This window comes from Cupressus sempervirens, chromosome 7 (genome assembly GCF_028749045.1).
Source record: "Cupressus sempervirens isolate cs-2001-9-10 chromosome 7, ASM2874904v1, whole genome shotgun sequence".
In the NCBI taxonomy this organism is placed as follows: Eukaryota; Viridiplantae; Streptophyta; class Pinopsida; order Cupressales; family Cupressaceae; genus Cupressus; species Cupressus sempervirens.
The window spans coordinates 749605700-749677788 of record NC_143124.1 but is presented as its reverse complement, the minus strand read 5'-3'; the positions used below and the strand labels follow the sequence as shown (position 1 = coordinate 749677788).

Genomic DNA, 72089 nt, shown 5'->3' with positions numbered 1-72089 from the left:
GATCTAGAAACTTTAATAATTTAATATCTTTTCCACTTTTAATCTATTTTAGAAACTTAATTGATAAAATATTTAATTAATTTAAATAACAATACTATTTAGCATTTATTTAAAAATGAACTCTAAATATATTATTATTAAATTAAATAAATATTATCACATTCTAAAATTATACTTAAAACTTTATCTCTTAATTTAATTCTTTTATTTAATTAATTTCTCAATTAATTAAATATAATTAAATATGAAAATGTCATAATAATTTTTCCATTAAATAAAATCATTAATTAATCCTTTTAATTGAACTTAATTAATAGAAAAATATGCCAAAGACTCATAAAGACAACATATGAAAACCCATCATAGAAGAACACATACTAAATCAAACAAAAGGGTTATAATCACGAAATAACATCAGTTGATGCATTCGGAGGGTACTTAACTCAGATACTTGTCCTAATTATCAATTAGGACAATTGGCTAAAGGGTTTAGGATTTGGAATTAAGAGTTTATCTCCCCTCTCTTACCATTGAGATAATGCGATAGGGTACGCTCATCCTGGCAATTCAGGGAAGTCGATACCCGATACCTGCAACCTGCATAAAATCCATGCATGTACAGACACAATATTCTTAGGCTAAACAAACAATGGCAGGAAGTGGTGCATCATGTAGATCCTAACTAGCAGGTGACTACGACTCCCTTCCTTAACCACATCAGAAACATCATACATAAAGAAAACCACCACGCACACCATACACGTGCAGTATGGGGTAAGTATCCATAAGAAAGCACATGTGATAATAAACCATCTAACTAATCATCATTGATAACTGAAAACACTAAATAATCATCATACATGCATGAAATATAGAGTACTAAGTAATCTCATCATATAATAAACTGAGTGTAAAACAACATCTGATAATCTCTAAAATAATAATACTAAACATCAAGTATAAAACTGGCCTAAAAGAGTTTGGCAAGATAACTAAAAATACGACTTAGGGGCAGGCACTACAAGGATGTTAGCATGGATTTTGCTCTTGGATTATTGAGGACACGGTGTGCGCATGATTCTATTTTTGTGGTGGTTGATAGATTTTTAAAGATGGCACATTTTATTCCTTGCAAGAAGACTAGTGACGATGTTCATGTAGTAGAGTTGTTTTTCAAAGAAGTGATGAGACTACATGGTTTGCCAAAGAGTATAGTTTTAGTTCATGATACCAAATTTGTTGGGTATTTATGGCGTACATTATGGAAGAAGTTGAAGACAAATTTGAAGTTTAGTTCATCATATCATCCATTGACCGATGAACAAATAGAAGTTATGTATTGCAGTTTGGGAAACTTGCTGAGATGTTTGGTTGGAGATAAACCAAAAGGCTAGGATATCATTTTACCACAGGTGGAATTTGCATATAATAATTCTATCAATGGGAGTACTAGTAAATCACCATTCCAAATTGTATATGGGCGTAGTCCCAAAAATGCTTCTGAATTGAGGCAGTGGGATAAAGGAGAGATAAGTAGTGTTCAAGTAGAAGAATTTGTTGCACATTTGAAGAACATCCATGAGGAGGTGAGGAAGCACATCATAAAGATGAATACATAGTATAAGGCTAAGGAAAATGTGAAAAGGAGGTATAAGGAATTTCAGATTGGAGATGAAGGCATGGTTCATTTGAGAAATGAATGTTTTCTAGTGGGTACATATAATAAGTTGAAGATGAAGAAGTTTGAAATATGCAAGATAGTGAAAAGGCATGATTATGGAAATGGTTATGAATTGGAGTTGCCTACTGAATTGAATGTTTCACTAGTATTTAACATTTCAGATTTGATAGAGTATTATGAAGGAGGTGATGGAGATGAAGTTGTAGAAGCACAGTGGAGTATTCCAATAGTTAGTTCAGTTATAAAGGAGATTGAGGATATACCAAATAGTCATGTTGGAAAAAGGACCAAGAATAAAACTTATGAGGAATATTCAATCAAATGGAAAGGGAGGCCAGTTGAAGATTCATCATGGCTAGCAAAGGAGGAGGTTAACTATCTTGGTTTTCCTCCGAATACTTGAGATGTGACAAGGTCACTTCTCAAATTACCTCGAGTGTCTAATACAAGAGCATCTTGGGTGTAAGAGCAATCTTGCATCTCGCAAAACAGGGTGGTTACTATTTATTTAAGCTTGCTATTTTTAGTAAAATTTTCATACAAGCTTAGAATGTTCTCATTTTCTACAAGAAGGTTCATTTTAGAGTTATAAGCCTACCATAAAAATCTCATTGCTCCATCTTAAGTATCAAAGAAGTTATTGCATATTTTCGATGGAAAAATTTGTAGAAAAATCTTCAGGCTCACCATTGGAGACCTTAAAGTGCCCAGATGAAGGGTGCTCCCCTTAATACCATAAACCATAACAAAAACAAAGAAACAAAAACAAATGTGAGAACCAAAATATGCCCAAATGAGGTCCCAAACTCTATTGTGCCCAAAGAAGCTCCCAAGATATCCATCAGATAGGCTCATACTACCAGAGATTGTGCACCAACTCACTTCTGCATATGATAGAGTGAGAAGACAACACAAGAATATGTGAGTATGACCAATCATAATTGGTGCTTTTGAGTTGAAGCAAAAGAAAGATATTGCCACCTTTGACTCTAAGTGGGATCAATATCCCTTGGAAGAATATAACTCGCCTTGCCCATACTTTGATAACATTGGGATGGTGCAACATCTAGCAAGGAAAGAGTTTGTGCATTAAGAAGCATTAGAAGATCATTGGATGAACACTATAGAGGACTACAATGTCCATATAAGGGACTATTGTAGAATGATTCTATATTTATAAGATAAAGTGCTAAAAATGAAGATTCCTCTCAAGGCTGTGGAAAAGGATACTGAAGATAACATGGATCCTTTATACAACGGGAATAAAATCTATGACAAGCCAATAATGAATGTTGAAATAGGGAGGGATGAGAACAATGATATAAATCATTGGGTTAGGCACATAGTCAAATTGACAAAGGAATGGATCAAGAAACCATTTAGAATGGATCTAGTTCCTCGGGCCATACCCCTACGAGCCATAGCAAGGCCGATCAAAGGCAAAGGTGCAAAGGTCATCATGCCAACCTTTCTTGTTCAATCTCCAATAAGGCTGGAAATGGTATATCAACATAAGCAGGGGGTTGAGTACTTCAGGGCTAATTAGGGAAATAAAAGGAATAGGGTATCTTCTAAGGAAAGGAAGCAAAAAGCTCAAGCTCAATCGCATCCACATGGATAGGCACAACTTGAATAGGCACAAGTTGAACCTCAAGTACAAGAGATAGTTGAAGAGCCACAACAACAGGAACAACTAAAATAGTAGCTAGAAGAATAGGTAAAGAAGCAAAGGGTACCACCAATAGCAATTGAAGAGGAAGAAGCCTCTCCTTCAATTCGAAAGAAGGCAAGGGTTGAATTAACTATGGTGGGAACTCGGGGAAGGACACTAAAGAAGAAAAATAGTCCATCCCCTCAAGTGCCTGAGACCATCCTAGAAGCCAAAGATGAAGAAGGAGGGGAGCAAATAGAATTTGTCCTCTTGAGCCAAAGATCCTAATTGGCTAAAGAAATAGAGGAAGAGAGGAAAAAAAGCTCCACAGTGACACCTCCATCTCCTTTAAGGGAGTCTATCCAGGTGTCAACTTCAAAGGATAAACAACAAAGATAGATAGATGATATGGAGGGTCAAGAAATTGATGTCTTCAACCTCTCTAATTTTGACTTTATGCCAATAGGCACTAAGATGGTGGGAGAGAAAAAAGAGATGCTGCCATGAGTGAACACCTAAGAGAGGAATGTAATCAATTTTTGCCTCTACCTTAAGGACCTCTAGGTATTCCACCACCACCATCTTAGGATTTGCCAATTTTGGATAAAGGATTAGTGACTCCACTTTCCATGACTATAGAAGAAGAACAACCAACCAAGGAAGGGGAATTCTAGTAGCTTTATATTGATGAAGTATCCAAGGAAGGGCAAATACATGAAGAGCCTCAACAAACTCCTCAAAATATAGAGGCTAAGACCTTAGCCCAACCGGAGACAATGACTCTAATTGAAGATCTTTCAAGACAAGAGAAGACTCCAGAGAGAACTGATAAGGGAAAGAATCCTGCAGTAGGGCCTATTAGAGTAATTAGATATTTCTTAATTAAATCTAGTTTGCTTAAGCTGAACTTTAGGCATCTAATAATTAATTCTTTTATTAATTATTATGATGCAACCTAAGTTAGACTTTTTTTATGGTTTTGATATTGTTTATAAGGATGATCTCTCATTGTAAATATTTCATTTTCACTTTTGATTATAACAATCTCTCTTTTGCTCATCAAGAATGTCTCATGTTTGTAACTAGCAATTCCAACCTCCATACTTTTGCTTCTCTTTTTGTGAAAAGTGTTTGCATGCAATTGATTCTTGGGAGCTGTGGGGTTGATTTTTCATCAACTACAACATGGTATTAGAGCACTAAATCTTTATGCCCTTGTTCTATTCTTGAGAGATTTGGCATGAGCTTTCAGATCTGTGGCTTTTAGAGATTTTGTATTGGATTTTGGGGGACCTATTTTTTGTAGCACTTTGAGCCCAAACAGACATCACCATTGAGCTTATAACACTCAAAAACCTTTATTTCTATATAAAATATGTCTAGTTTGGACGTCGTTGAAATCAAAGATTTTTTTTGCACCTAACCCATTTTAAACTCGGGTAGGCATCTCGAAGCGATGATATTGTTTTATCTTTTATTAAAAAAAAAATTGCAAATTTATTTTTTGCAAGAATACATGCCAAGTGTTTGGAAGTGCATCTCTGAAGGTACTTGCATTGAAAGTTTGTTGGAGTTGTTTGGTTTTTGACCATTGACATGCGTCCATCTTTGTCAGCCTTAATATCTATAGGGCTCGCAATCACCTAGTACTATGTGCTTGCTCTCAAGGTTTGAGGATGGTACATGCATCATTTTTGGAGTTTTTTTGGCAAGCGGTCTTCTCTTTTGGTGGTTTAGAAGAAATGAAAGGTGATTTTTGACTCATTGGTTATTTTTGGCTTGCTTGTGGTTTTGACAAGCCACTACACTAGTTTATGGGTTCCACACCATCAAATTGGTCAACGTGAGCATGGATTTTAAGGTTTGTTTTGGCAAAATTTGGGTTTATTTTTAGGGAGGTGCATGTGTTTGACTGTGGAGAGGGGGTCTCAAGTTTTTGGTAACTCCACATGTACCCGGCCCTTTTTTGGTGTTGGTTTTGTAAGCCTTTTGAAAGGCAATTTGTGCTTCTCGCTCACCTCATTGGTAGTTTATGGATTGAGGGTCTCTTGCAATCTGCAATTTTTGGAGGGAGAGCCACATGGTGCCAACACAACCCTGTCCACCCTCCTAGTTGCATTTTTACATGGGATTTATTTATGTGCTCTTTGATTATGACCTTTGCATTGTTTATGGTGTGATTTCTTGGAGTCCCATGCCTCCACACCTGCTCATTAACCCTATTTTTTGTGCTCAATGCTATCCATGACTTGGAGCCTGTGGGTATTTTGTTTTAGTTTTTCCAAGTGATTTACTGGCCCTCTATGCCTTGTAATTGTTGCCTCAACTTTGGCAATGATTTTATTATTTGGCCCTACCAAATTCCAATCCCTTGATATTGATTGGGCTCTGCTCTCTGTTTCCATGCACGCTTTTTTGTGGGTGTAACATCTATTTCTCTGCCACCATGGAATGGTGGTTGCACTAAATTTTTATGACCATTTTGGCATGCCAAATGCCATGTCAACTTCTTGGGCATGAGCACATGCCACAACTCATGGCATTATACAAACCCAAAATTTTGGTAGTCCTTGCACTTGTCTCTTACAAATTTTTCAGAGGGCTCTTTGTGCATCATTTTTTGCACATGTTTTGGGAATTTCTCAGCTTTATGGGGGAGTATATATATATATCTTCCACCCTCACATATGCTTGTGTTTTCTAATGTGGGTCTCTTCATGTGCACTAGGCTCTAGTTTAATGGATGGTCCCACATGGATGAAGTTTCCAAAGTTTTTTTTGGACAAATCTTTATTTTGGTGTTTTATTTTTAAACACATGGTGTACTTTTATTGGCCACCAAATTTGTTTTCTCAGCACTGACCCTTTGCTCGACATATGTTTTCAATGGCTGGAATTTTTTTTCTAGTAGGGGTCATTTTTTGCCTCGATGACTATTTTTCCATCAAATTTATGCTCGTTACTTGCTGACATCAACATTGTATCAACATTCTTGTCACCTGTTTAGGCTCTATTTGGACCTACCTTCACTCTTTTCCTCATATCTCAAGCATATAGACTCTGTTTTCCACAAATGAGATATCATTAGAAAGCTGGTTCTAAGTCCATCATAATGGTAGAGAGATTTTCAATTTTGATGTCTTATTATGACATTTTTTGTTGTCAAAGTCATGGGTAAAATTTTGCACTCTGAGAGACATATCTTGAGCATCCAATCTCTAATTTGGGAATTCTTTATATCATTGGTAAGGTCTTTTTGAGCTCTTTCTAGTGATGTTGGTTGTTTGTCAAGATTCTTCTCCGAGCACATTTTATTCAGTCTTTTGCATTTTTGCATTCTGGTAGATATCTTGTTGTTTCAAGTCCAAGGATTGATTTCATTGCTTTAGATGATTTTTCATGGGTTGTATTATTTATTGTATTAGATCTAATGTCTCTTCTAGTCTATTTAGACATCATTTGTATGCATTCTTTCAAACACATTGAGATAAAGTGTCATCTTCCATCTATATTTTCATTTTTGTAGTTTTCCCTTCTTTTGCCTTTTGATTCAAGAAGTGTCATCTAAGGACACTCATGTAAATTATTGTATTCTTGAGAGTCACAATATCTTGTGCCTTATTGTACATGCACTAATTTAATTGAAGTTCCATGGGGGATTGATGTGTTTCCTTTGTTTGCCATCTTCCTTTGTCTAGTGAGTTTCCCTTATGTGACATTAACCTGATGATGTGTCTGAGATTTATCACCTCAGTACACACATATGTACTCTTTTGTGCATCTTGATCATTTTTCCTTGGCATGTAGTTATTTTGGCCCACTTTTTTAGTTTCCTATCACCTCACCCTTGTTTGCATTAGGGGGGTTCTTCTATTGTTTTTCATGCTTCCTTGGTTCAATGGATTGAGCTATGTATTCATTTTTGTTCCTATGTACTAGGTAGATGCAGTAGCTAGGTACCTATGCATTTTGGCAAGATGGATTATTTACCATATAAACACTCTTCTTTTCATTCCTACTTTGGTTGCAACCTTCCATGTTTGAATGATCAATTCTTTAGGATTTGGTATTTCATGCCATCTATAACTTCGAGTTCAATTGTTTACCTTTGTGTGCATCCTAATTCAATGTAGATTATAGTCTTCTCTACCTAGTCAAGTTATATTTTAGTGGAGGTTCTTCAGATTAACAATTACTCTTGATAGAGCTTTGCAACTTCCACATGCTTTAGTGGCATTCTTCATGATCATCTTTTGTTCCTATCTTCTAGGACATTCCCTAGTTTGGAGGCTTCTTCAGTCCTTCACTAGTTTCTTTCAACATGTTTTCCATCTCTTTTTGTAGTATGGTTTTTCCCATGTGGTTTTCTCTATTTCTCCTTTGTTTAGAGCTTTGGTTGTGCTTGGGTACCTCATTAGGATTTATTGTCAGGACCTAATTCTACTCTCTATAGTACTTTATAGGTTTTTAGCTACTCCCTAAGTTTATCTTAAGGGGGGGTGTTAGAGTAATTAGATATTTCTTAATTAACTCTAGTTTGTGTAAGCTAAACTTTAGGCATCTAATAATTAATTATGTTATTAATTATTATGATGCAACCTAGGTTAGACCTTTTTAGGGTTTCGATCTCCATTATAAGGATGATTTCTCATTGTGAACATTTCATTTTCACTTTTGATTATAGCAATCTCTCTTTTTGCTCATCAAGAATGTCTCATATATGGATCTAGAAATTCCAACCTCTATAGCTTTTGCTTCTCTCTTTTTATGACAAGTGTTTGCATGCAGATGATTCTTAGGAGTGGTGGAGTTTATCTTTCATCAACTACAATAGGACCAACCTCTTCGTCCAATTACATGTATCTCATGGGCACCACACCGACATGGATAAAGAGGAAGGTTGTGTTTCACCATAAGAGGCAGTTGGACCTAATAATTGAAGAGGGAATGCAAGAATTAGTAAAAGTAGTCAAGAGGCCTAAGCCACCTAAGGGTGATGCACACATATTGGCCTTCATAATGAAGAACCAAAATTGAGACCTACTTGCACATATTACCATTCCTCTTTCTAAGGTTGACACTAAAGAACTGACTCCTAAAGATTACCAAATCAAGGAGAGCATGTTTGGAAGGCCCATAGTAGACACAACAAAAGTAATGATCACTATGAGTATGAAAGAGGTGTTCAAGTACATGGACCAAGATGAGTCTAAGTTGATAATGTTGCAGAAGCAAAATGAGATACTAAGAGGCTATTTGCATGAAGTTTTGGGCCCTATCGACCTATAAAATCTAGAGATTACTCTTGTGGCAACATTAGAGAGAAGAGGAGTAGGGACAACACAGTTAGATCCATTTTTGGAAGCATGTCAGCAATTGCGTGACAATTTTGAGGAGAAAGGTGTGTAGATCATACATGGAAATTTGGGCATGTTGCACCACATCTAGTAAAGTGTCAACAAGTTGGTTTCCATTCTAAACCAAGATTTTGGGCTAATGGATGAAGTACATACCTGGGCTAAAGATCTACAGGCTTTGAGAGCAATAAAAGGTCAAAGGTATCATATGTTAATGGAGATATATGTGGTTGAGAATCTTGATAAGCTTGATGATTGAATAGAGAAAATATCAACAAGTAATAAGGTTATGGAAGGATTGCATGATGAGATTCAGCGGATTAAAGATAGGGCTCAAGAGCAATTTTTAGAACTAGAGAGGTACTACAATGCCACTAGCCTTGAGATTTTTTAGGATGAGTCGAAGACCAAGATTTTTGTGGTGCAATCAGTTGTCTAACAATTCAGAGTTATATTTGAAGAAGCTTCATTAAAAGATGACATTAGACCAAGGTACACAGGTGCGTAGGTGCACTTTTCATAGAGGTGCATCGATAATTTTGAAGAAGAAGTAGTATGCCAATAGTTAACTGCCAATTTCTAATTTAGAGAATTCCATGCACTGAAAATGCATTTTGATGGTAGTTCAACTTCCAAAAATTCCTAAAGAAGGTCAAGCTTCCAAAGACTTCCAAATCATCTTGCAACTTCATTCTTCTTATCTTCTCATTCTTTTATTCTTTTGTGTCATGTAAAGGCTCATGCACCCATCAATTGATATAAACAAGGGTGGAGACCTACTTAGCACCAATTAGAGAGTCAATTTGTATATAATTAGATTTGTTTTATTAGTTTTTAGCATGAGTTTCATTTTAAGAACTATCTCTCCTAACACAAAGGGAGGAGATGATTTCTTATAAATACATGGATCTAATGTACTCCAAACTATTATTTTGATGCAATAATATATGCTATTGGTGCTTTCATTCTAAGTGTAGTTATTCTTGTCAGAGTGTGTTATTTTTATGAATTCATGTTCATGAATAATAATGGATCCAATGGTTTTATTATGTTGTTATGATTGTGTGATCTTTTAGTTCCATTGTTTGGCTTGTGTTAACAAATTTTGTTGATGTAACAAATTGGAGAAAGGATCATCTTTGTTCTTGCATAGTGCCTTGTCTCGCATGAGCACACTTTTTATAGCCTTGCGATTTGATAAAATGTGAAACATCTTTCAATTTATATTGAGTTCCCATCGATGATTGCATTAGTGGAATTAAGGAAGCATTGCTCCTATTTTCATTGGTTTGCTACCCAATCTCTTTTAATGATTTAATTTGCAAATGTATTGTTACTGTGGTTTATGTCCATTAGGAATTTTCCTTTCAAGTTATTTTCTTTAATCCCTTGTTACCCTATCTTTTTTATTTGCTTTTCTAACACTTGGTTAATATAGGAATTCATACAGTTGATTCACTAAATTGCATTCATTAGATATCTTTTTTGACAGCAATAGATCAAGCAGATTATTCAAAATTGTTCAGAACTAGCAAAGACCTCCTCATGAACATACACATTTATCTTCAGTTGAGCATATTTTAGTAGGTCATAAGATCACCCAAAACCTTGGAGTTGATCCTCGATTAGCTTTTCAAGAGAGGGGTTTGAAAGGATCCCTGTCATCAGCATCGTGCAAAATGACAGCTAAACACCTATGTTGTCACATACTTGATGAAATAATTTGGCTTCAAACTCTGTTTGTGCTTTCAACGTTGTTGCTTCTTCAAGTGTAGAAAATTGATCATCAGATTTTGTAATGACTCTTTCCAAGTTCTCTGCCATGTATGTTCCTTGTAATTGAATAGGTGTAGGTAAAGTTTTTTGTGATCTATCCAAAGGATTTTGAGGTAATATCTTGTACTTCTCAACCTTTTTTCTTAATTTTTCTTTTTCTTTAACATGAGAAAATAGTGAAAGTTGCATAAAGTTGTCCTCATCCATATCATCTTTAATTAGCTTAGTCATATCTTCTATTATATTGGAAATTGCCAACAACTTTTGTATCATAGGTGTAAGTATAGTGGAAATATCATTCCCTTTATCAACTATCCTTTACTCCATTATAGGGGTCTGTATAATTGTAGGGATCTGAATTGTTTCTTCTGTTTCTATGTTCTCTAATCAGTTAAGATGTCCTTATGTACTCTCATAGTAGAGTCAACTAATATTGGAAATGGATATCCCTCTTCATTTACCATAAATGGTATTATGTGCATAATTGCATCCTTCTCTAACTAAAAGTTATATTCTAACTACTCATTTTGATCTAATCCCATAGTCTGATCATCTTGTTTCTCTACTTGGCACACTGCTTGTTCATTTCTACCTTAATCTTCTTGCTCTAGTTTCTAATTAACTACTTCACATTCCTTGATTTCATCTTGATTATCTTCTTCACCCTCATTACTTTCATCATCATGTATATCCCTTGTCATAATAACTATTTTAGTCATAATATTGGTGATCTCTCCAAGATTTCTAACATTATCCATGTTACCTTGATTAAAAAACTAGTCATCCTTTGTAGCATCTAAAGTGATAAGTACACCATATATATATATATAGACATATATATATATATATATATATATATATGGTGTGTGTATATATATATATATATACACACCATATATATATATATATATATACATATATACATATATATATATATATATAGATATATAGATATATATGTATATATGTATATATATGTATACATATATGTATGTATGTATATATATGTATACATATATGTATATATGTATATATGTATGTATATATACATATATATGTATATATATATACATATGTATGTATACATATATATGTATACATACATATGTATATATATATACATACATATATATATGTATACATATATATGTATGTATATATATATGTATATATGTATACATATATATATACATACATATATATGTACATATATATGTATACATATATGTACATATATATGTATATATATATGTATACATATATACATATATATATACATACATATATATGTATACATATATGTATATATATATATGTACATATATATATATATGTATACATATATATGTACATATATATGTATACATATATACATATATATATACATACATTTATATATATACACATATATATGTATATATATATATACATATATATGTATATATATATATATATATATATATATATATATATATATATATACATATATATATGTGTACATATATATGTACATATATATATGTATACATATATATGTACATATATATGTATACATATGTACATATATATGTATACATATGTACATATATATGTATACATATATATATATATATATATATATATATGTATACATATGTACATATATATGTATACATATATATATATATATATATACATACATACATATATATATACATATATATGTGTATATATATATATATATATATGTATATATGTATATGTACATATGTATACATATTACATATATATATATGTATATATATATATATATGTATATATATATATATATATATGTATATATATATATATATGTATATATATATATATATATGTATGTATATATATATATATATATATATATATATATCTTAATTTCCTTGTCATCACTAGCTAAGATCTTTGGTTCGTTGATAGAAATGCCAACTGATTTACTAGATGTCTTAGACTTCAAAGTATTTATATCTTTCAATACCTCATGCAATGCATTTTTTGTCTCTATTTGACCTTCATCATAATATCCCACCATCAATTTAATTGTCCTCATCTTGATTCTCAATAATGGTCTCGCATTCTCCAAAACATTTTTCATAGCTTCATAACTTATTAAAGTACAATTTTTTACGAACTGTATCCTCTCTCATTTTCTTATCTTCCTCGATTTCTCTTAGTCTTCTTTCTTCCAACTTAGCAAATAATTTATTAGGAATGCTACCTTGTAATTCCAATACATTCCTCTTAAACTTCAACAAATAAGAAATAATAGAAATTATAATTAACTTATGTTGATCTTCATTGTATCTTAAATATAATTTATGTACCTATTCAAGATTTCCATCATGCTCAATCCTCTCTGTGATCTTTTTCAGGCTTGGCATCCATTTCTTCTTCTCTACTACTAGGTCAATACTTGGCTCCTCTACAACCTGTTATTCTATTTCTTGTTCTTTTATTTCTTGTTTTGCTACCTCTTCTTCTTGTTCCTCCTCTTCTTTTCTTCGGTCCTTTGTTCCTTTGCTCTTGATTATAATCTTAGGCCTCTTAAAACTTGGTCCATGGTCCTTAAATTTCTACCTTATTATCCTTTTAGGTACATCTTGTTTGTTTTTGCATGTCTTTACTCATTTCCTTGTGGTCCTCTTAGGTTCTACCTTAGGCGGTTCTTCCTTCTTTATTGTAGGAGAAGATCTATTAAATCTTCTTCGTGTATTGATTTTTGGAATAACTTGCACCTTAGTGATCTCAATATCATCATCTTTGGTCTCTTTTTTTTTTATTGCTTGTGCACTAGTTCCTTCTATGGTAGGTTCATTTGCTTGTTTACTGCTAGAGGCTTCAATTTTTGCCTTTGAATGAATCTCACTAGCTCTTTCCTTTGCCCCTTCCCACTCTTCCTTGCTCATACCTACTCTTTTACTTTCTCTTCTACCATCTTAGCAATGTTCCTCTTCTTGGTTCCACTATATAAATGTTCTCTAACTACACTTGACTTTTCTTCATGTGTTCCTCATCTAGGACAAGTAGTATCTCTCTTTGATTCTAAAATTGTTTTTGCATAGCCTTCAATCATACCTTATGCTACTTCATATCCCATAGGGTGTATAAATATCTTTCTAGGTTCAATTTCCTTTATACAAGTGTAATTAGTTTCTACCACAAAGCAAATTGTTTTCTTATACTTCCCAACAACTTATCTAGGTATTCTAACCCTCTGTTTCATCTCAAGTTGATATTCATTAATCATTCCAAATATGTATGATGTAATCATTGACTTGGTTTTTATCCTATAATAATCAATTATCAGATCCATGGTACATTTTTTAGTAATTCATGTTGAATGTGGCATATTTAGAAATTTGTGAAAATATGGAAGAATAATTACATAACCAATGATCCAAATCGAAAGGGCTCATACTTATCATGCTTGAACCTTTTAATGTTTTGTAGCAATTATTATCTTAATATGTCACAAACGTTATTTTACTTTCTATCAATAACCATCTTATAGGTTGTGTTAATAAAACCTCTTGACATTGAATTAGTCCTTGAGCTGTAATTCATTTTGTATCCAAGAATCTTATAGATTAGTCTTACATCAATTTTTCTAATGCCTAATAAACTCATTCTTCTCCTATCCCATTTAGCTCCTATGTTCTTTTCTACTTCTTTCTTCACAATCTTCCAACTATAATAATAATTTTAGTATTACTTAAAGTCTAGTTACTTTATGAATTAACTCATTAGTGATCATAACTAGCTAGTTCCCATCCAAAACATGTCATCATGTATTCTACTCAACACTATCCTTATCCACTCCTTTTCATCAAATTCTTCATAAAACATGAATTGTAGAATGTTAAACTCTCTCAAGTGTTCAAACCTTGGTTTGAATGATTTTTCTTCATGATGCACTTTGTCTAGGTCTGAATAGATTTCTTTGTCCACCATTGACCCAAATTTACAATATATGTATGCTCTTATATCTTCTACATGCAACACACCTTCAAGAGTTTGCAAGAAAGCACCCGTAGGATCATATATCATTGGAATAAAAGGGTGTTTCTTAAACTAATATCTAGGTCTTTCATTTACATTGCATATTTGTGGGGTTTCCATGATAATTGATCTTCTAATTAAGTCAAATTCAAAGCTTAAAATTATTTCACAAGAATGGTAAATAGCTTAATTATTATATGTTTAGAGCATCAACAAATTGCTTTCAAATTCTTCAATTCTCCTCCAAATCTCTCAACTAGATCCTTTAACACTCTCTTTGCTTGAATGGTGAGTAAAATAACTAATTTCCCTACTTAAATCCTTTCCAAAATGAATCTTAATTAAAAGTGTTTAGTGAAGTAACAAAAAAGTTGATATTACATATAGAGTTCATGAAATATTTAGTGACTTTCCATATCTCCTTCCTAGATTATGGGAACTTTATCTTCCATTGTACTTGATAATGTTGTAGCTAACCTCATAGAACACAATTCAATAATTTAGGGGTCTAGTGATTTACTGGTAAGAATTTCCTTATTTAGGCTAAGTGCGCTAATTCACAATGGTATAGAAGGTTCTGTGTTAGGCACTTCTTACACTTTATTCTCTGTGACTTCCTTTGACTTTTCCTTTTGTCTCTGCATGTTCACTAGAGATCCTTCCTTTACAAATGTCTTGTCAATTATGTCTACCTATGTTTTATTCATGTTATCATTTCTTCTTTTATTATTCATGTTTCTTCTTACATCGAGTTTCCTTGTGTTGTTATTGAATTCATTGAATATGCAAAATCTTGTTGCATGACCTAAGTTGTTGCAAATATGACATGAAATAACTCCATTCCCATACCTTGGTCTAAATTGACTGATGTTTAATATGAAATCCCTTGCAATATCTCCAAAGTTGTTGCATTTATAACACATAACTCCATTGATGATAACATTGTCCATTTCAAAAGGTCTATTAGTTGTCATGTTAGTCCTTTCATTCATCCTCATGTTTGATCTATGATTAGGCTTCTTGCATTCACATGATTTATGTACATAAAGAAAAGAATTGTAATTCTAAAGTTCAACAAACTTTAATTAGTACTCTCAAGCTCAGATATTACCTTGGTAAATTGTGATCTCAAATCTGCATTTTCAGTCTTTAGGTCTATCTCTACTTTTTGTTCATCTGACATCAGACTCATTTTTAATGTTGCAATCTAAAGTTCATGCCTTAGTATCTCAATTTCCTTCTTAATCTTGGTGCAGATTCACAATCCTTGATATGTTCAAGTAGTTCCCTCCTCTTTAATTTAGAATTCTTAATCCAGGATCTTTTAGCTTCAAAATGAAATCTTGTGCATCCCTAAGCTTGACCTTCAACCTATTCCTTCCATCATTGGCCAAATCCAATTTCTCAAGAGCTATATCAGGGTTCCTTTGAAAGTGATCCATAGCCATAATGATCTCCCTCAATATTTTAGACTCCTTTTGAGTAATTGTTCTTTGATACCAATATTTATAAATAAGGAATATTAAGGGCGTGGGAGGGTGGGGGGGTAAGTCAACATTCCACAACCTTTTGCCCAATTAAACTTAAAATTGCATTAATGATTAAAATAAAAATAAATAATAAGTAAACCATAAAAAAACTCATAACACATTTTGTTAACTAGGGAAACCCTAGCCAAGGAAAAATTTTGGTGAGGATGGTACCCACAAAATGATTGACTAATCAAAAGTAGCTTGCGAAAGGTTTTGAACCTATTAGCTAATGTCTATTACATACATATAGTATATTTGTTCATTTAGAGAATTAGACCTTGTTAGGATTTGTACTACAAAAGGTGAGCTTACTGCTCTCACAACAATATACAACTTATAGACATTTGATTTCCACAATCCATCGATACAGTATTCTAGAGTTTTTCTAGAATTTGAGTGTGTAAAATTTTATTGTATTTTATTTTTTATTTTTTAAAAAAAAATTTACACAATCAAATTCCAAAAAAACTCTAGAATACTATAATATACAACTTTACAAGCAGTATAGAGAAATACCAAAACTTGATTATATTGATCTCCCAAATATCTGACCAGTCCTTTATTATTTCTTTCATCCAAACATGCATATAAAACTTTCCTCTACTTAGACCATCAAATTAGCTTCTATCCAACATCAATAAAGTGCACATATAATAATCACAACATTACATTACATGTGGAAACTTCACTAACCAAAATATCTTCCATTGTACTATTTTCATTCTCTAGTTGGCCTTGCATTTCTTAACACATTATCAAAATTAAACATTGCATTCTACTAACTTAGGCTTAACATCTAGGATGTCGTCCCTACCTTGTCAAGTTCTTGATTTGACAAGTCAAATCAATTCCTTGAACAAATTGATCATACTATACCATGTATCTTATTTATGTGATATCAAATTGTCTGTAAAATTTCTTTCCAAAACTTATGCAAATGGTAAAACTAACTGTAGTGACCTTATCCAAATAATCTAAATTGTCCATAATATTATCCCTCCAACTTGTATCCTTGTACCTACTTCTAGTGAATCTTATTGAAACAAACTATCTTCCTATACCATGTTTTCCTTCTTGATATTTAGACAATTTTCTTCATCATTAAATATCAAACTTAACATTTACCTTCAACAATCTTACCATAACTTACCAATAGTGGCATGTTGTGATGGTTAAGTTGTTGAGTTGTTATCCTAACCATCAAGGTTCAAATCTAATGGGAATGAGATCCCCTATTTGTGGCCTCATTGGTTCATAGCTCCAGGTCAAAGTGTTTACCCCTCTTTAAAAAAAGAAAAGGAAAAACTTACCGTAACATAATGTTTCCATTTGTGACAACATCTACCAACTTACCTCAACAAACTTGCCAACAATATTAAGCATTGTAGTGGTTAAATATTAGCCTAACAACCTATATAGAGACCCCTCATGGTTCATTCATTGCTTAGTTTTTTTATGGATCTATAACACAAACATACATGACAAACTATTCATATTTATGGTCATAATTTTTTTATACAATCTCCTTGTTAATAATCATCAAATTATCAATGATTGAGTTAACTATATTCTAGATATGAATAATATTATATGATAATTATCAAAATAACAAATACATATAAAAAATATTTTATTTGTTCACATAAAATTAAATTTAATTAATAATTATTTTACTAATTATTTTGTTTATAAAAAAAATCCACCATAGACCATTTATTCAAAATAAATTGTGCAAGTGTTATTCTATGGATGATGTAAAACTTATGAAAACTATCTTTTATGGTTTATAATCAAAATGATAAAATACAAAAGTAGCTCTAGAAGAATCAATATAGCTTAGACTTTTGAGGAATATTTTCAACTAGATACTAGAAAAAGTACGACCTTAATTATCATAATTGGATTTTTTTTACTCGTTCTTTAATTCTGAAGTGGCATGATAGGATCAAGGGAATAGATTAGAATCTTAGTTGTCAAATATCAAACCTCTATGTAGTGAACAACCATTTAGGGGAGTATGCAAGTCAATACACCTCCTAGTGGTCAAATCATGTATGCAAGGTCTAAAAATACATAATAGATACCTCTTGGTATTATATGTTCCAAATTCATCAATGCTTGGCCTTAAGCAATGCCATTAAGGGTGAGTGTGTATGTCAAGCACACTAACTAGTGATTGAATTTTGGATGTAAGACCTAATATGTATCACATAAAATATATAGGCATGTAGAAATATTTTGATATGGTAAATGCTTCTCTTTGAAAATATTTTACCTATGAAACATTATGTTGTATATGATATATATGCATTATGTAATGAACATGGGGGAGAATAGTTTGAGAATTTTGATCTCTAACAAATTTCTACAAGTCCTCATACAAAGAAATTTTTTAAAATACAACAAGATGACTTTCATGTAGTTTAAAACACATATATTCAATTTGGTACATCCATTCATCCTTTTAATTGTCATTGTCAAAGAAGAAATATAAGGTACCTCATTTTTTCTTTCATAGAATTTGACAAGTGATGCTCAATATAACAAGAGAGTGTTAGAACAATGCTATTAGGGTTCGTACCTTTGTATAATATTTATATACTGTGATAACATAAGGTTATTAAACTTTATGCTTATGATATTCTTTACAAAGAATATGATATTTAATAATTAATAATATGATGTACAAACAATTGTTTTTAATAGTTGTGACTAATATCTCTTTATATATTTTCCTACCAATTCTCCTATATATAAGGACTCTCTCTCTCATTAAGAGGTGTATGGTTTTGAATATTGATAGTAAATTTTATCACTATGTACATGAAGAGTTATTGACCACATTGAAGTAAAGAGAAGTATTTTCTATCTATAGCTTATATTTTGCTAGACCATTTTGTAAGTGTTTTTTAATTAAAATGATGCTTTATAGGTTTTTGTTGTTTATTTTTGCAACCATTCAACCCATACAGATAACTAATTTGAGATAAATTCAATGAGCTAAAATTTGTCAAATTGGGTTAAAATGCCATGTCTATGACTAACCTTCATGTTACCCCCATTTCACTATTTCACAAGGTTTCCTTTTTCCTCCTCATGAAATGGCAAAGCCAGTAAAGGTTGTTAAGTGTTTTCTTTTTGTTTGACTGATAAGTGTTGTAGTGCTAGTGTCACATTTTATGTCGTGCATCTTTTCAATGATGAATGACCTAGGTTTCTTTCATATTTGTGTAACAACTTGTTCAAGACCTTGTGAAATGATGACAATCAATAGGTCAACATTATAGGTGGGTTAACACTTTGTGTTATTATATATTGACAACTTTTTTTAAGTGACATGATTTGAATGTTTGCGGCCATGACATATTTCCAGAGCTGGAATTTTAATGTGAAATAACTTTTTTGGCTCTGATGTCATGACCTTGATGCCTGTTTATTATCTTGCAAGGATAAGATCTGCATATTTATCCTTTTATTTTCCAAATGTACTCGCTTTGGCTCTTTCTTATCACTTATAAGAATTAAGTTGCTTTGAAGAACACAATTTATTCTAATATTTATTTATTATTGTTCTATGTAATCTTTAACTCCACCTTGGTTGGAGCTTCAACTTCAAGTTGTATTTGAGTTATGCCAAAACTCTATAAAGGAAATGTTTGTCAATATTTTATGGGTTATTCTTCTTTGGTTCATGACAATAGCTTATGCTTTACAAATGTAATTTTCCTTTTCCTTTCATGAATAAAATTCATTGATTTTCATTTCTTACCAATATGATATTTCCTTGTATGAATTGTTTCTTCTATATTCCTATTTTATGTGTCATGTTTAACCTACTTGCAATTGCTATGTAGCAAAAATCTTTTTCCTTGCAACATTTGATAAGTTCTAATCTATATAGAAGTTCTTGGAAAGTAGATGAGAGTTAATATTTATGTATGTTGGGTGTTTTATTGATGTTTAGTGCAACTATAGGAAAATGTATTAACCAAGTTTAAATATGGTGCATTACTACTTTTCTTTTCATCATTTAAATTTCATGCAATCCTTCTACCTTTCCCTCTAAGTAGTAGTTTATAAGGTGCATACTAATTATAAGGAATTCGATCTTCTTTGGAGATTCAACCTCCTAACATAAATCCCACACTTGGAGGTTATTTCCATGTTACACAAGGTTGCTCAAGGATAAAAAATTAGGTATGGGTGCAAAGTTTTGTGTCAATAGGTTTTGGCATGTGCGATGGGAAACAAAGTCAATTGCATAATTTTGTCTATTAGCTAGTCTGAGACACATTCACTAATAATTAAAGTGTTATTCTCAATGTTATCAATCTTTGGAGGTATTTCATCAAACACCATAGTGCTTCTAAGTGCAAATCTAGTAGTTTTAAATAGATCAAGCACTGGTATGTACAAAGATCATTTATGATCTTTTATGTTTCTTCAAAAAAATCTATGAATTGACAACTTTTATGAAGTTATAATCATGGATCCATTTCATAGAAATGATTAGTATTCCCCCACATCACAATAACTCTATTCCTCAACCCTTGTACTATTAATCCCAACCACAACCAAATATTCAATATGCTCAAAATTCCTACTGCCATCCTTCCGCTACTCCATCAATCCCAACATCCCCATGAATTTTTTTTCAAGACATGATGTTGAATTTCCAAAAGAAGATTAACTTGAAGTTTCATGAAAAAAATGAGAAGTTTTTGGACTTACAAAAGTAGATGCACTTGATGATGGACAAGAATTTTCAAGAATAGAATGAGTAATTGTTGGCCTGGGATAGATATCTTGATGAGATTATAAGGCAACAAGAGCTTAACCAACTACAAGAGGAGATGTCATAATAGCCTTATCTCTGAGAGGAGGAAGAGAGGGAGATACAACAAAGACATTTTAAGGATGAAATTTCAAAGCAAGTTGTTGCAACAAAAGAAAAGGAAATGAAGCTCAAGTTAGTTCTTCAAACCAGTGAAGCAAATATAGCCCCTTCTCCAAAATTTGTCATTCCTAGCTTCAAGAGGCCCCCTCAACTACAAGAGCTTACTACTATAATTTCCCCACTCCCTCTATAATGTTTTTTACCCTCTCATCCTTTAATACCTATTTCCATTTCAATCTTTAAGGGTGAACTAGTTGTATGGATTGTTGATGGTCCAAATATTTCATTTTAGGAGAGTAAAACACAACCAAATCTTCCATTGGAGGTGTTACATCTTGTTGTTCTTGGGATTTTACCTAGACAAGAAGAAGATAAAGAGGAAGAAGATGAAAAAAAAGTTGTTCCTTCTCTTGAGGAGCAAATATTGGCTTTTGATCCTTTATAATAATTATAGGATTTGTTGCAAGAGCAAGAGAAATAAGATCAATTATTGTAACAAATGATCCTTCATGATATGGATGACAAGAAATGAGATCTTAAGGACAACTCTATCCTTAAGGAAGAAGATGTTGATATGTATGAGGCTTCCCCTCAACTTATGCATGTTATTGTCATTGTGATAGAGGAGATAGTTGATGAAGATGACCTTTTGGATGAGTTTTATGTTATTTCCTCTTCGATTGATATTGAGCCATTATCTCTTGGAATAAAAAATCATGATTTGCAACATTAATGAGTGGAAGAACACACACTATGAACTATACCATCAGAGCCACACCCAAACCAACAAGATACCAAAGTTGTAGAGCATAATAACATCGATAATGTTGATTGATTAGACTTGAAGCCATCAAGAGGATGCCCCATTAGGCATCTATCTTTGCAACAAATCAACATGTTTCCCTCGATCATGTTGATTTCAAAGCATGAGGAAAAGTATCACAAAGAGGAGTAAGTGTATCTTGCTCAAAAAGACAATTTCCTAGTAATGGAGAGTTTCTTTGTTCTCAACATTGTGTTAGATTGTGGTGACTAATTAGGCAAGTACTATACATACTTCATAAATTCTTTGGGGTTTGGGGCTTTTTGGGCCATGGCCGATGTTGTGGCCGACATATGGCCAACATGTTGTAACCCTAAAGCAACATAAAATTACTTGTATAAAAGGGCTTAGGGTTAGGTATTTTCATTAAGTTGTGATGCGAAATTGGTTCTTGCAGCGATATTGAGCTGTAAGGGATTACAGATTGTAATTAGGTCATAATCACTAGATTGAAATAATATCAGACTTGCTATTTGGTGGACATAGCCTAGGGATTGGGTGAATTGCGTTAAATCTTGGTGCCTTGTGTTCTTTTCTGTGTGATCTATTATTTTTTGTTATTGGTTATATTTGCATGTAATTGTTATTTTCTGTCTGTGGTTTAATCCTAACAAGTGGTATCAAAGCTAGGTTGTTTTTCAGTTATCCTCTATAGGAAAGTCTCACGGTTAAGTGGGAGTCTCATGATTGAGTGGGAGCGATGGCCGATGAGGGTAAGTTGAGGGTTGATAGGTTTAACAGACCAAACTTCCAGTTATGGAAGATGCAAATGGAAGTCTATCTTTATCAGAAGGATTTATAGAAGTCGTTGGAAGGTAAAACCAAGAATCAAGGATCTATGTCAAATGATGAATGAGATCTTTTAGACAGAAAGGCACTTGGAAGCATTCGATTATGCTTGGCACCATCAATGGCATTTAATATTACAAAAGCGAAGACGACAGAAGAATTGATGTAAACCCTAGTGAAACTGTATGAAAAGCCCTCTGCTTCAAACAAGGTATTTCTCATGAAGTGTTTATTTAATATGAAAATGGCAGAAGGTGGATCTATTGCAGATCATTTAAATGAGTTTAATACTATTACAAGTTAGTTATCTTCTGTGGGTATCAATTTTGATGAAGAAATTAGGGCTCTTTTGATTTTGTGTTCTTTGCCTGAAAGCTGGAATGGCTTGGTAATGGTTGTGAGTAATTTTGTTCCTGGATCTAGTACCCTAAAATGTGAAGATGTGATCGATGTTGTTTTGAGTGAGGAAACTCATAGGAAAACCTTATGTGGATCTACACCAGGAAGTGCTTTGAATGCACAAAGCAGGGCATAATGACTAAGAGAGGAAGTAATTCCATAAATCATGGGAAATCAAGAGGAAAGTAAAAAGGGAGGAGGTCTCAATCGAGAGGACCGAACAACTGCTTGTACTGTGGGAAACCAAGGCACAAAAAGAAAGATTGTTGGAATCGAAAGAAAAATGAAGGAGATAAACCAGATGGAGAGAAGGAGGCAAATGTGGTAAGTAACAAATCCGAAGAGGATGTTTTGCTTCTATCTTTAGAAAGTGTTGATGATTCATGGGTTTTAGATTCTGGTGCTTCATTTCATGGTACACCTCATAGAAGTTATTTCATTGATTATGTCCAAGGGGATTTTGGACTTGTTCATTTGGGGGATAATGAACCTTGTCAAATTGTTGGAAAGGGAAAAATTAAGATTAAGTTGTAGAATGGGAATCATTGGCTACTAGATGAGGTAAGACATTTTCCAAGGCTGAGTAGGAATTTAATTTCAACAGGGCAACTCGGTGATGAGGGTTGTGTAGTTACTTTTAATGATGAAAATTGGAAGGTTTCAAAAGGTTCCCTTGTAGTAGCAAAAGGCATGAAAATAGGCACCTTATATCTTTGTACAGGTCATATTAGTCCTTCTACTTTAATTGTTTAAGAGAAAAATGAATGTTCAAGAACAATTGTTGTAGTTCAGCAAGGAGAACAAATAGCTACTGTAAATTCTGACATAGCGCTGTGGCACAACAAACTTGGGCACATGAGTGAGAAAGGTATGAAAGTACTTCATTCAAAGAAAGTTTTACCAAGTCTAAAATGTGTTAATATGGATTTTTGTGAAAGTTGTGTGTATGGAAAACAAAAGAGAGTAAGTTTTGTAAAGACTGGGAAGGAAAACAAAAAGGAGAAATTAGAGCTTGTGCATACCAATGTACGGGGACTAGCTCAGGTATCTTCCCTTGGAGGTTCTCATTATTATGTTACATTTATTGATGATGCAACAAGAAAGGTATGAGTTTATTTCCTTAGATAGAAATCTGATGTATTTCAAACTTTTAAGAAATGAAAATGCTTGGTTGAAAATGAGACTGGTAAGAAATTAAAATGTCTAAGATCAGATAATGGTGATGAGTATTGCAATAATGAATTTGAAGATTATTGCTCCACTAATGGTATTCATAGACATAAAACTATTCCAAGGACTCCACAGGAAAATGGAGTGGTTGAACGCATGAACAGGACTATAATAGAACGTGCAAGGAGGACGAGGTTGCATGTTGGGTTTCCCTTACACATGTGGGTGGAGGCTATCGATATTGTTGTATATTTGATTAATAGAGATTCCTCTACTCCTTTGGGCTATGGTATTCCAAAGGAAGCATGGAATGGTAAGAAGGTGAGTTATTCTTTTCTCAAAACCTTCGGTTGTGAAGCATTTGCTCACATAGATTCTGAAAATAGAACCAAGTTAGAAGCTAAGTCAAAGAAATGTGTATTTATTGGATATGGCATTAATGAATTTGGTTATAGGCTTTGAGATTTTGAAAATCAGAAAATTGTAAGAAGCAGGGATGTCATATTCAATGAGAAAGTGTTGTACAAAGATCTGTTGCAGCAACATGAGAAGAAAGAAGATGATTATGTAATGCTAGATGATACTCCAAAAGCTGATGTTCCATCCATTCTTCATGATGTGCAACAACTGCAACGACAAATACCACACACACCAGTGACTGTTAGACGGTCAACAAGGCAAATTAGACCTCCAGAAAGATTCTCTCCCTCTTTGTATTCAATTTTACTTATCGCTGCTGGTGAACCTGAATGTTATGATGAAGCTTTGCAGGTGGATACTAAGATTCAGTGGGAGTCTACCATGAAAGATGAAATGGACTCTTTGTTGAAGAATAAGATATGGGATTTGTGCAAGTTGCTTGCAGGTAAAAGGGCTTTACAAAATAAGTGGGTTTATAGGTTCAAAGAAGAGGAAGGAGGTAAGAAAAGATTTAAAGCTAGGTTAGTTGTAAAAGGATTTTCACATAAAAGGGAATTGATTTTGATGAGATATTTTCTCTTGTTGTTAAGATGACTTCTATCCGTACTGTTTTAAGTCTTATGGCTACTGAAGATTTGCATTTAGAGCAACTTGATGGTAAAAAAACCTTCCTCCATGGTGATTTGGATGAAGAGATATGTATGGCTCAGCCACGGGGATTTGAGGTCAAAGGTAAGGAGAACTTAGTGTGCAAATTGAAAAAAAGTTTATATGGCTTGAAGCAAGCACCTCGACAATGATATCTGAAATTTGACAATTTTATGCATGAGCATGGTTACAGGAGGTGTCATTCAAATCACTATGTTTACTTTAAGAGGTTGGATGATGACAACTACATTATTTTATGTTTGTATGTTGATGATATACTTGTAGTTGGGTCTGACATGGATCATATTAAGGGGCTGAAACGCTAGTTAGCACATGCATTTTCTATGAAGGATTTGGGAGCAGCAAAACAAATCCTTGGTATGAAGATTTGCAGAGATAGGAAGAACAGAACATTGATGCTATCTTAGGCTGATTATGTGGAGAAGGTGTTGCAACATTTCTTTATGGAGAATGCTAAAGCTGTCAACACACCTTTACCTGGTCATTTGAAGTTGACTAAGGAGATGTGTCCCAGGACACAAGAAGAGGAGGATAAGATGTTCAAGGTACCCTATGCTTTTGCTATAGGAAGCTTGATGTATGCCATGGTATGTATTAGGCCAGGTATTGCACATGTAGTGGGAGTCATTAGCAAGTATATGAGTCATCCAAAAATTGAGCATTGGAATGCAGTCAAATGGATTCTCAGATATTTGAGAGGAACATCCAATAAGTGTTTACACTTTGGGGGCTCTACTACTAATTTATAGGGCTATGTTGACTCGGATTTAGTAGGGAATATTGATATCAGGCAAAGTACTACAGGTTATGTCTTTAGTATTGGTGGGGCAGCTGTGAGTTGGGTTTCTAGATTACATAAGATTAATGCTCTATCCACTATAGAGGCAGAGTATGTTGCTATTACAGAGGTAGCCAAGGAGATGATATGGCTTCAGTTCTTCTTGAAAGAATTGGGACATTCTCAGAAGGATAATTATTTTTTCATAGATAGTCAGAGTGCCATTCATCTTGCAAAGAATTCAGCTCTGCATTCAAAAACCAAACACATACAGTTGTGGTACCATTTCATTCGATCAGTTTTGGAGGATGGATAGTTAAAGCTAGAGAAAATACATACAAATGACAATCCAACATATATGTTGACAAAGGTGGTAACAAGGGAGAAGTTGAACTTCTCTTTAGCTTTGGTTGGTCTTTTAGACTGAACATGAATAAAAGAATAGTAGAGTCCAGGATGGTTTGATCTAGTGGGAGCCTCATGGAGTAGTGGCATAGCTACAGGATTACTCTCCAAATGGAAGATTGTTGTTTAGTGTGGAGCTTGATTAGTCCCCAAGTGGGAGATTGTTAGATTGTGGTGACTGATTAGGAAAGTACTGTACATGCTTAATAAATTCTTTGAAATTTTTTTGGGTCGTGGCCGACATATGGTCGATATATGGCAGACATGTTGTAAGCCTAAAGCAGCATAAAATAACTTGTATAAAAGGGCTTAGGGTTAGGTATTTTTATTAAGTTGTGATGCACAATTGGTTGTTGCGACGATATTAAGTTGTAAGGGATTACAGATTGTAATCAGGTTATAATCACCAGATCGAAATAATATCGAACTTGTTGTTTGGTGGACGTAGCCTAGGGATTGGGTGAACCATGTTAAATCTTGGTGCCTTGTGTTCTTTTCTATGTGATCTATTATTTTTTGTTATTGGTTATATTTGCATGTAATTGTTATTTTTTGTCCGTGGTTTAATCCTAACACATTGGGAAGGTATTCCAAAATGCAACAGTATGTCTATTATGCTTGTTGCCCTATCTAGTTGCCCACGTGCAAGAAATGAACATAAAATTGATAAGAAAGGGAAGATGTTTCAACAATCCAATTAATGGCTTTGCTTTATTTATTTTGTTCGTAAATACTTGTAGTGAGTAGAATATTTTTTTTAGCTTTCCAAGAAGTGCACGTGCATAACTATTCTATCTAGGAGATAACAAGTTTTAATTTTTTTTGTTGAGGTTGTAGAGGTTGAATTTTTTTGTGAAGTTGTAGGTGGGCTAACATATTGTTCTCCAATGGATTAATTAAGGCCTAGTCTCATGCTTCATAGCTAAGCATCCCCTCTAAGTCACTAGAAATATTGGTTATTTTTGCCACCATTAGATAATTGATATGAGATACTTCCAATGGGCTAAAATTTGTCACACTGGGTTAACACATGATGTCTATGCCTAGCATTTGGATTACTCCCATTTCAATATTTTATAGGGTTCCCTTTTCCCCTTTGCAAAATGGCAAAAGCACTCAAGGTTTTGCCATGTGTTTTCTTTCTATTTGACTGATATGTGTTCTGGGCCAATGCTAGTACCACATTTTATCAAGTTTTATGTCCTGCATCTTTTCAATGATCAACAACTCAAATTTCTTTCACATTTGCACAATACATTGTTAGAGGTCCTTGTGAAATGACAATGATCAATGGCTCAATGTTACAAGCGGGTTAACTCATTGTGTTATCCCATCTTGACAATTTTTTTGCAGCAATGTGATTTGATTGTTCGTGACCACAACACATTTCTAGAGTTGGATATTTAATTTGAAATAACTTTTTTGGCTTTGATATCATGACACCAGTGTGATCGATGCTTGTTTATTAACTTGTAGGGATAAGACCTAACATATTTATCTTTCCATTTGTTAGGTGTCCTCATTTTGGCTCTTTCCTGTCACTTTTGACAGTCAAGTTGCTTCAAAAATCCAATTTTATTTTGATACTTATTTATTGTTATTCTCTACAATCTTTAACTTCACCATGGTTAGAGTTTGAATTTCAAGACTTTGTATTTGAGTTATGCTTGGACTCTATGAAGACATAGTTTGTAAATATTTGCTAGGTTGTTCTTCTCTAGTTCACAACAACTTTATGCTCTGTAAATATAATTTTCCTTTTGCCTTTCATGATTAAAATTCTTTGTTTTTCCTTTTTTACTAGTTCAATATATTGTGCATTTCATTATGTTGTATGGATTGTTTCTTTTCTATTTTCTTATTTAATGTGTCGTGTTTAACTTGCTTATAATTGTTGTGTAGTGAAAATATTTTTCCTTGCATCATCTGATAAGTTCTAATCTACATACAAATTTATGGAAGGTAGATTAGAGTTAAGATTTGTCTATGTTGGGTGTTTTACTAATATTTAGTGCAACTGTAGGTAGAGATATTAACCAAGTTTCAATCTAGTCCATCACCTGTTTCCCTTTCAATATTTAAGGGCCTGTTTGGTTGTTGGATTATGATTTAGGAATTGGAATTTGGAATTTTGGATTTGGGGTTCTAGAACTTGAAATCCAGATTACGATTTTTAGAATTTGGTTTGGGACCATTTGTTTCAAACCCAAAAATATTTGATATTCCAAATTTGTTATTTTGGACCTGTTTGGTTCAAACTAAAAAATTTGGCATTTGCTAAGGAGTAGGTCAAAGGTTTGAAACACAGGTGGGAGTATGTCAGAGGAGAAAGTGAAAACAAAGGTAGAGCTAGCAAAGAGATCACAAAGACCCTCCAAAAGGAAATCAAATAGAGAATCTCTATGCTCACAAGAATGGTTGATTGCTTGCCTCTAATCTCCATGCAAACTCCACAAGCTCTTCATCTGTTTACATAGTGATGCTTCCAAAGCACACATACATCACTAATTCTTCTTCTTGTTTATCTAGCCACTCTAAACACAATGTTTCTTCATTCCATATGCTACTATTTGTGCCCACAATACCATTGCCATACCCTATAGAGCTCAACAAAAGTGGACTAATGGAGAGCACTTTATTACTAATAGGAAGCCTTTCAAAATAAAAATTCAAATGACAGTACTTGAACAACACCCTCTACATTGCCAACTACTCAATGATATGAAACGTTGGAGCAATAGAAGAATTATTGGCCAACTCTCCAAGCATCCTTGTAGAGGGTTCTGGGGAAAGCTATTTGTAGGATTTTCTATATCACTAGAACTAGATTAAGCATTTGCATCAAACATAAATTTTTAATTTTAAGTATAAAAATTGAGATGAAAGACCTAGCATCTAAAATAGAAGATCGCCATTTAGGAACCTGGTAATGGTTCTCGACCTTTTTGCGCAAGGTTTTTTGTACCTCTTGATTGATCACTTACTTTACTCATAAAATGGTTACATCATATATAGTGACACATTTGAAATGAACTTATGCTATCATCTAAGGGATGGATTGTAGATTTTTGAAACCTAGAAAATACTATGAGCTTGCCTCTATTTCATATTCCTTACTTCTTAATAACTCCTCTCCTAGCCATGGATTGAGCAGTTGCATTCCTTCATTGTTGCCATAATCTTTTGTTTTTGGTTGAAGATTAAATTTCAAAATACCAGACTTTAAAATTTGTTCATTTCAATTAATGTGTAATGCTTATTTTGACAAATTGGAATTAAAATGGGAATTGGAGCAATTCCACCTATTTAGATGGAAGACCAATATTTAGATGGAAGACCAAATCTTGGATTTGAGGATAAATGAGGATACCAGATTCTAATTGTTTTCAATTCTAATTCCAATTTATGCACCCAAACAACATATTAGAAATTTTTTAAAATTACAAATGCCAATTCCTGTTCAAATGCACGAACCAAACAAACCCTAAATGTCATGTAATCCTTCTCCCTTTTCCCTCAAAGTAGTAGTTTAGGTGCATCTTGATTGTATGGAAGTCAACCTTCTCTGGAGATTCAACCTCAAAGCGCAAGTCCCACACTTGGAAGTTGTTTCCATGTTACACAATATTGCCCGAGGATAACACACCAGGCACCAGTGCAAGTTTTTGTGTTAACAAAATTTTTAATCAATTTTTTTTTCTCAATGTATATATATTATGTAACATATTACATCCATATATATAAAATTCTCATTTTACTTGTTTTTCCTTTTACTATAATGATTTATACCTTAATATCCCATTTTCTAATGCACATAAAGCTCTCCACTTATGCTTAGACCAACTATGATTTCTTAACCATAACCAAAAACAAAACAAAACAAATAGGTGCTCTAGACCAAACAAAAATGAACAAGGAAAAGTCTTCAAATAAAAACATGAAACTTTTGTTATGCAGTGTCAAACAACATAGACCCAAATGAAAGTTAAACACAAAACTTATGATAGTCTCACAAAGCTTGAGAATACATCATTTACTTGTAATTCTACTCCTCTCCACGCCCTTACATTTTGCACTTGTGTTCAACAAGATAGAGTAAAATATAATACATCTATTATGAAGTAAAACTTGAATACAAACTATGTAGATTTATTTACATCAACATTTTAGATCACACTCCATCATCGGGATAAGTGAATTGTAGAAATAAAATACATGGATTGCAAACCTCCAACCCTCCATTTTTAAATTCTTTTGGTCTGTAATCTATCTATTTTCTTTCTACAACTCTCCTTTTGAAAAAGATCATGCAAAGAGATCCAAAACATTAATGAAATAAATGTCACAAAGTTATAATTATATGCACAACACAATTTCTTTAACCTAAGTCAAAAAACACCAGTATTATAATAAATTATCCAAGATTATTTAGAGGAACCAGGTAATAGATATACAATTTATTTTTCATATTTATTTGACTTTGGCTTTGTTGCTCATTTAGTCTTAGTTTAAAAAGAAAACTCCTACTCCAAAATAAAAGCAGAAACAAAATGTTTCAATTATTCCTTAAAAATTCAAATAAAAAACCAATAAATACCGCAGACTACAGCAACAGACAGCTATACAACTAGCGGACTACTTTTTCAATGTTGAAGAAAATATGGAATCGAATGCTTCGAACATGCTCTTCTTCGTCCCTTCGTCCGATATTATCTAGGGAGGTAGGTGATACGCGCGACATTTAGCTGCCAAACACATTTCAACACAAACTGTTCAAGAACTACCCAGTGGAAATCTAAAACAATCACTTCAGAATCTCGATTACCTTGTGTCAGTTTCCGAACTTTGTATTTATCTACTATCTTTTCATGTTGGGCGTTTCATTTTGGTTGAAATCGATAAAGATTAGACCTGTCTTTACAAACATCTAATCCAGGAATTTTGGTGTGCATAGCAATTGAGGAGGGGATAGCTAGCAGGAGCTCATCTTTGGTTCATCTTGACAGGTGGGTTTCTTTTTTTCTTTTTCTTTTCTTTTTCCATTTTTTAGCTCTGCTTTCAGTTTGTTCTGGATTTTTCCCACTCGATGATTCTTATTCGGCTCGTCCTATTTCGTTTTACATATCATCTCCTCAAGGATAGCTGTAGTTGCAGGTTTTTGGGACCTTTAATGATTTTGCTCATTTGAATGAAATATGGTTTTGAAGGAGGGTATCATCTTTGGTCTTAGGAGCTCCATTTGGATGCGAATTTAGGTTCTAATGCCGTGTTTTCGATGAGCTAGACTGCCCACTTGAACATGCCTAGGTTTAAGAGTTATTTGTTCGATTAATTGTTGTGAATAGTGAAATACAAAGTTGCGGAATGTGTATATGCTGGTTATCTCAGTGCCTCTTTGCTTTCGGAGCTGCCCATAGTTTTGTTTTGTGGGATGCCCTAGTGAGGGTTTGTACAGTTTATTGCTTTGACCTATAGTTGACTTTTAATCTCCCGTCTTCTGTACGGAAACTTTGATTTACATTAGGTGTCCAAGTTTAAATTTACCACATAAAAATGAGAGAGGAAAACTCCCATTAAACAAGAAAACCAAATGTATTTTGAAGCTCAACAGAAGGAACTCTGGTCCCTTTAATGTTTTAAGCTTTGTTTCATTGAGTAAAAATCATTGAGTAGGCAATCCTGCCCATGTTTCAGCCATGCTGGATGGCCTTATTTTTGTTCCTATCCTATCTGTTTCTTTTTGCACATCAGGCGTCCTTGCTTTTTCTATTCAAAATCTGTATCAACACCCACTCCTACTCTTATTTTGTCAATCTAGAAGCTAAAGCTGAAGGTATTGCTATTTTTTTGGGTTGGGCTCTACAATTTCTTTCCGTTTTTCTTATAGATTGCTCTAAAAATGTATTCTCAGGTTTTGACTAAGAGGTCAAGTTACCTAGTAAACTTGAATTTGCCAAATCCACCAATATGCAGAGTATCAAATTAGTAAATATATGTCTTGTCCGTTGGTTCAGGTGAGATAACAGCCAATTACTCTTCCTATCAAAATATAGCTATCCACTTTCGAGATGTTTTCCTGGCCAAATTTGGCTTCATTCCCATAGGAATGTTTTGGGGATGGGAGACACACTGTCATCGAATTTGCAGGAAAAAAGAAACATGTTGAGTACTTGTATATTTTAGGAAACACAAGGATAAAGCAGGGGATGTCTAGATGCCCTTAAACTGTTCTGGAGACAGATAGCCATGCTTTACAGCCTAGGCATGTTTTCAGTCACTTTTTGGACTCCATACAACTGTGATGCCTTTATCTGTGCACTTGCTGCTATTTTTACATTAAAAGATTTAGGGCAAGTTGAAGGATTAAGTTTATATCAAAGGACAACTTCAGGGTGCTCATGTCATAGGTCTGTAGACCTGTTATTGTAGGCATGTATAATACAGCTTTAATAGGGAAAACCTTACCTTCATCATGTTTGATGTCGGGACTGTTGCAGTTCTATGGGGGATTTTTCCTGATGAAGTGTACATATAAAAGAGGATCAAGCACTAGATGGCAGTGTTCATGTAACTGCTACTGTCAATCTACACAGTAGATATCACATCCATGTTTGGAACAACTAGAGCAAGGAAATCATCGCTTTTTCGTGCTAAAGGCTATTTATGGTTCATACCAGCTATATAGAGGTCAAAATTGCAGTGTTACTGGTGATTAGAAACATCTGTATATTTTCTATGTTTATGTCATTTCGTCGTTGAAACTTGCACCGTTGGGCATTTTTGTAACTTGTATATAACATGTATGCACAATGACTACGAAAGCTATTAAGTGTTGTCAATTCAAGTCTGATTTTATAATATCTACGATGAATGCCTTATTGATGTTACGCGGAGAGGCATAACTTCAGTAGCAGTAAGGGGTGTGGCATGAGTGTGTTAATAAAAACTATTTAGGAGCAGACATTAAAAATAATAAAAATCAAAACTAAAATCATAACATAGCTATTAAGTAAAACAACTTTTAAGTAAATTCTAAGTTACCAGTTCGAGTTCAGTTCCAAGTTCGTGCATGAAGGACTGGTTTGCTGGTATGGCAAAATTTTGAAAAGGGGTCTGGGTTTGTTAGTACAAAAACAGCCTAGAAGCATGAGTTAAGATTAGAATGTCACATAGTACCATAAAAACATTTAAACAACAAAACCATCATAAACTTGTAATCACAGCATCATTAATCATGATCATACCATCAGAGCATCATATACCAAGTTCAACATCAACGATATAAAACATTAAAATTAAATCATAACATCAAGTTCAAGTATCGTTGTTTGAAGTTCAACTAATGGATCATCGTTAAAAATTTATTGATATTCGTCTTCTTTATCATCTTCTTCACTTCTGTTTTAAATTTTTTTCTCTTGGCAACATGTTTGAGGGAGCCTTAGGCGGTCTTAGGTAGGCTTAGCCTCTTAGGTGGTAGCAATTTTCAAGTCTCTGAGTTTTAGCAATTTTTTGCTTGCTGGAAAGTAATGTCTGTCGTGGGTGGGAGCAAGTGGTTGTGAGCTAAGTTTGTCAGGAATATAGAATTGAAACCAAGAGATTTGTGAGGAAATGAGTTAGAATCATTAACAAATCCTTGTTCCAACTTCATTTTGGACATCAAAAAGCCAGGACAGGTTGTGGTAGATAACATTGCTGAAGGCATGCTGAATCCTGAAATTTGGCTAGGTCTGGATTTTTTTGAAAACCCCCACAGTCTAGAATCTGCTATTTACTCCTATGAAGCTGAAACCTATCTTAAACATCCTGACATATATATACAAATATAACTTAAACTAACTTATACTTAAAAAGTTAAGTGTTATATTTGTATAAATCCTCCTGCTCCTGAGCTGAAAAACTGACTAAGTTCTACATCAGTTCGACCTGTTAGTCACTGCTCTGCCTGTGTATGAATGGTAAATGGGTTGCTTCAAACTGGGTGGCTGAAAATTGAGCACTGCTCAGACCATCAGTCAAACTGCACCAGGACCAGGTACCGGTTTAAACTTTGCCTGGTCCGGCAGCCAATATAGGCGAACTGGACATCCTAGAGTAAATTTATACTAGCTATGAAATAACCAAGGTTGCATGGGTACGTGGGTACGGGTACACGTATTTTTCAAAACAGGGGACGGGGGTACATGTGTATGCCTAATTTTTTTTTATATAATTATTATCTTATAGAAAATCTGAAAATCAAAATATCAGTATGAGTCATGACATTGAGCATTCAAAACAAAAAAAATGAAAATATGAGCCATAATTGAAAAACTATAATATATGTATGCTACTGCTGAATGTCTAAAATTTTAAATCTTAGATGCTTAACAGAGGAGACAAACTTTAAATATGAACAATAAGATCATAAATCATATAAGGACATATTGATATTGGAAATGATAAACTTCTAGTTTTAACTTAAACAGTGAAAATCAGAAAAAGTTTGTAGTTTACTGTTAATCAGTATTGTACCAAAGTTTCAAACTGATTACTTATCGAGTTAAGCTTGATAAACAGCAAGCTGACATGCAAACGAAAAACTAAAACAAAAATCAGACATCTTAATCTATTGTCTAGTCTTCTATGCCTTGACCATTCATATCAAGGTTCTCAGTTATGATGCTGTCCGAATAGTCATTGCTCTCGAGCTCAGGTTCCTCTGTTGGTAGAATAACAGTAGGCGAGTCAATAAGGCCATCTACTTCAGCCTCTCCATCCACAAGGGCAGCGAGTTATGCGTTACGTGGGATTTGATCCCATTATGATAAAGGACTATCATTGTATCCAGGATCTAGATGTGAGAGAAGACGAAGTGAGCTATGAATGTACACCAATTTCTCTGCTTTCTTTGACCCTAAACGGTTTCTCAACAGTGAATGAATGAACCCGTAAGTACTCCAGTTTATCTCATAAGATGAAGAGCAAGCTACTTGTGAGAGCAATATTATTGCTAATGATTGCAATTCAGGAGCTTCACCTCCATGGTTCCACCACCACTCTATAGGGTCTATCTTTAATTTCATATCATATAAAGCTTCCACAGAACCAAACTACCTTGCTCACATGAAAACTTATTCCATTGACTCCTCAAAATTGAAGCATCCTCACCATATATCTTTTTTTTGCAGCCCAAAATCCTTTCATTACGTCTCTATCCTGATTTGGAGCTCTTGTCCTTGTCACTTGTATATCATGCCATTTAGGATTAAGAGCATATGCAGCAAAATGAAGAGGTGTGTTAAGCTTATTCCATCTTCCATGTAACTTCTTCCCTATAAAAGAATATAGAGAAGGGTCTCTTATACCAGTTATTGTCTTGACTTTTTCACACATGGAATCTATTGCTTCATAGATTTCTCCCAAACATGCGTTATCTGAATGTGCAAATCTGATCAGCTCAGATACGAGCTTAATAAATTCCACAACAAATTTCACATCAGCCCAAAAATGCTCATCAAGAGCCATACCTCTCACCTCAACAGCAATATCTGAAGTAGATTGTCTCCAAGTTGTCCATGCAGCACTAACAACTGTGGAACACAAAGCTTCTTTGACTTCACAAAGGCGGTCAAGAAGAATGAAGTAAGAAGCAAAACGTGTATCAACAGGTTTGAGTAGCTCCACCTTGGCAAATTTATGATAGATAACTTGTGTGCGGTGGTGATTGCATATAAACATTTGTATTTTCCTCCCCTTCTCTTTGAGATCTGTAATCCATTGAAACTTGTCAATGTCTTTGAGTGCATTATTCAATGAATGCACACAACAGGGTGTCCAAAATATATGCTTGTACTTTTATTTGCACCAACATACCTGCTGCTTTACAAATAGGGGCAGCATTAGTAACAACTTGGACCACATGTGTAGCCCCACCCTCCTCAATGCTCTCACATAGCTGGGTGTGTAGAAATTCTGCATTCTTTCTTGCCCTGAACAGTTGATTGCCTTAAAAAACTAAGGCCCTTTGCTGCATGTTACCATGATATTAACTAGTGGACAATTTCTAGCATTTGCCCACCCTTCCATTACAATACTGCAGCCCTCTGTAGCCCACACTCTTTCATGTGCGTTGCACAAAACAAGACTTCAATATAATGCTTTTGCCCGCGTCTGTATTATACTCTCTGCTATACCCGTGATCAAACCGGAACCTAAACCTAAAAGTAAATGCCAACACCAAACGCGGGAACGTAACAAAATGCAAAACACGTGAATAAAAACCAACTGCGTGAACAAGACGCAAGGCAAAAATGCTGATTTTTTCTGACATGTCATTTTTTAAAGATTTTTGACTTTTTAAAAGTCTGTTTTGCTGATCTGGTGTTTCTGAATTTGGGGTACATATCCCAGTCCATACTGGGTATGGGATACGTGTACCAGGGGTCTGGGTCTGAGTACCCGTGCAACCTTGGAAATAACTGTTAAGTAAATAAAATAGCTTGTCTTAGCATGAACATTTCACTAAAGTAAAAATTATATAAATATCATTTAAAGGCTTGATAATTTGTGATGTGATCTGTTAGACAAATAGAGTGTTCTTCAGGCATGCCCCCTCAGAAAAATCATGTATTTCCGAGATGAGGATATCCTTGAGACTCAGAAACTCCAGGGAACGTCCCAATGCTGTCCCTCCACCACTAGCATGCACCCTTTGCCATTTCTGGGTTGGTTTCTCTGATAGGGGAAGTCACTGAGCTGTTTCATGCTGGAAAACACCATAAGGGGACATTTGGACATCTCCAAAACTCCCAGATGTTTCTCAAACTTGGAGGGGACTTCCAAATTTTTAAAGCGGTTTGGTATTGACGAGTCTATCGTAGCCTCTTAGGCTGTTTCGCATTGTTTGGGGGTGGACATGGTTCAATAGAGTGAGTTTTAGGAGGCTTTAAGGGATTGTTTAGTCCTACACTAGTGATGTTCCAGATCTGTATTTCTCTGTTGTATTGGACTGGCATTGTTGAATACTGAATTTTGAATGTGTGCTCCCTACCTGCTGTGATTATTTCAGATCTCTTTCCATAGTATTTTCCCAATATTGTTTTCTATTGGGTGCTAGTTTCATGCAATTTGGGCAATCTAGAAAGTGTCTTTTCAATTGCTGCCCCTCACCAGCATGTGTATCAGCTTTTAGTTGTTATCACTTATCATTACTTAAATAGCTAAGATAGCATTGTTTCAGTTTGCATGGTTCATATGCTTGTTAAAGAACAAAAGATCATCTAGGGCAGTCTTTACACATATGTAGACATTTTTCATGATGACAAAATTGAAATAGAGTTGTGCTATTATTTCCATACCTTGAGCTAAAATAATGGGTAATTAGAGCTTTTACCGTGTTTAGGATTAGCTCTTTTTGAGATACTCCAACACAATCTTTCTACTTATAAATTAATGTTCAAGTTCAATGCAATCATTGCAATGTGTTTACTTATTCCTTATACAGTTGCACAACTTTTTATATTTAATTGTTCAAGTATTATATGTAATTCGGCTCTGCCACCCCTGTAATACCCCAAAATTGGCTCATTGCCATTATACCAATTCTGGTCTATTTGGATCAATTCTAAGACCTATTCTAATAGGCAATTCTCATTCTGCTACTCGCTACTTGACTTAATTGTCAGATGCAGAAAACCCTAATTTACATTCATCATACTCATTATTTAATCCCTATAGTATGCACTCATATTAGCTACATTAAACCTATTTGATTTCAATTTAATTTAATCTAAAGTATTCATACTTTATTAAATTAAATTATCTCCTAAGGCTAATGTACTTGGAATTAAATTTATTAAATTTAATAAATATGCCTATTTTAATTAATTAAACGAAATTATTTAATTAAATAGAAAAGCTATTTCTAATTAATTAAGCAAAGTTATTTAATTAAATAGGAAGCCATTCCAATTTAATTAAATGAAGTTATTTAATTAAATAAGAAAAAGTGTCTGATTAAGTGAATAAAATTATTTAATTAAATGGAAAAGGTATTTATGAGAGCATATCTCATTTTATTAAATAAATATTCTTTCTAATTCTTCTTTTCAGTTCAAAAATGGAAATTCCCAGTGCATTGCTGATCAAATTAGAAGTGACCTAGATCACTTGCTTTCACACTAAAGTCTATCTGAGCTGACTGACTCTTACACTCAGATTTGAGTTAGTTAACTCCCTTTAATTTGAGAATCTTCCATCGTAACTGAACCTCATCTTTAATTCTGACCATTGATTGAAATCGATCTCAACCGTTGATGGATTCCAGGAAAATCTATTTAAGAGACCCTCATTTTTTCATTTTAAGGGGAGAAATTGGAATAGATGTCGAATTGCTGTTGCATTTTGCACTCCCATAGCTCATTGTTATCTTTCATACATTTCTTAGCTTAATTCCATATAGTTTTAGAAATGCATACATTTAGCGTAATTTGCTTTACATGTTCTTAGATTAAAATGCAGATCTCGTTCTAGAGTACTTTGCATTTTCATATAAATTAGCTGCATCTCAAATCCTTCGTTCTTAGAGGGTTTGGTTGCTTACACCTCAAATATGAGGATATTAACAAGCAAAATCCCTTTAGATAGAAGGCAACAGGTTAGCTTGCAGGGCAAATCTTGGGTGAACAATCTCATGTTCATTCCAGGATGAATCCGCATACAATGACCGTGTTGAAGTGTGTGTGTTAACAGAGGCCACATTTACACGCATACATTTCTGGCGCCCATTGTGGGGCTGAGAAAATCAATTTCTTAGGTCTTTTTTGCACTTTTTAAATCAGTTTTCAAGCTCTCTATCCGTACAGTTCCGTATAGTTCCGTGCAGGTTTCGAAATCTTCGTGCGAGATAATCCATTTTCGTGCGAGGATTATGAATCTTCGCGCGAAGATTATTTTCGGTTTGCGCGAGAAAGTGCCTAAGCGCGCGAACTTTCGCTTGGCACCTTGTTTCTTCGTGCGGGCCGTAAAAAGATTTCGCACAGCTCTGCTAGAGATCTCGCGGGAGATCTTGTAACAACAGCCTCTGTTTCAAGAATTTTTACTTTGTAATTTACTCAATTTTCTTAACGTACTTTTCTTGGAATTTGTGTTGCTCTGTTTCTTTGATTTTCTGCAGCTTAACTGTTGTTTGTAGGACGATTTGTCAAAGATTCGGCGTGCTCTCTCCATTGATCGATCTCCCGCTGTCGCTCCACCAGCTGTGAGTCCTGGACATCTACCTGTATCTGCAGATCTCCCAACTGACGAGAGGCTTGATGAATCCGCTCTCGGCAGCGTCGTATTGTGTCTTGTACCCCAGCCGCAAATTGATCCGGCATATCCTCATCAAGCATCTCAGGTGCATGCTACTGTGGAGCCTCCTACTGTGGGGCCTGCTCCTCTGTCCTCTGCCTCCGATGCCGACCATGTCCTATCCCACTACCCCCGACACCTGTGTTTGATCCCATCTGACGTGGAGGAATTTGTATCTGCTGTACCAGGTGCCAGACCTGTGGCTGCACTTGTGGTTGTGGCTGTGGCTGCTGCTGCTGAGGCACCTGTCTCTGTGCTTGACCTGCCATCCCCAGTGGATCAGTAAATCGTGGGAATGGATGGCTAATCAAATGAGCATGACAGGCAGGCGTCATCCCTGCATCTACTACCTCCGGAAGGTAGTCCCACTGAACCGCAGCTAGGCTGCGCAGATCTATCATGGATCGGCCTAGATCCATACGTGGAGGCCATCCCCGCCCTACATCCCTCGCCACTCTGGCGTAGGCGCAGTACTCCTGTGAAATATCCTGTGGTTGGCCGTACTGCTGCCACACTCGTGAAATCGCAAATCGCTCTATGATCTGCGTAGTCTTACCCAACAATGGCCGCGAGCTGAACATCCAGGGCAACTCTCTCTAGGTGTCACCCCAATCCTCTGTCTCTCGCCAGGGCCGCCATACAACGGAGACCAGGTCATCGAGACATGTCCTCCAATACACTGTCTTACCCAGGAAGACCTGGGTAATATGCCCCCGATATCTGCAGATATATGGCTCCATCGGCTCTCGGGCATCCTCGTGAATGGGCCTACATACGGGAAGATGCTCCCATGCCCAGATCTGCAACACATAAACACCGACAGCCATAGTCTTCTTCTCATGGAAGACTATCTCATGCATCTCATGGAATAAGTGGGCTAGCACACACTGACTCCACCCAAAAATCTTAGGTGCCTCTACCATCCGGCGCAGCATGACTCCCCATCCACACTCTAGCCCGTGCTATCCTCTGTCAGGCATCAGAAAGCAACTCAGGAAGATCGCTAGCACAAATGCCAGTCTGTGCATCTGTCCGTATGTGTGCATCAGCTCATCCCAACTTATGGCTCGACCTCTCTGCAACTCCCTCTCAAACACAACAGAAAGTGCCTCTGTACTTGCTCGAGGCACTGTATCATAATCCACTCGGGCTCCATGGAAAGGAATCCGCAATATCCTTCAGATGTCCTCCAGGGTGATCGTCATCTCCCCCACTGGTAGATGGAAGGTGTCCGTCTCCGAATGGAAACGCTCCACCAAAGCTGTGAGTAGGCCGTGATTCACCATCACGGTTGGGATCCGGCATAGTAAGGACAAGCCCAATCGAGCGATATGTGCTCGATCCGCATCATCAAGACTCCACAACAATTCTCCATATGGTGGATAATGTGATCTGAACGCGACGTCGTCAAAGACCTCCTGCACACACACAAACAACAATGAAAAGCAAACGATTAGTGCCAGAATGAAATGGCAGAACAAAGTTCATAAAAATGCAAATTTTACATACAAAATTGAAAATTTTAACCTCTGCTGTCATGGGTTCTCGCGCGAAGATCTCCAGATCTCATGCGAAGTTTCCCTCTTCCGTGCGAAGAATCTCCTTGTTGTGCGAGAAATGAAGTCCTCGCGCGAGAAATAAAGTTCTAGCGCACAAAGAATCTCTTTCTTCGTTTGAGAGATGGGTATCTCTTGCACGAGAAACCTCACCGACGCGCACGAAGAAACAACGCACCCTGTTTCTTTGAGCGAGGAGAGAAAATCTTTGCGCGAGAAAGGACAGTCTCGCGCGAAGACCAATTGACCAACTCCTAAAACGTGTGCTAAAACATGCAATAAATGACCTCGAACTACATAAAAACGGAAGTACGAAGGTGGGAAATCGATGACTCACTGATGGTCCGTAGTCTGCTGGCCGGTTGTGTTGTTTGGAGCGCTCAAAACGATGATATCTCACGTTCACTGCCATGTCTCTCTCAGAGCTCAATTCACTAAAGGACAAAAAACACCAATGAATTGAAAATGACCCCTTGGGCCCTTATATAGGTGTTGACCTAATTTTTCAAAGTGTTCCGATTTGTGCAAAAATACCCCCTGGGTAATTTGATCGTTTTGAATCCATTTTCGGAATCAAATTCGAAATCTGACACACCTAAGTGCTTCAAAAATGCATTTTAAAATTTTGGGGACCGACGCGATCGAACGCTTGTGCAGCCCAAATCTTTTTGATACCTTGCAATTCTTGGAATCCTTTCAACTCTATATTCTTCATGTTTTCAAAACTCATTTTGGATATAGTCAACTCAAGTCAACTATGCTCAATTCTGGTCAAATCCTTGGTCAAACTCGGTCTTTTGGACCTTGAAATCACTTTGGAGCGACCTCCAATTTTCTTAAGATTGTTTTGATCTCTTCATCTTTTCTCCTGATCGTTTTGATCTCTTCTATATTCTGCTAAACCTTGGATTCCTTCTGTAACTTTCGTCATTTTCCTTACATCATATTTCTGGTGTGTCATCTTTCGATTTCGCTCCCGAGGGGGCAAGATGATTACATCATTGAACTTGAAATTCAAATCAATCTCGGGGCATCTCGTTCCCATCTTATGTCCTCATTATTCGAGGCATCTTACCACTAGGGGCATCTTGTTTCCCCCTTTCTGGCATCTTTGTCATCTTTTTCATCTTGTCATCATTTCATTACAGGTATTGGGACAATCTAAACCCCGATTCCTAAGGATCAAGCCTCATTTTGGGGATGGTTCTATGACTTATAATTCGATCTTGCTATCTGCTTTCAATCTCAGGTATCTAGGTGTTCTATCTGGATCCTTAAAGGTTAAGCTCCGTTGTAGAGATGATCTTTTAAATGCTTTCAATCTCAGGTATCTAGGTGTTCTATTTGGATCCTTAAAGATTAAGCTCCGTTTTGGAGATGATCTTTTAAATGCTTTCAATCTCAGGTATCTAGGTGTTCTATCTGGATCCTTAAAGATTAAGCTCCGTTTTGGAGATGATCTTTTAAATGCTTTCAATTTCAGGTATCTAGGTGTTCTATCTAGATCCTTAAAGGTTAAGCTCCGTTATGGAGATGATCTTTTAAATGCTTTCAATCTTAGGTATCTAGGTGTTCTATCTGGATCCTTAAAGATTAAGCCCCGTTCTGGAGATGATCTTTTAAATGCTTTCAATCTCAGTTATCTAGGTGTTCTATTTGGATCCTTAAAGGTTAAACTTCGTTCTGAAGAAACCTTTTAAATGCTCATCAATTTTAGGTATCTAGGTATTCTATTTGGATTCCTTGGGATTAAGCTTTGTTCTAGGGATAGTCCTTAAAAGCTTATCAATTGGTTTTCGTATCATCAATTTTGGAACCAATCTCATTTCTTGATCCTCGCATCATGCTTTCTGATTTTCTTTGAATTGAAAGTGCTGCTCGCACATTCATTCAAAGAGGGGCAAAATGTAATACCCCAAAATTGGCTCATTGCCATTATACCAATTCTAGTATATTTGGATCAATTCTAAGACCTATTCTAATAGGCAATTCTCATTCTGCTACTCGCTACTTGACTTAATTGTCAGATGCAAAAACCCTAATTTGCATTCATCATACTCATTATTTAATCCCTATAGTACGCACTCATATTAGCCACGTTAAACCTATTTGATTTCAATTTAATTTAATCTAAAGTATTCATACTTTATTAAATTAAATTATCTCCTAAGGCTAATGTACTATGGAGTTAAATTTATTTAATTTAATAAATATGCCTATTTTAATTAATTAAACGAAATTATTTATTTAAATAGAAAAGCTATTTCTAATTAATTAAGCACAGTTATTTAATTAAATAGGAAGCCATTCCAAATTAATTAAATGAAGTTATTTAATTAAATAAGAAAAAGTGTCTCTAATTAATTAAATAAAATTATTTAATTAAATGGAAAAGGTATTTATGAGAGCATATTTCATTTTATTAAATAAATATTCTTTCTAATTCTTGTCTTCAGTTCAAAAATGGAAATTCCCAGTTCACTGCTGATCAAATTAGAATTGATCCAGATCACTTGCTTTCACACTACAGTCTATCTGAGCTAACTGACTCTTACACTCAGATCTGAGTTAGTTAACTCCCTTTAATTTGGGAATCTTCCACCTTAACTGAACCTCATTTTTAATCCTGACCGTTGATTGAAATTGATCTCAACCGTTGATGGATTCCAGGAAAATCTATTTAAGAGACCCTCATTTCTTCATTTTAGGGGGAGAAATTGGAATAGACGTCGAATTGCTGCTGCATTTTGCACTCACATAGCTCATTGTTATCTTTCATACATTTCTTAGCTTAATTCCATATAGTTTTAGAAATGCATACATTTAGCGTAATTTGCTTTACATGTTCTTAGATTAAAATGCATATCTCATTCTAGATTACTTTGCATTTTCATATAAATTAGCTGCATCTCAAATCCTTTGTTCTTAGAGGGTCTAGTTGCTTACACCTCAAATCTGAGGATATTAACAGGCAAAATCCCTTTAGATAGAAGGCAACAGGTCGGCTTGCAGGGCAAATCTTGGGTGAACAACCTCATGTTCGTTCCAAGATGAATCCGCATACAATGACCATGTTAAAGTGTGTGTGTTAACGGAGGCCACATTTACACACATACAACCCCCACCTTCCTTGTCTCTGAAACGTGGCCCCTCGTTCCCTCTCTCCCCATGAGGAAACTTGGTGTAGGATAAAATAATATTAAAAAGGATATTTATATGGGAAAATGGAATAGAACATAAAGTAAAAATGAAGTAATTGTTTTAATTTATGCAATATTTTTTGGATGTATGGAGCAGTTTTATTTAACTATGCAATATCTTGCAGTGTGTTTTAAATGGATTTTTTTTTTTTAAAGATGTGTTAGTTTTTATCATAACAATATTTGAAATGTCCTCATATTTTAATTTTTTTTCTATTTTTTAATAGCCATCAACTGTCATGCCCCAAAAAATCCACCTTGGAAACTTGGGGGAGCATAGAATTATAGTTATGACAGCTGATATTCCAGACAGATTTTCTAAGCAGCCTCAGGCATAGTTTCAGGCCTCTCCAAGACATTCCGAGTTCTGCTGAGTCCCAAGCCGCGTGACCCTGGTTGAGTCCTTTGGGCTGGGGACTCTCCAGGAACTCACTCTAGGCTAGACTCACTAGAAACTGGTTTTGTGCTGAGTCCTTGTGAGTCCCAAGTTGGGTCAGCCTAGCTGAGTCCAAGTCTTGTTTCTATGGCCTCAGGTTTTCATATATAAATAAGGATCAGAAATGGGCATATAGGGAGCTCTGTTGGTTTCCAATGCTCTTATGAGACACTATCATGCTTCAGGAATCGTCATATGGGGGAACAATATTGCTCTGTGAATGTCTGTTTGAGTGGTTCTATCAGGCATCCTCTTTTTGGATGGCAGATGCGAGTGGTTAGTTGTTTTTGAAATGACCATATGAGGGATTGGGCTGTTTCTGCAGTGCCTGCATAGGGGATTGCGTTGATTTTGAGATGCCCATGCAAGGGTATTTGTTTAATTTTTTTGTGTATGTCCATGTGAGCAGTTCTGTCTTTCAAGAATTCCCACATAAAAGATTTTGTTTTAGAATTTTAGCAGACTTGTCACATGATGGGTTGTGTTCTGCAAGGGCCACTTGGCTAATTATCTCATTTTCACAATTTCTACATGGTTGGTTGCATTGCCTTTAGACTTTTACTAATGCCTATTTAGCTCCCTTGACTTGACCATGGATGTTTCAGAATCTCTGCAGAATGCTATGCAGTTGAATCCAGAAATCAATCTCTCAAATTTAGACTGTGAACACAAGCATTCACAACTCCCACACAATTCTTTGTGGTGGGTTTTTGGGAATTCTTATTCAACTGGTTGTGGTAGTTGTAGATTCTGGGAATGCTTCTTAGTCATTTTGATGATTTTGTCAATGCCTACATGAATGAATACAGTGGTTTTTATGTTATGAACTGTAAGTCTATCAGTTATGTGAGTGTTTTTTAATATTGTCAGAAGAAAACATCAATAGATGCTATAAAATACACCACACTTTTATGTAATGTTTAGGGATTGTGGTAACATTTTATCTCAGATCAAGGCTTATTCTTTTCCTTATTTATAAAGATAGTGCATGCAGGAGCAGTGAGGACTAACAAGAACTATATTAGAGGGTAAGCCATGGCAGGACTTGGGCTAAATCTGCAGAGAATTCCTAGCTTGTTCAAACAGGCAGCAATTTCATTCAGGGCTAATATAAAGATTCTACTTGTCATAGCTGCCTTATCCTCAATGTATGATACGGCCATTGAGAACTCTATTGGTATGGCTGGCTTTTCTTTTAGCATATCACATGGAAACTTTTCACTTGACTTTGATTTTCAAGACAAACAGAACCACATCTCACCAGACTCTACGAGTGGTACAACACAGCGGCAAAAACTTTTTGTAGATGGGAATAACAATGCCGTTGTGCCAGGTGTTCAGGCAAGGCAGAACAAAGATTCTTCTTTAGGTCACTTCCTCCCATCTTATTTTGTGCCACCATCTGTTGATGAAGCCAATGGACATCTACATGAACTGATGCAAGGTGGAGACGAGAGAACATTTTCCAGTAGCCCAGTGGAAACAAATGATGGACACAGGGATAAAAAAATGAGTTCTGAAGCAGAGGACCAAGGAAAAGAGCAATCAACAGAGCATGGAACCTTTGGAGAAGATCTTGCTAATGATATCAGTGATACCCAAGGTCATATGAGCATCAGAGAAGATTCTTCTACTGATAACAGTGATGCTGGAGGTCACCATTACATGAATTTGAGGCTAGTTTTTGCTTTGAGAAATGACACACAAAAGGAGGTTACTGAGGATCTTGAAGAATCAGAAGAGGTAGGAATATTTGCAGGAAGGTTATTTGGTGGGAGAGGATTTGATCATCCAGGGGCAATGCCTCAAGGAACTGGCACCACAATGCTTCTGATTTTACTTCTCCTTGGGGTTATGGCAACTCTTCTTGTTGTTGTAGCTTTGCAGCATTCAGCTGTTCTTGGAGCAGTGGCATATTCTGTAGTGGCTACTCACATGAACAAGAGAGTTTCCATCCGACAATCTGTCAGATCGGGCCTTAGAACTGGCATGTGGAGACTAATATGGCTAGCAGTTCTGCATGGAAGTTTGCGAGCTCTACAATGCTTATTCTTGATGAAGTCTCTATTTGGAAAAGTGTTGGAATTGGAAGAAATGGAGAAGTTGGTCTTGCGGTTGTCAACGATGCCATTTGCGTTCCAGGCTCCTTGGAAGGATGATTTTGCAACAGATTTAGGCATGTCTTTTAGGATTGGAGCATTTATTAGTTTAGAGTACTTGTTTGATGGGCTGGCTTACAGTATCTACATTACAGCTTGCTGGGTAGCCATAATGGAAAGGCAATACAGAGGTGCCGAAACCCTCCATAGAGGATGGAACCTTGTGAAAAGCATGGCATTCCAAGCGGTGATAATTAAAGTCCTTGAGTCTTTTGTATGCGGACGAAGCTTTAAATGGATACTTCAGCAAGTCCTTGGTCATTTCTTGGCAACACTCATTGTGTCTTGTATGCAGAGTTACTTCCTAGTCTTATGGTTGATTTTTTATTTCTCAGCAAGGGCAAAAGAAAGTCAGGGACATGCACGGCAGTTCTCTCAGAGAGATTTGGAGGAATTTCACAATAGGCTTCGGTAGACTTCATTCATGGAAACTGTAACTGTACTGTACTTTTTGTAGATCCTTGTGCGGCATGGTTAGCTTTGGCTAAAAGCATTTCAAACAGGCAGGTTCTTGTATGAAAGAGATATTTGCTTACCTCTAGCTTGAGTTTGCTTGAGTTTTGTTATGCTAAGCTTGAATGGAGAAGTCATAGCAGGCTTTCTTGGGTGGTTTGTAAAATATAGCTCTACTGCACCAGCCAGAAAATTGTAGGATGTTATCAAATGGTACAAAAGTGAAGTTGTCCTTTGAACATTTGAAGCATGTGATGTTTGTCTTAATTGTACGGCTCATTCTTTGATCTAGCTGATTTCTTTACATCACAGAGATGTTGAGGAAGCAAAGCATCAGACTTTTAATTTGCACAGTGCTCTTCTTTTTAGGAACTCTCATGGCTTTGTTTGCTAACCACCCTGCTCTCTTGGCTTTATTTTGACGTTCAGACTAGATCCTAAAGGCTTCTGGTATGAGTATTGTTGATTGTGGATATTTCTTCCGAGGATGCAATCCATTTTTGAATATTGCTTGCACCCAGGTTTTCTTCATAAATATTTGGAACATACTAAATTAATTTCTTGTGAAAATGATACCTGATGGGCCATGATACAGCAGGTCAGTCTTACGAAATTGTTAACTTTGCTGCCTTAACTCTAATAGCATCAGGGGTGCAAATAAAATTTGGTCACAGCTCTTTGGCAGACAGGATAGGAACTTTTTCGTTTTCATGTTCATTCAGAAAAACTGTTCCAGCTTCCTTTAAGGCGTCTAATCAAGTTCATTTCCTGATCTTACTTTCATTTGTGTTAATTGCACTTATGAACTGGCAGTCTTTGCATAGCCTTTCTAGAAGTCTGATGCCCTATTTCTGTTTATATTTGTTTCATTGCTCTGGGTTCAAAGTCGGACATCACTAGTCAGCATGCCAGGAAAGAAAAGATGTTCAATGCAATTCCACTTACTGGCTATGAAGATCAGTTCACATTGAATCTCTTGTTTTTTGTTCCCTTAAATTGTCCTTTTGAACATCAATGCACCAATATTGCATTCTAGAATCTATTCTCCCTTCTGCTGGACTTTCCTTGGTGCTTTTTACACAAATGAAACAGAGAAATGAAAAATAAATTATTGGATCCTTTAATGCGATCCTGGTTAAAATTCTCCGTGCAGAAGGGGTCTAATGTTTGATGTTGTAAATAAGTGCAAATAATACAGCATCTGCTCTCTAAGTTGCAAAACCTATTTGCAATAATATGAGCCAGCTTTCTAAACGACTCCCTTATAGGGACCTGGGTTCAAGGTTTCCATTTACATTTAATTCCAATAATGTTAGGTCTTTCCTAAGATATCATAATTCATATGGTTTTACCATTCTAAATTTTCCTGTTTAATGCTCTTTCTGTAAGTTCTCTGGATAAATTTATTTGAGAGTTGAATGTCTCCAGTTACACATTAGCTCCATTGACATATAATTGCTGTATTTGTCTTGCCCCGGTCAAATTTATAATAAGAAAGTAACTATGGTGAGGGAAAATTTTGCAGAGAAAATAATGTAATTTTTAGCGGCCATTAGGACTCAATATTCTTTTGTTAATGACCCAGGTTCAAGGGTTCTGTTAAGATTTACTTCCAATTATCTATGGCTTTCCTAGCATATTTAATAAGTTAATATGGTTTCCACATTTTAATTTTTGCCTCTTTAATGCCTTTTCTGTAAGCTCTTTAGATAGATCCCTTTATTTTGTTGGATATCACAAAGTAGCGACGAGCTTATCTGAGGTTAATTGACATCTTTGTCTTGCACTAGTCAAGTATACTAAACTACGATCCATGCTGTTTTCACAAAGTAATACCATTTTTATCAGCTGCTGGGACCACAATATTTTTTGTTAGCAATTTTCTAGCTTCATAATATATCATGGAAAGAGGGAAGCTAGAATCATACTGCCCTATAAGTTTCAACATATATGGTTGAGTTGCGATTTGTAGATCTGCAGTATGTTATTCTTTTATTATTATTCCAATGAAGCTGTCTGAAATGCTTTTATAATTTACTAGTAATAGTGTAGCTATAACTGAAGAATATTTATAAATACTATCTTGGAAAGCTGATCCTTAGGTAAACTTAGAATTAAATTTCAGAAACTTATGATCTTCATGATTTGTTGAGTGCTTGCGAGATTTGTTCATTTCTTGCTTTCTTCCAAGGCCAGTATTTGTGCTTCTCTTATAAAAGGTCACAATTTCTAATTGCATTTCTCCCTATATCAAACTTGTACTTTATTTTCTATTATCAGTGGAAGACATTCTCCTCCCTGGTACTTTATGGTGCCGATATTTTATGTTCATGTGCAACTCTTATTCTGTGTATGATTTCTGTTAATGTACGATGTTAGACCATGGCAGCTTATCTAAGCAGGTAAATAGCGATGCATATTAATCTTGCTTTGGCTTTCATTGTTAGGGAGGGCCTAATCTTCAGTCCACAGCACAAATTTCTGATTTTTGTTGTAGAAGAACTAATCTTCTGTTGTTTTGGGTGTTGATCATGGTGTGGGTTTCCTAGAATGATTGACACAACTGAATTGGCTATTGATTTTTTAAATGATAAAAAATGAACAGTTCTTTTGGCTTTCTTGAGTGGCACATGGAAAAAGCTATAATGTTTTCTCTGGTTAAGATGAACTTGAAGCTCTCCTTTCTTTGCTGTTTTTATGTTCCAGTGACTGTTCGCATTGAACACCGAGGCTTTATTAGCTAACGCTGCAATGTACTTATTATTATGAAACACCTCTAATATCAAAAAGGTCACATTGGCTTTAAGTTTATATCTTCATTATCATAGGGAGCAAGCTGACCAGGCAGGGGCCTGGACCATCATGGTGGTAGTGTTTCACCTCTAGGCTGTAGTACTCAGTATGTGGCCTTTTAAAATTGAGTGGAGATGTACGTGTTCGTAGTAGTGATAATCAAAATTCTCTATCTATCTATTTTAAAGAGAGGTTAGCTATGAAGGCAACTTGTTTTGAGATGATAAATTGGAAGAACTGCTGTTTCTTAATGTAGCTTTGATTTGGTATGATACGTGGATGGCTGGGGTTCATTATTTTTGACTGATACGGTGCATGGATGGTAATGGTCAGGCTTATATTGATGCTATGATTCAAGATGTGTGGCTCCCAAGAACCGTGAGCCGTTGTGCCTTCTGTCACACTAATACGGATTAATAGTGAATTTGAAAGTTTAGTTATAGACCATAAGTATAGCTCTTATGTAATTTTTATATGTAACTTGCTATTCGGTGACAGCAATGTTTGCTATAACATGCCTTCTTGTGTGTTAAGTAGCAATTTAATAAGAACAGATACGGTCAAGGACCAAGGTAAAGTAAAGATCATATGACATGATTTTGATGTCTGTGAATGTTTATGTTTTTTTTCAGAATCCATAAACCACACCCGAAGTCATGAGAATCTTTTTATTGAAAGTATAAAATTTTACATGATAATTAAATGAAAATCCGACTATGGTCAATGTTGGAAATGCTCAGCCAATTAACACCAGTTTTATATGAACACACAGCCAGAGCTGAAAACCACAAAAAGGACCTCTAACCCACGACCAACATGAACAAAACCATTTAATTGCCTGGTTGAAGCAAACTAACACGAAGAACTGCAAATGAAATGAGAATGTCTAGAATGGAGGCTCAGACAAAACAGAGCCTTTTTAATGCCCACCACTTTGCCGAGGAATCTCTACTCAATGCCAATTGGGGATGTCGAGCCAGTTTTTGTGTGCTCATGTTCAATAGTGATTGTTGTCTATTAACAAACCAAATCTGACTGGAACAGTTTTGGGATGTTCCATGGCATGGGATGCCAGCACCAGGTTTAGCCAGGACCACAGGTCAATGTCGTCTAGCCAAAAAATTGGCTTGAACACCTCTTGCAGTAGTAACAATGTTTGCACCTTTTACGCTCCTAAGTCAAGAAGGGAGGCTAGGAAATGGGATGATATCTCCATGTTTACATTGAATCTGTCCACAAAGTTCAACAATTCTACGTCGACGACAATGCAAATGGCTTCTATAGATAACAAGCTTGGCTCCTAGTAGATCATCTTCAACCGCCGTTCCCGAAGGAGCCTAGGATCCATATCAGAAGATTGGAAATGGAAAGAAGTATGAAATCTATTTAGCATGTTCTGCTGTTCCCATAGACTGCTGTGGTCTCGTGGAGGTCATCAAAATTGCATTTGCATTCATTGAGAAACTGAATGTGAAAAGCTGGGAAGAAATAGCCATCTATAAACAAAGAGTGTCGTGCTGCCACACAACTAGCAATCATACAACACACAGCTAGCAATCATCCATGAGCTAAGCCTACACAACACACAGCTAGCTATCATCCATGAGCTAAGCCTACCCACCAAGTAGAGTAGATGAATGAAAGTAAGAATTTAATAGCGTCTATTAGGCCGAAGTACAATACCCCAAGATTGAAACAAGTCTTATTTGGTTAAGGTTATGTGTTATTTTAGGGGTTGTATAGGCTGCTTAGACCTAGTAGATGTTATTTAAATATTTTATTTATTTAATGAAAGAGATGTTTTTATAATGGTAGAAGCAGCCAATATGATTTGCTAATTAGCACACACTTCAAGACTAGAGTGCAATGAACCTTAATCTAGTTGTAACTTTTTTTACGGTGGATTTTGATTACTAGCTTTGCTATTTTGTTTACTTGTTTTCTTCAAATAAAGATTTTAATCTCATCGCCTCTAAAATATCTACATATTCATAATAAATGAATCAGAGATATAATTAGTATTAGTAGTTATGATATTTATCAATTTGTTAATTGTCGTGTATCATTCTTTAAAGAAGTTGTTATTATGCAATAAGTTTTTGGTAAACTTCCAATGCTCGCTTCAAAAGAGCCTTCAATTTCCAATATAGAGTGGTCTTAGATTGGATAGCATTAATGACTAAGGTGGAAATTAATATAGAGGCTTCAATTTCCAATATGGAGTGGCTAGTTTGTTGGAAAGATGGTGGTTGCTAGGGCTTGTGCTGGTGGTGGAGCTGGAGTTGGAACTAGTGCTGACATTGGCCTGGTTTCTAGCGCTAGGGTTTTGTCTTCTAGGTTTCTTGTTGGCTATTGCATGTTTGGTTGAGGGGTTGGCACGAGTTCTGGGTTACGTGTTGGTGTTGGTGCTGACATGGTAGCTAGTGTTGGGGTTTTGTCTCTTGCTGTCAATGTTACTAGCTTTGGCGTGGTTGGCTCGAGGATTGACACAGACTCTGGGGCAGGTATTGCTATGGGTGCTGGCACTAGGGTTTTGCCAAGGGTTGAGTTATTGTTAGCATTGAGGATTCTGGTTTGGGTGTTGGAGTAGGTCTTGGTGATGGAACGAGTGCTAGTGCTAGGGTTCAGTTGTGTGTTTCTAGCTCTTGTACAACTAGTTTGGGTGTTGGTGCTAGTGCGAGAGTTAGAGCTAGGGTTTTTGGCGCATATGGTTTTGGTGTTGGCGCAGATGCTGGGGTTGGCATGGGTGCTAGCGTTAGGGTGTTTGGTGGTTCTTTCTTGTATGTTACTAAGGTTGTTGTAGGGTCATCTGTTCCTCTTCCTAGTGGTGGATTACGCTCTAAGGTGAATGATCCCTTTACTATTTGTTCTCCCTTCCTTCTCCATATGGAGGATGTGGTGAAAGACATTATGGATGTTTCCAACAATCTTTCAGATCATGCTGTGATTTGTCGCTTTCAAGGCCTATGGCCGAGTCTTTCAGATTTGCATTCGTGGATCTCTATAGAGTGGGCACTAATTTTATCAAGTATTGTCCATATTCTCCCCATGGCCAAGGGATTTTTTTATAGCTAAGTTTGATGTTACTGAGGATCAAAAGAAGATCTTTGTGGCCCTTCTTTCACTTGGTCGACTCAGCACTACTCATTGATGATGAAATTGTGGCACCCTGATTTCTCCCTTGCTACTAAATCTTTTACCAAGTTTTTGATTTGGGTTAGGCTTCCCTACCTTCCTCTTCATCTTTGGGTTGATTCTATGTTGGAAGTTGTGGGTGAAGCGATTGGTGATTTTTTAATGGTTGATGGAGGCTCATCAAATATTTTGTAGTTCAGTTACACGAGAATCCTTGTTGAGATGGACCTGAGAAAATTAAAGTTGAGCTTCCTAATGAGAGTTGGGTTCAAACTTTAGATTACGAAGGGTTCCCTTTAAATGTAGAAAATATTACAACACTGGCCATTTGGCGGCCAAATGCGATTTACAGAGGGCTCCGTCTTAAAAGGCTTCTTGGTGGAAGGAGGCTTCTTCTAAACATTCTATTTTTGCTAAGAAGATTACACATGTTTCCCCCACTGTCGAGCCTGCTCTTGTCATTTTTACTTTGGCTGATGCTACTAGTGTTGTTGTGGGTAGTGTGGTGGATGGTTTGGATGATGCTGTTGTTTGTACTAGTGTTGGTTTTTTTCTTGCATGGTCTACTGGCGATTCTCTTGGTCGCTCTATTGTTATTATTGGTTTTTAATCTTCAAATGTTTCCTTTGATTTTCTTATTGCTACTATGGGTTCCCTCATGCTAGCGGAGGCTGTTTGTGTTGGGTTTTCTAACAGTGTTGGTTCTATTGTTGTTGTTGTTCTGCTTTTTATTGGATTTGTAGCTGTTGGGTCTATCTAGGTTTTGTTTGTTGGATATGGTGTTGCAAATAGGCTTATTCTAAATTCACAAGAGGCATTTGCATTGGTTGAGGAGGGGTGGATCCCAATTATTGGAAAACATAATAAGAAACCCTCTCCTCAATTCGACATGAAGCTTCACTCCCAAAAAAAGGGAGGTAAAGGAAAATCTTAGTGTTTTCCTTGTGTTAACTAGATGAGGGTTTCTTTCCTTTGGGGCACATTGGGTCTCTTTTGGACCGGTGGTTAGGTTTCTGTGGGTGCCAATAGTTGTTTGTTGGCTGTGGGGAGGTTGGTTATGTCTAGCTTTGATCCATTTTAGGACTTTATTGCTATATCTTTTGTAAGAACTTTATGGGGTTTTGGGTCCCCCTAAACCCTGTTTTAGCCCTTAATAAAAAATATTAATGACTGATGTAGAATCACTTTTAATTTCAATTCTCTCGCTAACCACCCTTGGATATGTGAAGGCCATGTATGGGTGCCTAGAACTTTGCCTCTTTGTTCATACCTATAGGTAGAGGTTTTGAGGAAGATTGAATCATTAAAGCTTTCCAATATTTGATAATACAACTTGCACTAGAGATCCCTAGATTGCCTCTTGATACCCATCAAAAAATAACTTTTGCCAACCTAGTTGAAGTAGGGATTGAACCACCTAGTCTCTATTTGAGAGAGAAATGAATACACTATACCCAAACCATAGAGGGGCTCATAATCCTTTCCAACTAAACCATATGTTCGCATACCTGTTGATAGGAAAGGGCATTCTTTTGAGTAAATTGAAATAATCTATTTTTCACCAGCTTGACAATTACCACCTCCACCTTGTCATAAAAAGATATGAGCTCAAATCCTTATCTTGAAATAACCCGGTATTACTTTCCTTTCACATTTCTTGTGAGAAGTTGGAAGGTGTGTGATCCATAGGCTACCAAAAACAATTATCTATTTAGTTTATGACCTAGATTAGAATAAGAAAAGTATGTCACTTGGGAGGGTGCAAGACTACCTTATTTTGACACAAAGCCAACACTGACATTCTTGAGAGAAAGGACATCCTTACAGGAGTTGATCTACTTTTTGGGGTTTGTAGAGAACACACCTTGAGGGACCATGAAAGTCAAACCTCTTGAACTTCTTGGAGATGGGGGTTGTTGTCATGTATTGTAATGCTCAAAGTTGTAAACTTTGCAATTCCCATTTATTTGATATCTTGTCTTTACCTCAACATGATATCAAATAAGAAATTTAATCAAAGTATGATAAAAAATATATTGGCAAGGGACCTCAGATAAAAATAATTCCCCTTAGTATGTAGAACAAGATTTGAAAAGCCAAAGAGGTTGGGGTGTTTGGGTATAAGAGATCTTATAAAACAAAACCAAGATTATATGATTTGAAATAATGTGGAAAATATGCATAAACTCACATCTCAAGTGGGCCACAATAGAACAAGTACCTAGAAGAAGACATTATGAACATACTAACTTCTTGTTCAGTGCCACAAGAATCTAGAGTTTGAAATTTCATGATAATTTTAAGGCCCTCGTAATATACTATCTAACTTGGGACATTCATGATAGGAAATCTACCCTCTTTTTGACAATTTTTTAGGGTGGATTTCCTTGCTGGACAAGTTAATTGATACTATACAATAAAAATGCATTCTACTATAGGTTTGGTGGTTACACGTGTTGTTTACATGTAAGTTTTTTAGAACCCTTTAACTATCACACACCCCAAAACTAGGGTTCTAAGAACCCTAATCTAACTGTAACATTTTCTCTTTGACGATGGACTTTGATCACCAGGCTTCTTTTGTCTAATTATTTTCTTGAAATAAAGAGCTTAAGTTGTCCACCTCTAAAATATCCACATATTCATAATTAATAAATTGGATCCAACTTGTTCTGGTGGAGATATAATTAATACCGTTAACTAAGATATTTACCAATTTGTTGACCTTCATTTTTCCATCTCTGAAGATGTCATTAATGATATGTAATGCTTCAAAAGAGCCTTAGATTTTGGGAAACTTCTAGCACTCACTTCAAAAGAGCCTTCAATTTCCAAATCACAACAGTCCAAGATTGGATAACAATAATGACTAAGGTTGAATAAGTTTTAATTTCAATTCTCTTGATGACTATCCTTGTAGATGTAAAGCCCATGTATTGATGCCTAGAAATTTGCCTCATTATTTGTACCTATGGGGAGAGGTTTTGACGAAGATTGCATTATTAACCCTTCCAATCATTAATGATACATATTGTACCAAAGATTCTTAAATTGCCTCTTGATAGCCAAAATCGCTCTCGGGTGCAATAGCCTCACAAAAATTCAGTAGGCGTGGGACCTCATGCATGCTACTAAACAACCTTTTGGATTTTAGAAGTCATCTCTTCATTCTATGCTTGGAAAAGGAGGCAAAAAACTACTCCTATTCATTAGTCTTTGGAGTGCTTTTAAAAATGCACATACTTTCTCCTAGAAAGAGACAATAAGGAAACCCTTTGCATCAAACAAAACACAGTCACAAATTTATGAGCAAATGGTATGGTGTTATTTCAGATTGATCATTCAATTTCCAACTTGAAGTCCTAGTTGTCAACATATTTTGAGAGAAAAGATATAGCTCCAAATAGGTACATCTTAGAAATGGAGATAAAAAGAGAGATCTAGTAGGAAACTTTTGTTAAGCTAGAGTAAGTATGCAAAATCAATGTTGGAAAGATTCAACATGATGACTCTTAGATTCATAGTTGTTCTTGTTGTACTAGGGACAAATTTATTGACGAAGGATTGTCCAAAATCTCCTTCCAAAGTAAAGCACATGACCTATGTACCATGTGTGAGTTTGGTTGGTAGCCTTATCTATGTTATGCTCTAAACTAGATGAGACATGGCCTAAGTAGTGAGAGTCCCAAGTCGATATATGGCTAATCATGGATAATTGCACAAGGATGCAATTAAACGAGTGTTCAATTTGAAGGGTACTTTTGAGTATTCCTTGTACTATCATGGTTATCTTACTGAACCTCAAAATTTTATGAGTATTCATGATATGGCTATGTTGATTCAAATTATGTAGGTGACGTTAACAATAGAAGATCCACCAATGTTTACATCTTTACTATGTATACTGGTGCTGTTAGTTGAATGAGTAAGTGAAAAGTTGTAGTTTCTCTGTCCATGAAAAAAAATTACAAGATAGCTACTCATGTTTTTAAGGAATCCATTTGGCCAAGAGGCGTGTGTTGACCTCACAAGTCTCATTGACATGAAGATTGTAAAATGGTGTTATCATTGATTGACAACTGGTCAAGGAAAGTAATATGTTACAAGGTAACACTACTTCTATTAGTAGAAGATTGAATCGATATGCATACACATGAGTATGCAAATAGAGTCCAAGCCACCACTGGAAGATATGCATGAAGGGTACTTGATTACCAATAAATCGCGAGGTGAGTCACCATGGATGTGACAAGGCATGAGATCAGTTAGATTGGATGTGATAGGGGCAAAGGATGAAACAACAGAAGCAAGCAAGGACAAAGGCTACACATAGGCTCATAAATGGATTGGAAAGGCTACCAGTCTAGACCCTAGAAGTAGAACATGTTTTTTTTGAACAATTAAGACATAGAATTTGAAATCAAGTGGGATTTTTGTCATGGGTAATTGTGCCCTGACATTGGAGAGTCATAAAAGTGCTCATACTTCATTGTTGGATGATGTTGGAAGATTAGTTGATTTCTCAAGAAGGACTAAGAGTTGTTCTTTACAGTGCAAGCTAGCAAAGAATGTAGTTGTAGAAGGGAATGCTACAACAAACAAGTTGTTTTGAACAACAAAGAAAGAGGTGAGGCCTAATAGCTCACAAGGCAAGTAGAGAATACATGAAGACTAGAGCATCTTCAAAAAAATACAACAAAGATCTACAAGGAGAGACAATGCTATCTTTAGATCACACATTAGATTGCTTTCTCACCATTCCATCTAATTGTAGCTCTTAGCAGGGAAAGGTTCAATAGTAAGATTTTGTAAATTCTCTAACAAGGAATCTCTAAGAAAGAGATTTGTAAATCTTCAAACCAAGTAGCTCTCACATGCTCTCGTAACCCTAAAAGGTTATATACATTCTTAACATGACGTGTTTCTAGAAGAAACAATTGTAGCTCTTGTTAGGGAAACCCTTTACATGCATCATAAGGGTTAGTGGATATATTATTGCCATCATAGTTTTCATCCTCTCATTGAGGGTGTCCATATATAAGCCCATGTGTCACTTGACGAATGCTTTTTTGTGTGAGTTACATGCTTTTAACTTACTGCATTTATCATTGTTCTAGCAGTTAAGTGGTTATTGTGTACTTGAATTGAAAAGACTATTCAACAAACCAGTTGGAGTGTTCATATTGATTCACCCCCCTCTCTTAGTACTCATTAGGACCAACGGTGTGTTCATATATTGGGTTTGATGTAGATTGATAAATATATGTTGTGACAATTAGAGTGTCATTTTCTTAGTAGAGAGTTCAACTTTATGTGCAACAACAAAGCACATTGATGTTCAATTTCATTTTGTTCAAGATATGGTAGAGAATGGGAAGGTAAAATTAGATAAGGTTCACGCTTTGATAAATATTGTAGATGGATTGAAAAAATTGGTAATCACAAAGAAATTTATATGGTGTTCTAGTTCTATGGGCCTCTTGACCCCTTGAAATTAAGCTATGGTCTATTTGAAAGGTCTTCAACATGCAGGATAATGTTAGAATCAAAGTGTCTCAAACTTTACAAAATCCTAACATTAATTATAGTGATTATTTATTATTTTTAATTAATTAAATGTCTACAAATGTCTAGTTATCTAGTGGGATTCGTAGGATTTGTGATGTCTTACTTAGTGATGACTATATGACACATATGTCTTCCATGTCAAGGTAGACATCCAACTTTGAGGATCTTTAGAAGTTTCATGTTAATTATGATAGCCCATGACAAAATCTATGAGATATTTGACAAGCAGAAGGAGATACCTTTCATGTGGAGAAAGGTGGATTCCTATGTTAGGTTATGAAAATCTATAAGAGAATTAGCTAATACTAGTTAGTTTATAAAACATTCTCTTACAACTAAAAGTGTTATAAGTTATCACAATATTTATGAGCATTTTAAGATGCCTAAGAATATTTGTCATACTTTAAGATGGTAAATTTTGAATTCCTAGTTTAGGAGGTTTTTATAGGAGTCATACGAAGATGGACATGTGTCATTTGTATGCTTTTAGATGGCTGAAAGTAGTGCTAAATATTATGCATGACACCATCTTATATAGCCATCTAGAAGCTACAACTTCAATTTTATTTCTCTATATAAGGTATCCCTGAAGAGTACTAGTCATGTTATATTTTGTACATGAAGTGTCATGTTGCAAAAAATGATTTAGATTGTGGGTATTATTTGTAGAGTGATTTTGAAGGGGCTAGTGCCAATATTGTATGATAACCATTATAATTTTTGAAGAGTGGGAGTTTTCTCTTGAAAGGTTATTTCCTAAACTATATGTTGTGCTATATTATATATCTTTACACATGATTGTTACCTCCTTATGCAAGTGTTTTCTCTTCTCTAAGTTATCCCTCCTGGATTCCTTAGTCAGACCCACAGTGCTCTATGGTTCGGTGGTATGGGGGCCTTCCCATTTGAACTTAGATTGGGCCTCGATTGATCGTATCCAAATTTTGCTCCTTTGTCGAATTATTAGATGCCAAAGATCCACCCCCCACAGTGTTGTTTTGCTTGAGTTTGGTGCCCACCCTTTTAGACTGGCGACCATTTTTTATCTGATTTGGTTCCTCCACCATCTTCATGGCTTTGCAGACTATACAAAAGGCCAACATAGATAACCTCAGTTGGCATATTTCTTTGCAGTTGCTATTCCAGACTCTGATCCAACCTTTAGGGCCCGTTGTTGGTACACTTAGGCTACTATCCTACTGAGATCGATCGAGATAGACATCAACTATCTCCCTCACTACCAGTTTTCATTGGACGCTCTGACTCACCTCCCCTCTTAGTAGGAGCTAAATAGATATGCTAGACTTGACATCTATAGATAGTATATTATCCGGACCTCCTTTAATAGGGTGCTTACTTAGTTGTGAGTTAAAGTCCTTTAGCAAGGCACACTTCTAACAGGGTGTTCAAATCCTCTACCAAGGTGAGATCTAATAGTCTTTGGAAGCCTTTAACAGGGAAAACCTTTCATAGGGTAGATAATCTCATGATCAAAACATTGTAACCTTCATTGGATACACTTTATTACTGAAGTAGTGAAGATTTGTGTGTGTCATCACCACCCCAATTTTACCTTCTCACTTGGAGGGTTTCTGGGTAATCATATTTGGTGTTATGTGAGTGTGAATGTCTACTTGATTACATGTTTTAGATGTATATACTTTACATGTTATTTTAGTTTTCTTATTGAATGCATGAGATGAATGCACGGTGAAAGTTTTATGGGTCCAAGTTTAAACTGTTGATTCACACCCCCCTCTTAGAAGTTTATCTTTCCTATTGTAAGGTCGATCCTTCGGGGTGCTTACACTTGAGGATGGCATTCTATGCTGAACACTTCTTGGATATTCGAGACGGGATCATTTGATGCCTAGACTACTTACATAGACAGTGGACCCATGCCCTATGTATCTCTCTTGGATCCTTCAGGGTGGGCTCTTATTGACTCTGGACCATATTGATAGAGAGGATCGAGTTTGTAGACTTTGTACCATGGCAGAGGTAGAATCTAAGACCCATTTCCTTTTTAGATGCCCCATATACTAGGAGATCAGAGGAAGATTCTATAGCTTATTTAGAGAGTGTAGATCACTCTCAGACTTCTTTAGGTACATAGATCAACGTTGCCTTGCGCTCTATCTTTGTGAAGCCATACAACTTCGTGACCATGCTTTGCAACTATCTTTTCCCAAGGGTCAGACCCAGGTAGAACTTATCATGTCCTCGCCCTCATCCCCTGCTAGGGGTCTGAAGTAACCATATAGTTTCCTTGACACCAACCACTCCAGATCAATGAAACCTCATAGTGTTCCTCTCCACCAACGACACTCCTCTTTTCGATGCTATGTTCTTGGTTGTAAGCTCCTAGTCCCATAGACCTGTATTGTGGTCTCTTGTTGGACATTAGTCTTATTTTATCTTATCTAATAGTTAAACATTGTAAGGAAAGTTTATACCATCTCTCCTACTAGATTAGTGTTAGGAAGTGTTTTTCACATCTTATCTTTCTTTCAAAGGTGAAGAATCACAATTTGGTGTGAACATAGTCAGATTAAGGAGCATGTTGAAATATAAGTTTCAAGTGTACTTGGACATGGTTCTAGATATCCTTTACAACTTCAATATTCACATTTTTAATAACCTCTACAGAGAAGTCAATCTGTAAGTTTTACATACTCACTATAGTTGGTCTTAGTCTAGTGAGTTTGAGACACCAATCTAAAAACAAGGACACCAAAATATAAATGATGTTCCTCATACATAGGTGCTAGTTTGCATAAGTGACTGATACTCGAGGCTAAAAGTTTGAGACTAATGAGTTGGAGATGTTGATTATCGTAGGCATATATATGCAACATAAAACATTGTTTTATGATTTGTTGGCCAAACATTTAGAATTTTAACATGGTACTTCATCTATTGATACAAAGGGTTAACATAATAGATTACTCTCAAAAGGGATACAAAGTTACACAACATTGAGGTCAATTTCACTTAATTAAAATAAATTCAAGTACATTTATATTATTCTTTTAAATACTAAAGTAAAATTGCTAAAATAATTTGTAAAATAGAGAAAGATAGAAGGAAATTGTGTTAATGTCTCTGAATCTAGTATATGTGGTATCCATTGGTGCACTATATCATACTCATAGAAATATTCACACAACCCAAACAAGAAAGAAATGGACAAAAGAGGTATAGGATTGCACAAGCATGCTAAATAGTGTATACACAATGTAAGGAAGTAATAGGCTCACACAAGAGGAAACATGGAGTAACATTCAACACCAAGAAGCATAAAACCAAATGACAACCTTGCTAGAATTACCATGGAGCACAAATCATAATGCAATAACTGAACAAGATTAAGAAATCATAACTTGAAAGGTGGTACTCAAACTACCAGGACTTAGATGCTAGAAAAATACATTTAGGGAGTTTTATTAGATGTACCCATAGGAATTGTGCTACTACCTATTGTCAAGTGTTCTCTCATAAATATGAGAATGAAAAAGAAACAAGAAATACCATTACATGCCCATACATTTTTGAACTTGCCTACCCAAGTCATCTATAACCTTGCAATAGTATTCATGACATGATTGAAGAAATCACTTAAGTAATGTGTCAACTAAAATTATGTTTGCACTTGTTAAGAGACTCTTCCATCGTGTTTTTCAATTGATCCTCTTATGGGCTTGGGACATGTTACAAGACTTCCTAGAGCTACTCTAAGCACCTAACCTTAAGGATCAATACATTTTGAAAGAAGGTAAATTGCACAAATCACGATAATATCACAATCCTATAAAGACTTGAAAGTCATATTTCCAACCATACTATGTAGTTTGTTCAATTGGTTGTTGTGCCAAGATAGTAGATCTCAATATGATCTTTCATTTAAATTACCATTACTCAATCAATCAATATATAGAGAGGACTTGTCTCAAAATGATCTCACATGATAATAATATAAGAAAATATGTCAATATTTCCATTCACCATGTTACGATATCACAAAAGTCACTTTTCACAAGACAATAATAATTGTGCACAAAGAACACTAGATTGATCTTAAACCCAAGAGCATACACCCTAAGTGATCCAAAGTTACATTTTACTATATCATAGCAATAATTAACTCATATAGCTACATAATCACAATGATTCAATTGTGAGATGACAAGTTTATAATCGTGAATATTACATAATCAATTGGCCTCTACACCAAGAGTACATATCCCAATGATCTTATGATAATTTTTTTAATCTATAATAACAATATTTCATATTTGAATAATATAACCAAAATATCAAAATTCACTTTTCAACAAATGTGAGACTTGACCAAAACTAATCAAGGAGGTCATCACTATTGATGGACCTTTGAAAAAAAAAACTATCAAACATAAAATCTCATGATTTTGGGAAGACCCATTGGTTCTCATGTGAGAAACAACTCATCCATATGATAAAGCTCACATTTTTTCCACACACAAAGAAACAAGTAACATAACAATTTGTAAAAACCAAATTTTAAATATAAAATATAGATAAATGCAAACAAACATCAAATGAAATATAAAGGGAGGAACACAACTAGAATTATCCTGTAATTCATTTGCAACCAACAAGAAAAAAATCTAATTGAAAAAAAATGAGAGGTATTGAAATTCCTACCTTAATTTTGAGAAAAAAACACTAAAATAGAAAAGGTTGCACACACATTCAATATGCAATTGATAATCCAAAAGAATAGATACGTAATCCAAGCATCGATCCAACATGATAATGTCACAAAAATCCAAGTCAAAATAATCTCCCAATGGCAATAGAAATTAATTTCCCCCCAAAAGGGTTTTGGAGAGCAAGTTGGAAATGAAAGTGCTTAAGTGTGTTGGAACTACAATTGGAACAATTTTTATATTGTCATTGATATCAAACCTTATTGTTGAGACAATTTCTACTTGAATAGAGTAACATCTCAATATGATTGATGAAGAAGATTTGAGAAGAAGAGATAACAAGAGGACCTAGTGGAAAGGTTGAGTTATGTGGATTATAATGGGCACTTGATCAGTTAGACTTTGGAAAGATAATGTGTTATTTAGTCATAACACTAAGTAGAGAAGAGAGTTGTGTTAAAGTCTAGAAGAGATGATCAATAAAGAACAAATACTTAGGCTTAACAGAGCTTCAATGCAGAAGATTAAGGAAGATATAGTTGAAGCCAAGAAAATTTAGTGTTGATTGAGTGCAAGTAAAAGATAGAGTTATAGAGAAGTTGGACCGAGTGCCAATAAATGGACCAAGTGAAAATAGTGTAAGCCAAGTAAGTTAGTATAGTGATGACTGAGGCTGAGGAACACAGTGCTGGTCGAGTATCAACATTTGATAGTTAGTGAAGGAATCTCATTTCTTGGCTGACATAGTTGAATTCTTGGAATATGGAAAGTGTGTTGAAGATAAGAATTGATGAGCTGGAACATTTAATTTAATGGAAACCGTGTTTGAGAATTTCTATTCATGGATTTATAGAGAAGTTTGGAGAAGTTTCTAGAAGAGGAAGGAGGAAATGAAAAGATGGAAGGATTTGATGAATCTAATCTAACCCTAAGATCGATGGTGGTGTTTAAGAGGTAGAAGATCAAGCTACCTATTTAAGGAGCTATACAGGATAAACTAGAGAGAGGTTAGCAGAGCTAGTGAAGACCTTTAACAAGGTTGAGGCGTCCGTTGATGCTATTGATTGGGAAACTTGAGCAGGAGTCTAAGAAGAGTTGTGAAGAGGGGAAGTGTGATTGCTTCAAGGGTTGCAAGTAGATCAAAGATAGTGATGATAATGGAGGCCAGTCAATGGATCAACATATGAGCTACATTGTGATTTGTATTTGCAAAGTGAGTTGTATTTATTCAGATAAACCTGCTATTACTTTCTAACCATTGTATGTTGAACTATCAATCATTTGTAAACCCTTTAATTAAGGTGACATTCTAATGGAATTTTCTGAAGTCCTCTAACAAGGCTGCTCCTAATAGGGTGATTAAATCCTTTAACAGGGTCACACCTAACAATGTATATTGTAACCTTTAATAGGGTTGGCTCTCCATAGAGCTCACTTAAAAAGAGTAAAAATATTGGTGATAAGTTGTTGGTGGTTTTTCCCAAATTAGATTTCCACTTTAAATCCTAGTGTCATACCCGCGTGAATGTTAATTGAGATTTTTTACTATCAATGTTTTGCATATTACAATTTTTCTATTATTGGGATAGTGGACTACAAGTTTTATGTTACTGATACATTGCTATAGAGACCAAGTTACTTAATGTTTAAAGATCATAATTGGTTGAAGTGTCTAAAGTTTAATTGGTACATCTGGACATGAGGATAACTAGTTCCTCTCTTAGTTATTCTAGACCATTCTAACAATTAGTATCAGAGCATTGGTGCTTGTAGAAAGTAAAGTTTGAAGGGATAAAATAAGGATCAAGATGTAAAAAAAGAAAATACCCAAGTTGAACAAGGAGAAGTTTCCTGCATGACAAAGTCTGATGAAGCCACACATTATTGAAATTGGAGATTCAATAGTATTCTACTTGGAGAATGAAATATGCGATCTTACCTTCACCTATGACAACCCAAAAAATAAAGGAGAAACAAGGGCACAATAAAGCAATGTTGGAGATTGGATCTACCCTAAGCTACCTAGAGTTTGATGACTTAGAGGAATGTGATTCTACAAAGAAGATGTGAGACAAGTTGGCAAAGATCCATGGAGGAGATAAGAATGTACTTAGAGCCAAATTAGAAAGCTTGAGAGGAAAGTTTGATGAAATGAGAATGGTAGAAGGTGAGAACATTACCCAATATGTTGGAAAAATTAAAGAAGCTGTGAATTCTACTAGAGTATCTAATGGAAATATTAGTGATGAGACTGTGATCAACAAGGTACTGAGAACCTTACTTCCTATTTATACTATTAGAGCATCTGCAATACAAGAACTGAGATGTACTCCTAGTAATGACCTAACTCTGAAAAGTCTAGTTGGTAGGCTCACTGCTTTTGAATTGTCAAAATATGATAATTTTAATGCCCCTACTGTTGAATCTTCTTTCAAGTCATAATTGATTTTGCATTAGTCTAGGAAGAAGAAAGGAAAGTATGTGACTAGTGAGAGTGAGTCTTATAAGGATGATCTTGAGGATCTTTACACATTAATGGCTAGGCGACTTCCAAGAGGTAGAGGAAAGCACAAAGGTAAACTCCCTATAATCTATTTTTCATGCAATCAAGTTGGTCATATTACTGCAAAATGTCTTGATAGGGATGGAAAGGATGAATAAAAAGACAACCAGTTCAAAAGAAAAAGAAGTGGAAAATACAAAATGATACACAAATTACAAAGGCAAAGGTAAGAAGTCTTGTTACATTGCTGAAGAAGAAAGTGATAGTGAATCTAATAGTAATGATGAAGAAGTTGTTTATATTGCTATGAAAGATGATAAAATTTCACTTATTTCATATGTGAGTAAAGGTGATATATGGATAATTGATAATGGTTGTTCACATCACATGAATGGTGATAAAAGTAAGTTTGAAAAGATAGAACATTATAAAGGAGGTAGTGTTAAGTTTGGTAATGATGCACCATGTTTTGTGAAAGGTAAAGGACCAATGAAATTAACTGATAAGATCAAAAGTGAAAATGCTTATTGGGTTGAAGGACTTAAGTACAATTTTTTGAGTGTGGCACAATTGAACATTCTAGGCTATAAAGTTGAATTTGAGAACAAGAAGGCCAAGATTTGTAATGGTTCAGGAGAATTGATTGGAAGTGGAGACTGAACTAGAGGTAATTTGTTCTATCTAGACCTATTTGATGACACTTATTTGTTTGCACAATGTGAAGATATATGGTCATGGTATAAGAGGCTATGTCAAGTGAACTTTGAAAATTTGGTAAGCATTAGTAAGATGAAGAAAGTAAGAGGGGCTACCAAAATTGAAGAAACCCAATAATGTGATGGGTAAACAATGTTAGTTGGAAAAAATGACTAAGTCTAGTTTCAAAAGAAAGACCTATACTTCTGATATTATTTTAGAATTGGTTCATACTAAACTTTGTGGACCTATTGGTGTACAAAAATACTGTGGTAAAAATACTTTATTCTATTTGTTGATGACTACTCTAGAATGATGACTATGATGTTTCTTAAAGAAAAATATGATGCATTTCAAATGTTTAAGTAGTATTTGGCTAGAGTTGAGAAAGAAACATGTAAATGATTAAAGTGTCTAAGATTTGACAAAGGAGGTGAATTCACATTTGGGGAATTCAACACATTCTACAATGATAGAGGAATTAAAATACATATGTGTGCACCTAGGACCCCTCCACAAAATGGTATTGTTGAAAGAAGGAATAGATCAATCATGAACTATGCTAGGACATTGATGATGGAGAAGAATGTTGCACCTAAATACTAGAGAGGAGCTGTAAGTACAACTATTTATACCTTGTACAAAGAACAAGTCAAGAAAGGTACAAACCTTACACCTTTTGAGCTATGGTATGGACATGCACCTAATGTGAAGTATTTTAAAAATTTTGGAAGAAAATTTTATATATTAAAAGATAATATAGAATGGAAAACTTGATGCAAAAAGTGATGAAGGCATATTCTTAGGTTACTCCACTAAGAGAAAAGCATATAAGTGTTTGAACTCTAACACTAACAAAGTTATTGAAAGTGCAAATGTGAAAGTTGATGAATATGTAGAGAAGAATAAAGTTGAATGTAAAAAAAAACCTAAAGATTACATAAGTTATATATACATTGATAAAGGTGAGTCCAACACTTTACTTGAATGTGAGAAGAAAAGTAGCAACAAAAACCACCACATGCCGAGTTACAACGAAATTGTGTCGATCATTAGGCAATTGGTGGAAAGCATCAGGAAGTGCATGTTGAGTGACACGTCGTGCATGCTGAGCGACATGCCATGTATGTTGAGTGACATACCAAGCATGCCAAGCAACAAAAAATGGTTGTTGAACAATCAAATGAGAAAGAAAAATTACATGAAGTGCTACTTGAATTCAATTTGAAAGATGAACCTAAAGTAGAAGAAAGAAGAAGAGAACCTACATTAGCAAAGTATGTAAGAAGACATCATGCACATGATAAAATCATTAGAGACAAAGATTCTAGAGTTATGACAATGAAAATAATGAGTGACACATGTTTACCATGTGAATTTGAGCCCAAAATAGTGAAAGATGCTTTGGATAATGAGAGCACTAGATCCAAGTAACAAATGAAGAGATTGAACAGATAGAGATAGATAAAACTTGGTCACTAGTACCTATATCAAAAGACAAGAATGTTATTGGAACAAAGTGGGTATTCAGAAATAAGCTGAATGAGAAAGGAGAAGTAACAAGAAACAAAGAAAGGTTAGTTTGTCGGGGATATGCACAAGAAGGAATTGACTATGGGGAGACATTTGCTCCTATTGCAAGATTGGAAGGAGTGAGAACACTTCTTACATATGCTACTTACAAAGGATTCAAAGTATACCAAATGGATGTCAAATCTGCATTTCTAAATGGAATTGTGGAAGAAGTCTACATTGAACAACCTGAATGATTTTTTGATCCAAACAACAAAGATATGGTATGTAAGTTGCACAAATATTTTTATGGATTAAAATAAGGTCCTAGAGAATGGTATGAAAGATTGCATACATATTTGGTGAAGATTGGTTTTACAAGGATAAATAATAATGGGAGTTTGCATTTGAAGATTGATTTTGACAAGGAGATAATATTAGCTGAGATATTTGTCGATGATATCATATTTGGAGGAAAGGATGTATTGTGTAAGTTATTTGCATATCAAATGAGACAAGCGTTTGAGATGTCTATGTTTGGAGAAATCAATATTTTTTTGTCTTACAAGTGTATCAAATGAAGAAAGGTATCTAAATTATACAATCAAAGTATATCAAGGAGATACTCAAAAAAATTGATATGGAATACTCAAGACCAGTTGGAACACCCATGGCTATTGGGTATAAACTTTCAAAGAACGATGATTCTACTAATTTGAACCAAACCTTGTATAGATTAATGATTGGCAAGTTGCAATATGTTGTTCATAGAAGACCAAATATTGCACTATCAGTTGGGATTATTTCTATATTTTCTATAAATCCTAAGGAGAATCACATGATGGTAGTGAAAATAATAATGAGATATCTGAAAGGAACAAAGGATTATGGACTATATTACAAGAAGAATGATAAGTTTGAGTTGAAAGTTTATATTGATTTTGATTGTGCTGGTAATATTGATGACATAAAGAGTACAAGTGGTGAATCTCTCTTTCTAGGAAAGAGACTAGTTTCATGGACAAGTAAGAAGAAAAATTGTATTTCTCAGTACACAACAAAAGATGAATATGTAGTTGTAGAAATTAATTATTCTATCATAGTGTGGACCAAGCAATTTTTGAAAGGAATGAAGGAAGAGATCACTAAACCCGTTGTTATATTCTGTGATAATACAAGTGCTATAAACATATCTAAAAGTCCTATGATGCATGCCAAGACCAAGCATATTGCTATCAAGTATCATTACTTGAGAGAGTTGGTACAAGGCAAAGAAGTAAGATTGGAATGTGTGAATACAAAGGAACTGATTGCTGAAGGACGCACATGAATATCTAAGAGGTAAACTAGGGGTGATTCTACTAACTAAGGATAATTAAGCTAAGGTGGAGCTTTGCATCAAATGTGTTGATCAAAATATCTTACATATTGATGTAGAGGGTCACACTTTAGGACTTGCCTAAAGCCGTGAAATGAGAAAAACTCAAGATGTTGAATCAGTTATAAGCAAAGATGACTGAAGAAGAATCTAATTACGGGAACTATCCAAGAGATATCTACATGTTGAAGACATATGTGATAGAGTTACTTGGTGATGGTATTGGCATTTCTTTGGAATTATTGTCAAAAAGGAAGATATTTTACGTAGTTACCATATGAGGAGAAAGCAAAACAAAAAGAGATATTGCAAAGAGGGAGAGTGCATAAAGAGACCATGAAGAAATTCAGAAGTTGTATATCAAAGAGAGAGCTAGTTGATTTCATGTTTTGATTTGATAGAAGGAGTCTATGTGTTTTTATACCTAGAGGTGTTGTATATCAGAGTTGCATGGATGAGAATCATAATGAAATGAAGGATATTAATGAAGATTCAATATTGAACATAGAGGGAGCTTCTTGAAGCAAGTAAATGTTTTGGATTCCATGGTAACTAGAGGTCTTTCAATTAATGCCAACAAAGGAGATTGTTGGAACTACAATTGGAATAATTGTTATGTTGTCATTGATGTCAAACCTTATTGGTCAGATATTTTCCACATGAATAGAGTGCCATATCAATATGTTTGATGAATAATATTTGAGAAGAAGAGATAACAAGAGGACCTAGCGGAAAGGTTGAGTTATGTGGAATTATAATGGGTATTTGATTAGATAGACTTTGGAAAGATAATGTGTTGTTTAATGTTAATTCTAAGTGGAGAAGAGAGTTGTGTTGAAGCCTAGATTAGATGACCAATAAAGGAAAAATACTTAGTCTTAACCAATCTTCAATGTAGAAGATTAAGGAACTTATAGTTGAAGCCACAAAAATTAGTGTTGACCGAGCGCTAGTAAAAGAAAGAGTAACATAGAAGTTAGATTGAGTGAAAATGGTGTAAGCCAAGTAATTTAGTATAGTGATGACCGATGTCAAGGAACACAATGTTGGTCGAGTGTCAACATTTGATAGTTTGTGAATGAATCTCATTTCCTAGCCAACATAGTTGAATTTTTGGAATATGGAAAGTGTGTTGAAGATAAGAATTGATGAGATGAAATATTTAATTCAAGGGAAATTCTATTTGACATTTTCTATCCATGGATTGAAAGAGAAGTTTGGACAAGTTTCTAGAAGAGGAAGGTGGAAATAAAATGATGGAAGAATTTGATGAATCTGAATTAACCTAAGATCTATGATGGTGTTTAAGAGACAAAAGATTAAGCTACCTATTTAAGGAGGTATAATGGCTAAACTAGAAAGAGGTTAGCAGAGCTAGTGAAGACCTTAACAAGGTTGAGGCATCTGTTGATGCTATTGATTGGTGAACTTGAGTAGGAGAATAAGAAGAGTTGTGAAGAGGGGAATTGTGATTGCTTGAAGGGGTGCCAAGCATATCAGAGACATAGATGACAATGGAGACTAGTTAGTGGATCAACATATGAGCTACATTATGGTTTGTATTTGAAAATTGAGTTATATTTATTCAGATCAACCTGCTATTACTTTCAAACCATTATATTAGTTTGAAATCCTTTAATCAAGGTTTACCTAAAGGTCATTTGTAAATCCTTTAATCAAGGTGAAAATCTAATGGAATTTTCTTAAGTCCTCTAACAAGGTCACTCCTAACAAGGCGATAATTTTTTTTAACAAGGTCATACCTAACAATGTGTATTGTAACCTTTAATAGGGTTGAATCCTGATAGAGTTCACTTCAGAAGAGTGAATATTGGTGACATGTTGCTGATGATTTTTCCCAAATTGCGTCTCCATGTTAAATCCTTGTGTCATAATTGTGTGAATATTATTTGAGATGTTTTACTGTTAATGTTTTACATACTCCAAGTTTTTTTACTATTGGGACATTGGACTGGAAGTTTTATGTTATTGATATATTGCTATAGAGACCAAGCTACTTAATGTTTATATCTAAATTGGTTGAAGTGTCTAAAGTTTAATTGGTACATCTAGACATGAGGATAACTAATTCATGCCAATACATAAATAAAAATGCCAATTTAAACTTCCCAAAACCACCCAACAAAAATAATTTAATTCCAATTAATTTAATGCATTTATGATATATTTGTTGATAAATAATAACTTTACTTTTAAATAATAGTCAACTTAAATAGCTCGACCATGACAATTGCATATAGCTGCCTACTTGTAATATTATGCAAGGGTAATTAAACTTTATGCAAGGGTCTTCAACTA

At 35.1% G+C, this 72089-nt stretch overlaps 1 protein-coding gene across 3 annotated transcripts; it reads left to right on the top strand.

Annotated features, from left to right (window-relative positions):
• The first annotated feature begins 30982 nt into the window (after positions 1-30982).
• LOC149549437 (uncharacterized) lies at positions 30983-48013 on the top strand. Of its 3 annotated transcripts, none has more exons than XM_089792812.1 (3): positions 30983-31191; positions 31316-31367; positions 45880-48013. In XM_089792812.1, the coding sequence occupies exon 3, from the start codon at positions 45921-45923 to the stop codon at positions 47457-47459; it is 1539 nt and encodes a 512-aa protein (XP_089648938.1). In that variant the 5' UTR covers positions 30983-31191; positions 31316-31367; positions 45880-45920; the 3' UTR covers positions 47460-48013. The 3 variants fall into 3 exon arrangements, with proteins under 3 accessions (XP_089648938.1, XP_089648939.1, XP_089648937.1); XM_089792813.1 differs by having other exon boundaries at positions 45871-48013; XM_089792811.1 differs by having other exon boundaries at positions 45867-48013.
• Positions 48014-72089: the final 24076 nt, after the last annotated feature.

Bases quoted from the DNA above. Each gene is read 5' to 3' on its own strand.
- LOC149549437 (XM_089792812.1), top strand. From the start codon at position 45,921: ATGGCAGGACTTGGGCTAAATCTGCAGAGAATTCCTAGCTTGTTCAAA.